The sequence below is a fragment of the Fundulus heteroclitus genome, chromosome 11, assembly GCF_011125445.2.
Source record: "Fundulus heteroclitus isolate FHET01 chromosome 11, MU-UCD_Fhet_4.1, whole genome shotgun sequence".
NCBI lineage: Eukaryota > Metazoa > Chordata > Actinopteri > Cyprinodontiformes > Fundulidae > Fundulus > Fundulus heteroclitus.
Genome location: NC_046371.1, coordinates 21,212,835 through 21,284,923, shown reverse-complemented (window position 1 = coordinate 21,284,923; position 72,089 = coordinate 21,212,835). Strand labels below are relative to the sequence as shown.

Sequence of the window (72,089 nt, the reverse complement as noted above, 5' to 3'; positions counted from 1 at the left end):
CTGTGTAGAGATAAGAATCTATCAAATAACTTAATGGTTGTGTTTACAGCACAAATTAGGTGTATTTAAAGACCCTTGAATGATGTAATAATTTGGATGAACTGAGTTTCTCTATGTCAAGTTACATTGCTTTCTGTGAAAATACAATAATTCTTGCAGAATCCTGGAGAGGAATTAAATCCATGGTTGGCATTCAGGATAAACATAAAGGGTTGTTTGACCTTTATAAGTTTAATAACAGTCTTGCCAAAAACATAAAGGTTACTGTACAGATAACTCAGTAGAATACAGGGCTCCTTCAGAAGGTAGTCAAATCTGTATCAAGGAATTAGTGTTTGGAAGACATTTGAAGGGACAAATATAATGAAATGGGTTGCAGGTGGAGGTGATGTGCATTGTGAGAGGGTATAGAGGCAGGTTGGTCACCAGGGTAGTATATAAATGTTGTATATAAACCTAGCTTAGGCTAGGTTTATATACAACACATAGAACAGGGTGCGAGCGTGTGTCCTTGCCAGAAGTGACTGCAAGTCTGTAACCATGGGGCAAAAATGCTGCCATCACTAAATATAGCCCAACAACCAACTAAGGGAGCCCAACACCGTTAGTGTTGGTCAAATTTGAACCACAAAAATGGCTAAGAGGAGAGGGAGCAAAAACGCTGCCATCACCAATTATATTTATACTGGGACAGCTAACACCGTTAGTGGTAATCAAATATTTATCATAGCTACATTTTATTGGAATTGGGTCATGGGTTTGAGCATTTTAGTGGTTGCCTACTTAAAGGAGCAATACGCGAGATTTTATTATTTTTATGTAGAAAGAACTAAAAAATGTTGTGAATAACTAAAGCTATCTTTTCAGATGGAATATTGTATGATGTCACACACCATCTCTCTGCGTTGTTCTCCAGTCTGTTGTTTACAACGCTAGACTAGCCACGTATGCATGTGAAGCCATATGAATAGCTATCTCTCAAGGCTTAGCCCCTCACTGGCCATGAAATCCACCGCCGCGTTCACCTGAAGATGGTCAGGACTCATTACTGCAACAACAGTCTTTGGCAAAGAAGTTGTCAGATAAGGAAAGAGACAAAACGAGGATTAATATTGGCCTCATGTTTCTATGGTGGAGAGCATGTTGAGAGCAAAAGCAGCTCCAGTTTGACTCAGAGCTAGCTTTTTCCCACCGGACAGGTAACAACATGAAGTCAAATGTTTGTTTTTGTTGGTGTTACGGTCTTGTTAGATGTGTGTTGCTATGTTGATTTGATTCAATGTAATGCTACAACTGTGGCATTTGGGTTAGTTGTTGGAGTTTGACCAGCAATGGGCCAGGCATTACTGTTGTAGATGGTAGCCAGGCTCACACAATTAGCGTTATCTAATGCAGCCTGGAGGGCTTGTGAGCTGTCCATCGTGGTCCTCATATACATTCAGGGCATTATTCTTTGACAAAAAATGTAAAATTGAAATGATAACTGGTCTGGTGCTTATATTTTGGAGGTAGAGAGTGGCATGGCTTGCCACACATTTCATTTTGGTCTACAGACAGTACTCAACAGCACAACTAGTGGTGAAATTTCACTTATTGGTCCTTTAAAGGTAGAGTCAGCAATTTTTCCAGACGTTTCCCCAAGTCCCTTTTTGAATAATGAGTCCCACTTTTTACCAAGAGTGGTAGTGAATCATATTTGTATATGATCTGCAAGTTAAGATGAGGTCATTATGTAACTAACAGACAATACCGTCTGGGGCCCATTACTCAGCCTATTTCCTACCCTTATGTAAATCATAGTTGTTTCAAAAAGCTAAGGTGCTCTAACGCAAACTGGATAGTTCTATACTCAGAGGTTTCTCAGTTGCATTTTCCAGATCAAGGTATCTTGGGTCTCATTCATAAAGCTTGTGGATGCACAAAACGGGAACGGAAACTTGCTCACGACACTTTCCATGCGAAATCTGAGCTGTATAAAAAAATTAGTGTACACTCATTTTGAAAGTTGAGGAAATTTGTGATGCAGATGGTAAAGTGGTAAATTGCATTCAAACTGCATAATAATTCCTCTCAGACGTTCAATTTCACTCCATATCCTCCATTTTTTATTTACGATCAACTTGTCAAGTCAACTCGAATCTTAAATACAAGTCTGCACTACATTGTACTGGGGATTTTGTCCATCACAGTCATCTCACCGATGATCACCAGGGTGACGTGAACTGCAGATTAACAGGTAAATTGTGGCAAAGGTGTGAGGCAATTACTTTAATTGCTGTAAGGGTCAAACACACTCATATATAATGCTGTGCGGTACGGTGCATTGACACTGTGAGAGGATGTTGCAAATGGGAGAATTTGGAAGGGATGTGGTTTCAGGGATCAAATATTTTCTGGCCAATGATGATGACTGGCTGATATGCTGCTTTAGACGCATTAATCTATAACTTACAGTGGACGGTGGTTATACAAACCCCACCCAAGGTGCTAGGTCCTAACCTACTCTCCAAAACGTACAGTGTAGAGATGATGTTCGTGAATACTGCTCACAACCTTGCAGCGCTCAGCTTCAGCTGCCATGTTTTATAAATGAGACCCCTGATCTTACTGCTACTTGAGTTAAAGGAACTATACCTGATTCTGCAGAATTTGAACTGTGAGTCAGGAGAACAGTTTCGTTACAATTGTTTTCCCCAATGAGAGACCATAACATGAACAAGACTAAACATGCGCCTCAAGCTCATGCACAATCCTCCAGAGGAAACAAGGCTTCATCAAGGGAATTGTCTTTGTTTTCTTTGACATAAATGGCGATGTGCTGGGAAAATGATATTTTCCTATTTTAATGGTCAACACTTGCGTGCATGCGCCATGCAGTTCTGTTTACATGCGCTGTCGTGCACACACTGGAGGAGCCGCTGCTTAGAGTAAGTCGTGCCGGGTTGTCCTCAGTTCGCTAAAAATCCTGGACTTGTCCGATAGCATAATCAATTAGACATTGTTATTATCAAATTATGTCTTTTAACTATTTACATTGCATAAAATGCATTTTTCTTAACCAGACAAAAATAAATTCAGGTATAGTTCCCTTAAAGAAATGTGGTTGGCAAGTAAACCTAATAATTGTAGATCTTCTATGATATCAAAGCATAATTGTTTCAATTTAATAATCTGCTGAAGTTGGAGACAGAAGTATTGCATTACCCCTTTGACAAAATGAAAGGCAGTGATAGAATGGTATAATATTAAATCTGTTTTATTTACAGATTCATAAATAGTTTGGTAAAAGTGCATCTATTTTTAAATAAGCAGCACCTACCAAGTATTTGACTGAAATTGTCCAAAGTATAGTTCAAGGTTTAAGTTGAACATTTCTAGTGTCAGATTTCCTACGTAGCTGTTATCAGATGATCTGAAGACGTTATCATCATTGTCATTAATGCTATTATTCATGAGTTGCTGACTCCAGTGCCTGATAATTTACAGTATACAGGATCCATGATTGAAACTCTTGTTTGAGGTCATTTTCCCATCACAATGGAGCTTGATATCTTCTTTTAAATCTTGAGCCAGAATGAATCAGAGGAAGGTAATGATTAACAAGGCGAAAAATTGATTACATTTCTGCCTTGCCGTAACCCTGTATTACTCATAATAATTTCCCTCAACCTGACACCTCAAGCGAGCGTACCCTGTTTGCTTTGATATCATCAGGCTGTCATCAAAATTATATTAACTTGACAGCGGCTTCCTGTCTGATATCAGGACGCAGGCAGTTTGATTTACACTGCCACCCTAAAGCCTTTAAAACCCACAGGACGCTTGTTTTTATTCTTTATCGAGTTCAGTGTGGTCAGAATATCTACACTAGGAACAGAAACATTTCTCAAAAGCAGAGGATATAAAGACGGGTTTACAATCAGAGGCACCCCTGCTTAAGAGCGTGCAATCGGCAGGAAAAGATTCATGTGTTAATTATGCTAATGAAAGGTCAGCAAGTGGAGCTCAGAAAATATTTACTGCGAAAAGCAGCAAGCTTGTGTGGTCCACATTAATACAACTGGCGCTCCATACCCTTCCACAGCTTTGTATCTATTAACCTCAAATGCCAGCTTGTTGGTTTTATCTAACACACACACACACACACACACCGTTATGTTACCCTCCTCTGCCTTTAGAGGATCAGAGTTTTTTTTTTGTTGTTGTTGCTGTAGGTGTCAGTGATGAGTCACACAGGCAAATTACTGCATTTCAAACAGCTTTCAAATTACTTCCCTTCCAGTCGGGTGGTGCACTGATAACCGATAACAGTTTTCACTTCGACAAGGAGTTTTGGAGGACTCATCTCTCCTTCTGTTTGTTCGCCTCAAGGTACATCTGTAGTGGAGCCTTAACCAGAATTTGGCCATTACCATATTCTTCATATTATTTATACTCTCACACACACAAGCAGAAATAAATAAAGAAATAAATGGAAGAAAATAACTATTGTGTCTGCAAAAGTGTTTAAGTTATGTATCATACAGTCTATATTACATTCACCTTGCAGCTTGCAGTGCCAAACCAATCCATTTAAGTAGGACAATGGTTCAGAGAAAGCCTATTAAGGTCATTGTTCATAGAAAGGCATCTCAGTTACCTAATATAATTGATAGTTTAATGAGAGAATGAGAGGAGTTTAAATGCAAATTATTTAATCTGACACCAGGTACAGTAGGATCCCAGTGTCCTTGAGAGCTCAAAATTAAATAATGAAATGATATTTTTCTCTTTAAGCAAAAAACAACAACAACCAGTCTGTCTAGTAAGTTTTCAAAGAAATTTTGGGTTTTAGTGGTTCTCAAAGTTTTTAATAACGAGCACAACCTCAGCAAATACCAGACTCTCCAAGGACCACTATACTGAGAAATAAAACAAAATCTCATACAAAAAAACTTGGATTGGGTTATTGATTTTTCCAATCTTAATAAAAAACAAACAAACCGATTTGCCAATATTTGCTTGAACTTTACCGCTTTCTCTGTCTATTCGATCTTTGTCTGCCCCAAAACATTTGATCAAAACAACAACAAAAGAAAACAAACAAACAAAAACAACAACTGAAAATAACTAATCAAGCATGTTGTTGTCATAATTGTAAGAGTAAGCGTGTTCGGGGTGCTTCTACGGCCCCGTCCCAACACTCGTACTTCCACCCTTGTACCCTTAAATTGCACGTTCCTGCTGAGGGTTTGAGTGCGTAGTGTGTCCCGATTCTCCAGAGTGATGTTTCACCCAGCCCCCTTTGCACCCTAGATCCACACTTTCGAGGGTTTTACCAAAGTATATTACCCACAATTCATTGCTTCATGTGACATTTTGAGCATAAGGGTGAAAATATGCCAAGTACAGAACAACATATTTCAGTTTTGAAAGTAAAACAACCTATACTCTACAGTTAAAATCATACTGCCACCTTAAATAATTGACTGATCACCAATTTTTGTTTCTTAAAATTTATTTAGTACGTATTTTTACTTATAACAATTTAACTGAGACCGATGAAATTACTTTTGACCTTCCCCAGTAAGAAGTGTTCCCTAAATAGTAGGCAGCTGGTTATATTTTATCTGCTTTGTTGATTTAGTTTGATGTATTTACTGTTGCAAGTTAAAATGTCTGAAAGCAGTGTGGGACATTTTGCATGTCTGTCTGTTGAGTTTGTTTCATGTGAAAGCGCTTGTTTCCAAAAAGTAAGTATATATATATATATATATATATATATATATATATATATATATATATATATATATATATATATATGTATATATATATATATATATGTATGTATATATATATGTATGTATATATATATATGCAGGGGTTGGGCAATGAAACTGAAACACTTGGTTTTAGACCACAATAATTTATCAGTATGGTGTAGGCAGGGCCTCCTTTTGTGGCCAATACAACGTCAATTCGTCTTGGGAATGACATTACAAGTCCTGCACAGTGGTCAGAGGGATTTTAAGCCATTCTTCTTGCGGGATAGTGGCCAGGTCACGACGTGATGCTGGTGGAGGAAAATGTTTCCTGACTCGCTCCTCCAAAACTTGTTGTGTGTATTGGTGCATTGCCATCCTGATACACGGCACCTCCTTCAGGATACAATGTATGAACCATTGGATGCACATGGTCCTCCAGAATGGTTCGGTAGTCCTTGGCAGTGACGCGCCCATCTAGCACAAGAATGGGGCCGAGGGAATGCCATGATATGGCAGCCCAAAGCATCACTGATCACTGATCACTGATATATATATATATATATATATATATATATATATATATATATATATATATATATATATATATATATATATATATATATATGTATATGTATATGTGTATATATATATATATATATATATATATATATGTATATATATATGTGTATGTATGTATGTATATATACGTATATATACACATATATTTAATATGAATAACATGTAAAATATTTCAGCACATAATTTCCTAGTAGTTGATAGTGTTAGTACATCCACTGACTGTAGAATTACCCGTGAAACGTGTTCACACAGCCAGAAAACTGCTTGTTGTTGCAACCAAATCCTATGGGATTCTGTGAGAGTAGGGAGTAGCAAGATGGCGGCCAGTGACTTCCGTTTTTCGGTAAAATCAGCACTCCAGTGTATTATATAGCTCAGTGGTGTCACCACCTGATCGGACCCCTGAGCTGTCTACATCACTGCCTGACTGTAATGTCAAAACTAGAAGTGCATTCATGTAAAGGCCCCCACATACTTGGGTGTACTTCTCTCTGCAGAGGTCCACGCGTACTTGAGGCAGACTCAAGGCAGACTCTGCGTGGACTCCACGCATACAGGTACGTGTCACACTATAAACTTCTCGGAGACAAGGAGTCTTTACATTGAACTGTTTTATATGTGACACGAGCTTGATACACTGAGCAGCTCCAAGCAGGTGGTCGCAACGACACGTGGCATCACATCACGGCTCTAGGTGCTCAGCTAGCTAATCACACATTTTCACCATTCGTTCCGATGCTTCGTCCCACTGGCAGAAAGTGTGGGAATTTGCCACAACAAATGTAGGCAACAGTACGCTCGACTCTGAAGGGTAAAATTTCCGCGGAGAGTCAGCGCAGAGTCCGCCAAGCTCACAGTATGCCCAAAAATGCGGGAGCCTTTAGGTAACCCACACTCAGGGTACCCGCTAGCAACAATAAACCTAATGAGTTAATTCAATATAAAAGTTAAGTTTATTTAGGCCTTATGTTAGAAACAGGGCAGTGCAGTGCAACTACTCTGTCTTCCCGACAGAGATGGATAGCTCTCTCAGGAGAGAGGTCTGTATGTGAAGGGGTGGAGTGATATTACACACGTGGGAAGATTATTTTGTGCGCTTTATAATCCGGTGCGCCTTATATGTGGACAAAGATGCACAAATACAAGCCAGTTCACTGTGCGCCTTATAATACGATCCGCCTTATGGTCCGAAAAATACGGTAGACACTGCATGTGGACATTCTCCTGGGATCTCCTGACTTCAACAATGTGATTGTTAACTTTTTTGCATTTCAGAAAGTCGTTGGATTGGAAAGAGTTGGACTTTTGAAAGGGGCACTAAAGGTCCGGTGAAATGTACTGTTGTAAAATGTATAGGTTGAAATCTGTCGGTACTGAATAGAGTACATCGAATAATTGGTAATTAACTTGGTTAAAATGGCCAGTTTTCCTCATTGAAAGGGCTTGAGAACCACAATGAAGATGTTTAACATGTGTTGGTAGATTTCTGTGGTCATCAAATTACAATGCCTTTACAAGAATATAAAGCTTTAAATATATACACATTTTCAAACAGAAGAAATGCTTCAATAAATAACTCCACTGAAACAAGCAATAAAAGCAATAAAAAAGTTATTGTGGTGTTTCTCAGCACAAGTTATAAGTCTGTTTCCTAGAATAAGTTATTTTTGCAACTCCAAATTCCCCAAACACAGTTGAACACAACACTCTGTAACCCTGTTTGACTATCTCTCCCTCTCAGCATCCAGCTCTCTTCTCCGATTCTTTGTTTAATAGCGTCATGATGAAACAATCCCAGGAGCACTTCACTCCCACTTTTTTGGAAGACTGTACCAAGTCCCCTTTCATAATACATGGTTTCTAGTTACTTGCCATTTTACTTCTCTGAAAATAATAGGATGTCATTTTTCTTTCTTTTTTCTGCCATTTTTACTGACATTTTAATTGCCTAATAAAGAACACACATATTAAACAGTATAAGAGAAGCAGGTGACATTACCTAACAAGATTTAATTCAGATCATTATGAAGGCTCCCAGAGACTTGTTGAAATGTTTTAACACAGTGTTTGTTATGTAATTTCTTTATGACATTCTGTTCTCTCAGGCCCCGTCCACACTGAGCCAAAATGACATGTATCCACAAAAGTATTTTGTCATTTAGGCTGTGTGTCCACAAGAATCATATGTTTAGGAGACAGTAAGTGATCAGTTTTTGAAACCAGGTTCTAGAGTGGATACATTTTGAGATGTTGGTTTCATTTTTTCGTGTGTATATGCAAGCGTTTATTTCTGATTCCTCCACCATGGTGCTGTGTTTACTTCACATGAGTTGCTTGCATATGCTGTTTATTGCATGTTTTTTGGCAGTGTCACAGTGCCACCAATGGGCCCGGCGTACCTATACAGTGTTTTCAGTTGTGCCTCTCATGTGGACGCACATATTTTCTGAATCGTTTATGAAAATGTACCATGTTCTTCTCATTGTGGAAGGGGCTGGAGGAAGCAGGAAGATCCGGTGAGGTCCTCAGCCTAGCTTGGTAACACCAAGAGAGCCTCGGGTTGGGATCCAAGCAGCGTGAGAGTTAGGTGACTTAACTTGAGCACGAAGGAGCGCCCGAAGCGGGATCCAGAGCAGTGAAAGCCTGGACGCTTGACTTGGAACGTCAGAGCATGAGAGAAGGCTTGGAGTGGGATCCAGAGTGTGAGACAACCTGAAGCATAGGAGACAAAGGATCAATGTGGGAAACACGAGAGCTGTCAGAGACAGTGGCCAACTGAGGTGTACCACACAAGGTTAACACTCTGGCGTCCTCCTGCTGTCAGACCGCCTCTTAAACACTCCTGAGTGGCACTGCCGAACAAGTCGCAGGTGTGCGCCACGCCCACCTGCCAAGCTGCAGTCACCTGTGGAGAGGGAGAGAGCAGAGAGAGCTGGGCCGGCAGAAATCTGCTCGGCACAGCCCGCTGAGTCCTGACAACTGTATAAACCATTTCATGTAGTTGAAATTGCTACAAAGCATTTCATTACAAAATAACCTCAGTTTGTTATTTTATCAGGCCAAAAATTGAGAACAGTAATTATATGCAGCTCTACCAAGTTCAGTTCACTCTGATTAGCTACAACCGCATTTGGAAAATGGGTCAAACGTGCCCCCACACCCCTTCCTCCATCCACACTTCTCCCCTCTCCCCGCAACTCTCCGTCACAAATCCATTATTATGGTTGTATGGCTAGTAGACGTATGTGTAATGCAGGATGTCGGACAGGCGTGGCCAAGCTAACCAAAGGTGTTAACCTGGCGATGCAATTCATCACCAAAATAAGTAGCCAAAGAGCTTGCTGCCTGCACAGCCGCAACAGAGGAATGATATGCAGATGGGATCCAGCTCTTCACCACGGTGACTGCGGCAGAGAGCTGGCTCTCCTGGGCTGTGACAAGCAAATCATGCAACTGACACGGGTTTAGCTTGTCTATCAACCTACATTTCAGTTGCAAACACACCATCCTTACATTTGACAGCATTTAGAAATGAAATAAAAGTAAAGGTAATTGTGGGCGGCACCTTCTGTGTTGGCATAGAAGTTTTTGTTTTTTAAATCCATTTGTTCGAAAACCATGACTTGAATTCCCCCACAGGAAACGGTCTTCACTAAAGTCCGCTCCCCATAAATGAACTCCAGCGACTCTTCTGTGTATATTTTGTCCTTTGGGAGTGAGTCGAACCTTCCATCAATTTTTGAACACCGTCAGACATATCAGCTCCCCTTTTAGTAACCACGGTGAAGTTAGTTTTAGGCTGAATATTGGATATTCGTGCTCTGTGGCTACAGTGACGACTTCCTTCGGTTCGAGCCTATAGAGGGAGGATGCTCTGGGGGCTACCTCCCTGTGATTTAGATGCATGCTTACACTTGGCCACCTCAAGACACCCGCAGAGTAACACATGCTGTAAAAGAGATAATGTGAGGACATCCCGATTTAGGGTGATGTCTAATTCTAGAAAATGGACATTTGGCCATGATTTGAGGCTCTTTTCCAGGACAAGGCCCACGTTGTTTCGTTGTAGGAGCCTCAGCTCTGAAACCTGTAATCATTTCTCTGCCGTATTTAGATTAAAGTGTTAAAGTCTAACACTGAAGTTGAGTCCTCCTCAGAGGGTGTTTTATTTTGGTGAGCCGCTTATATGAAATAATGAACCAGAGGAGAAGATTGTGAGTGTGCACATGGTGTGTGTATGTAACATTACTGTTAGATAGGTGGTTTCAAAATTAATTTATTTGTTGTGTTTCTTATATTAGTTTATTTTAGTGTTCTTCTACATTCAAAGGTATATGGCCACGTGATATGCTTATAAAAAATACCAAAAACCGTTTGATCATGATAAAACAAGGTTATATACACCAAGCGTCCATCCTGATAGTGTACTGTCTTTTTTTAGCCTAAATATAGCCCAACAACGGGTGCGATGAGCAGATATAAACAGATGTGGCACCAACTACCGGCAGTATCGCAGAACTATCAGAACTATAGGCAACAAATAAATCAAAATTAAATAATGCCAGACCAAGCCTGACCCACTGAAATGCCTCACTGTATAGCAGCAGCCTGGCATGATCGAAGACCAGCTGTTATTAATTAAATAAACCCATCTTCAGGAACTCTAAGAGCCTGAAGATGGGTTTATTATCAGAACATTTATTGTTATTGTTATACTGTGTTAAGGTGTTATTTATCAGAACATCATAAACGGAAACAAGGACACAGCATCAAGGTAAGAATCAATCAATCAATCAATCAATCAATCAATCAATCAATCAATCAATCAATCAATCAATCAATCAATCTATTTATGATGTTGTTTGTACTTAAGACTGTGGAGGATAAGAAGCACATTACTATTCCTATCATCACAGTATTAACAAGGATGTTTACTCACATCAGTCAACTGCAGTCACATGGACAGCCTTTAACGCATATGTCATTGCACGACGGAAACACACATGGATGATTCTACTCAAATCCGGGTGTACAGCCTTCCGAAAAAGAACAACAAAATGTACGCTCTCTTCTCTACAGACATTTTGCTAATATCCGTGAGGTGGGCTGTGCTTATACATCATGTCACACAAAGGATTCTGGGATTCCTTATAGCTTCTTGGCACCAGTAGGGGACATTGTGAGCTATGCTATGGCAGGCTCCTTTTCTAACATTCTTCTTTACTGACTGCACTGTTCAGACAGCGATTATCATGGCTAATGTTGATGCACTTCGGCTTTTGCTGAAGAGTTCTTTCCAATTAGACCCTTTCGAATGCACCCTTTGTGTTACTGTGCAGCTCTATTCTGGTTAATTAGTCTCCCTCCTTCAGCTCCCCTGCCTTCACTCTGCCCCAACTGCTCCTCATTTCATCTTATTAGCTCTTCTGGTTCAATGGTCATTTTCTGTCGTTGGCTCAGTATATTAGCTCACTGTTTCTCAGTCATGTGTTTGCCTGTCTGGTTCATGCCTGATTCATGTTCTGTGTTTCATGTCTGTTCTCTGAGAGCAATACCACCTCATACGTTCTTCTCATTTTGTATTATTAAAGTCCTCAACTTCACTGCAGTATCTCTGCATTTAATGTCCTTCCCAAATCAAAACATGACACAAAACGTTATATTTTGCAATCATCCAATACGCCTTCTCAATAGTCAAAAGAAAACAATTATTAAAAATTCCACTAGTATTCTGATCATTTATCTTTGGTGATGAGCTCCTATTGTTTTGACATTTGAAGGCCTACTTACCATCACCCTAATCTTTGGTACCCTCCACAAATTTCCTGTCAGATTTCAGTCAGGATTCTGATTTACTTCCAGTCATAAACTTGTTTAAATGAGAAAACCGTCTTTCACCTTAATCAAAGTCAGAATCTGAGTCAGTGAAATGATGGTAATGAAAAGTCTTTAAAAATATGTAAATATTTAAAAGGAAAAAAGAAAAAACGGTTCGGCTCTGATACACCAATCTTTTCTATATATAAAACTTTGACCTGCATTTGTTAATTTTTACCGGTTTAAATGTCTCTGTACACTTAAATGATTAGATCCTAACAGCTTCAATGATTTGTTTCCACAAAACCTAAGAAAAATAAGCTGCCCAGAGAATCAATGAGAAAACACCCATGAGAAAATATCAAAGCCTCCATTTCTCTGAAAGGTTTGGAAAGCTTTTTATATTTTCTGAATGATCAAAGTAGTGTACAGGCTTTCAGCATGTTAGAAATTGTAGGTTTCGATTTGTTTTTGTTTATTGCAATAAAGGGCTGAAAAACTGAGTTTTATTTTGCCAAAACAATTGTTTTCCGGCTTTGCCACCTGTGTCCTGAATACAAATGATGTTGATGCAAACTAGTATCTTAATAAAGCCACTTGCAGAGGTTTACTGTATTACATGGTAGGATTTGGCTGGAGGACAAGTCTCTTGCCAAGAGACCTTGCACTGTAGCGTGTGTGTGTGTGTGTGTGTGTGTGTGTGTGTGTGTGTGTGTGTGTGTGTGCGTGTGTGTGTGTGTGTGTGCGCGTGCGTGCGTGTGTTTGCCTGGGTTGACTCAGTTCACTTTCAGCAGTGTGTTTGCTGATGCATGTGCTGGGTGTCTACAGGGGACAGGGGAGGAGATTGATGGTGAGCACTGCTGTTGCACGCCCTGTTATGAGTCGCCTCATCAACCTCAAATTCATTGCCTGCTTCTGGTCTCCGACACCATTCATCACTGACACCACCACTTTCTCAAAGGTTGCAATGCACATTTTAACAGCTAATAGTCAGAGGGGCTAGATAATTTTTGAGTAGCAGACAATGCGAGTGCGGGACAACAATCGGCAGGAATGTGCACACATTTTTTCACGAGAGATCCACTTTCAGAGGCCCAATGGATTCAAGTCATGAGTCTTTTATTACGTCTAATAGCTGTTTGGCAGTCGCTGGGTGCTCTACGCATCATTAATACTGGCTTATAGATCCAAATATTACTTTTAACACCATATTCATCACAAGGTAGCTCTGTTAACCTGCCACAGATAACTTACGAAGGGGTGATGTTCATTCAGAGGGCGGTGTGGTGTGAACAGCATGGCATTATTCTTTGCAGTGTGTGTTAAAGATTTAAGGAGCTGGTGGGAATGGAAGGAGCATTTTCGTCACCTTCAAGGTCCCTTTTTTCTTTCTTTTCAAAGATTACTTTTTTGTCACAAAATAAAAAAAACGCAGAAAAATACTTTTAGGTGAAATGTTGTAAATTGCAGTGCTTTATTGCAAGTGCTGTGTATTTTGAGTATTTCTTGTCATCTAGCACTTTGCAAAAGTCTACAAAGCTCTTGAACTTTTCCCTCTTTTTGTCACATCACAACAGCAATTTTTTTTCTTTTCTGTGGAGCGTCACAGGGGAATGGTACCTATCTCCAGCGGTCAATGGGCGAGAGGCGTGGCACACCCTGGACATGTTGGCAGTCTATCACAGGGCAGCTTATTAAATAATAAGCCAGCATCACAAGTAAAGGCAATTTCAGTGTAAATACACTTGTTCTGAAACAAAGTCATGAGTCCCCTTTTTAGTTTGCCACAGGTCAGAAGGGGAAACATGTGGAACCAGGTGCTCTGGTCAGATGACAACAAAATTTTTTGCAGTTTGGGCCTACATGGAAAATTCTATGGGTGCGTGAAAATTAATATTGCCCTGAACACATCAGCCTCACATTGAAACATATTGGTGACAGCATCATGCTGTGGGGATGCTTTCCTTTAGAAAGGACAGGGGAGCTGATAAAAACTAATGGTAAGAGGAATGGAACTAAGTATAGAGCAAGGCCGAAGGACAACCTGTGAGAGGCTGCAAAAGATTTAAAAATGGGACAGAGGTTCACATTTCTACAGGACAATGATATTAAATATAAAGCCAGAGCTCCAGTGGATTGGCTTAGATCTTTATTTTATTTATTTATTTATTCGAACATGAACATGATACAAATATAAAAATAAAATAGTGCACAGTAACAAGAAGTGCATAAGAAAGAAGAGAAAATACAGATTTTTGTTTCAGTTAACATATCATGCTCAAATTGGCTTAGATCAAAGCATATACATGTGTTAGAATGGCCCAGTCAAAGTCCAGAGCTACATAGATTGGGTTACATTTACTTGAGCTGGTTGATTGCAAGGAAAAACCACAGATAAAGAATAAAAAATGAAATCTAATGACCACAGTCTGATCCTCATTCTAGTTTATCACAAAGCCAGAAAGGCCCTCCAGTGAGTTATGGTTCCTCTCTGGTATCTCTTTTTTGTGAACTTAAAGAAATACAGTTGTCTAAGTCTAAGTCTAAAAAGGAATCAGCCATTAATACAACCTGAGCTAATGCTGAACAAAATCAACTAACACATTTTGATTTGAAAGGAGCAACAGTTCCAATTAGAGCCCACCCTGGATGACAGAAGTCCCTCCCTCATCTTTACCGTGGCGTCCAGCCACCGTGTGCCTTCTTGATGATTCATATCTCCTCACCTAAAGTGAGAGTCTGGGAAATAGACACCAGTAAATCAATAGGTTTGCCTTTTGGCTCTGCTGTTTCTGCAGCACAACAGTGCAGTGGAACAGTGTCTGCTCCATTGCAGATTTGCCCCTGATCAATCTATGCATCTCCAGCTTCAGCCTATTCAAAAGAATCCATCAAACACAAGACACCAAGATGCATCAACTACCGTGAGGAGGAGACTCTCTCATGCAATCCTCCTTTTTCTAGTCAAGAAGCCTCACACTTATAGGAGATGACTCTCATTCTCGCTCTTTCTACTCCAAAACGAGCGTCTCTATGAGTAAGCCTTGAGACCTTGTCAGTGGACAAAAAGGATTGTTTATAAGGGGCAGTCCTGGCAGAGTCCAATAAGCATTGGAAACAAGTTAGCCACAAGCATCTCATACTCCTTTGGCACTCTTCAAAAATACCTTTAGGAACATGGTCAGAACCCCTCTACAGATCTATGACACCACTGAAGATTGACCAAGCACCCATCAATCACTCAACAGCTATAGGGGTAGTGATCTAGTTTACACTGTTCCCTTCTGAATGAGAGTTTCAACAAATGATTGTAGCCTTCTCTACAACACCAAAAAGTGAGCTATCCCAGGGAGCCCAAGTAAAGTGCAATACCTCAATAGTTGGAACACAATCTCAGGGCCCCTTTCTTAAGGGAGATATAAGTAAGACATTTACCGTAAAATCAACCTAAATAATTCTCATTTCTCACCTGGGATAGAAGTAACATTCCCTATAAAAAAAGTCGATCATCTCAATCAACAATGTCTTAGTCATATTTTTCTCCTTTCAAACCAGTTCAGGGTGTAGCTAGTGCTTCCTGGTCCCTGAGCCAATCATATGAGGGTTACCAGGGTTCACCAAACAGAGTGAACCCTGGTATTTGGTATTTTATGTTGGCAAAAGAGCAGCAGCCTGCTAACATGGAAGCCAGTAAGAGAAGCAGACAAGAAATAGAATAGAATACAACACTATATACATATAGTATATAGGTATAAGTAAAAATAAAAATTCAGTGGAGTTTCACAGCCGCAGGACTGCATTGTGTATGTGTTGTTCCGATTTTAACCACTAGGTGTCATTACTACTTATTGTTCCTTTAAAGACTGGGACCACACCCACAGTCCTCCACTTCCCAGGTGCTGCCTCAGTCCTCTATGTGACACTGAACAGGTGTGTCAACATGCCAGATAAAAACTTGACTCTAATAAACTTTTCTAATGCAGCAATATTTTTATATAAACAGAAGCATTTAAATGCCACATTTCCAAAGTGCAAGATATATTGAAGGATGACAGCGGCATAATGTGTCGTAATGTGTTGCAATTTATCTATCATATGTCAACTAAGAGACCAAACAAAGGTGAAATACTTCTGCTTCTGCAGCGACTGAAGGCAGCTAAGATTTCAAGGCTGCTATATATTGGCCAGAAATGTATTTGCTTTTCTTTGGAGACCACCGTTGTCTGTCACGATTTGGGTTTTGTTGTTGGTTTGATTTTGTACTTTGTTTTATGTTATCAGTTCTTCTGGCCTGCTGCGATCACTTCTGTCACCAGCCTTTATCCAGTTCGCCTGCCAGCATTCTTTCACCTCTTTGTCATCACCCTATTTGTCTTCCTGTCACTTTCCTTCACCAGTCTCCATCCAATCAGCTTCAGTTTACTTCCAGCCACTTTTCCCCCCTGATCAGCTCCACCCATTCTGGTGAATAGCTTCACTCCGTTCACCTGCTCACTCCTCAGCTCATACCTGCCTCTGTCTCCCGCACTCTGGCAGATCATTGTCTTAACAATCCTTTGGTGAGTTGTGTTCAGCATCCCTATTGTCTGTTGATATAACCCAATTGCCTTTTTGACTTCTGAGCCAGCCTGAATCCTGAACCTGTTTTTCCTGCCCTGTCTGATTGCTCACTCGTTTTGCCGACTTGATTCTGCCTTTGGATTATCTGAGCTTGCCTGATCCCTGTCTGTATCCCTGCCTGTTTTGGACAGCCAACCTGGATTTGTTGTTTGACTACCGAGCCTGCCTGTCCCTGTCTGGTCATTTTGATCTTTATTAAACCTTCTTAAAACATACCTCTGGTCTCGTTGAATACTGTCCCCGTTCCTGTCAGTTGTCATTCTGTTCTCTCATTCCAACCCAGATGTCAAACTGAAGAAATCATGAAACAAAAATACTAAAAAGCGTTTGCATAATACTAGGAAAAATGTCTTGTCAATTAGAGTTTCCTCTTTTATGTTTGCCTGTTATTCTTTTTTTTTCTACAGTAAAATGCTATTTTTTGCTGTGATATGCATTTATTTTGGATAACACATTAACTACAATAACTTAAATTACCTACTACTGTTATGGGATGCTCTTTGAATAGACGCAGAAATAAACAGAGGGTCTGACTGATCCTTTCACATTTCAATAATCCAGCAAAGAAAAGATTCCTGCCGAGTGAGTTTGCAACCAGAGAAATGCAGAGAACACAAGTCAGATTCATTATTTTTCATTTATATATTATTATTCAAGCTAATATCTGAGAGATTTATCTTGCTTAAAAAAGTATTTGTCTCAAACTGATAACTAGAGATCAGTACAACAACATAATTACAAATCAATAGCTTTCAAGCTACCCAGGGCAACTCTACTGATCAGGATCGATGCTCTATGTGTGGTAGTGGACTCTTCACAATTTTTAAAAACACTTTTTTGTGAAATCCTGGGATGGAAATTCATATACATTGAATCATTGTTGTACATTTGTTAAAAGAACAAAATGCACATTAGCTTAATAACCTTAACGGAGTGTTTGACATTACAGACTTATTCACCCGTAAATTCTGTGAAACTGGTTGAAATATTCTGAGTTATGTCTGCATCCAATGAACTAAAAGCACAAAAACACAACTTATTTGCTTGTTAATTTAGCATACTCAGCTGCTTAAGATAATTTGCTTTGTCTTGTTGCCTTGAATCAAACCAAATCCTATCGAGTTGCACAGAATTCTTTGATGTCTCCAGGACGTTTTTTGAACCACATGTAGAACCCAAATTGGTACAAAAATGAGAGGGTAAATAGTGAATTTATTCTTAGTACCTTCTGACAAGATACAGTGTAGACTAATGATTCACAAGTTTTGGCAACCCAGGTTCAAACCGGACCTGAAGGGTGAGGGATCGGTTTCATAAGTGCAGGTATGGTTCGAACCCAGACCTGCTTACAACGGCGGATATGGTGACGGACTGAAGTGACTGAAATGTCCCGCTCATCAGAAGGAAAAAGTGGAGGCTGTTAACCAAGCGATGACTCAAAAGGAGACAGGCCAGTAGCAGAGGAGACATTGCTGTTATGTGCATATTCTACGCATTGCCAGGTCTTTGTTCAATTTGTTGGTGGTTGTGTGGTGCATTCTCACTTTTCTCCAGCAGGGCGTGGCAAGTGGACTGCTGCCCAGGTGTTTGTCATATTCGCCTGATTAGAGGAGCTTAACTCAGCATTACCAAAAGTCAGAAACAAAATCTTCATAAGAACTGCACAGAAACTTTTGATGGTCACACTTGGCTTCTGCCAAGCTGAGGGCTTTTCCTTGTAGAAGCTAAATAATATAATAAACGCAGGAGGAGTCGTCTTGAAAAGATCGTGGGGTATAGATAAATACAAGGGAGCAGTGAAGAAGGAACCCACCGGGTTTTCCTATCTCCCCAGCAGCTGGAGTGGGAGGGGCAGCCTCCCTGAAACAACATAACGAGGGGGGTGAGGATGGCGTTGGTGGTGTGACGGGCACTCCGGCTGTGGAAGGAAGCAGACCCAGGGCAAAAAGTTTTCCAGTTAGTTCTTGTAACCGAGCTGAGAGAGATCCAAAAACAAGTGAAACAAGGGTTTCTCGCGTGCATAATGTTTCTAACATGGCTTTGTGTTAGGGCAAGCTGGGAACTTTCATCTGGGGAGGAGTCACCAATACGTTCCACCGAGCCATGTTGGCCCGATGCTTCTGTTATGTTTCCAGCAAGCTTTTTGTAGAAACGGAATCGGTACGAAAATGAGAAGATATATAATAAATTTATTCTTATTACTTTCTGACAAGGAACAACTTAGACCAATCATTCACAGGCTTCAGCAACCTGGGTTCAAACTGGATCTGAAGAGGGAGAGATCGGTTCAGTAAGTGCAAAGTAAGATCTTGATTGTGGTTAATTAACGGGATGAGGTTACTGTGATCCGGTGCAGGAGTCGAGCTTGAGGAGGAGGCAGCTCCTGGGGACCTGGAGCTCCTTTAATTTGGGCAGCAACTATTGGCGAGCGAGCAGGCTGGAGGCAGAGGAAATGAAGGGGCAGCTCAGTGACAACTAGATATGCAGATCTAGAGGAGGGTTATGGTGGAGGGTTTGTGACTGCGTGGAATCCAGACTCTGCAAAACACTAAGGCGGCAGCCACCTTGGGAGAGAAACTGAGATCACAGGTAAGCAGGCAAAGTGTTGATAGAGTTTCATAGCAGCTTTCTGAAATGTATGTATCCCCGTCTTGGGGCAGAAAACATGGTCAGGATAATCTGGACACTGGATTACATACACTGCATTTTAGACATGAAGGACCCATTTCTTTTGCTTGTAAGTTGTATGCATGTTTTTTAAAAGAGATCTGTTCATCATTAGTTGTTACAGAGCTTTGACCTGAATCAGATTTAGACCTTTGGACAAAGTTTTAAAACCTCGTGGAGACTGTGGAACATCTTCTCACGCACAAGAAACATACACAGTGGCGTCCCCCAGGGATGTGTTCTCTCCCCACTCTTCTTCTCTCTGTAGACAAATGACTACACCTCAGTGGATTGGTCTGTGTAACCCCTGAAGTTCACAGATTTTTTTTTTTTTACATATTTACCTTTTCTGTATATTGCTCTTAAAATGTTTTCTTTGAGAAAAAAGTGGAACCAAAGTCAAGGTCTTTGTAGTATAAAGCAACATGGTAATTAAAACAGATTCTGATAACAAAATCTTTTTAGACATCAATCTGTCAGGGGTTTGATTACTTAGTTGTAGGTTCCTGGGGATCCTGCAGTTTTGTTTATGTTTTCTCACTTCAGTATTTTTTTATCATCCGGAGATTCTTGTTTCTGTCATTAGTTAGTTTTCTGCTCATTATGATTTTAATGGTTTATTATTTTTTTGTTACTTCATTAGTTCCTGCCTGTCCTCAGTTAAGTTAGTTTGTTTATTTTATAATTATCTGTTCATTCTACATGTTTTTCTGTTAGGTTCTGTTTTTCTCCTGTCCCAGCCATTCCATTGCCCTCGTTCTCCCTCAGTCCAATTACCCTCATATCTATATAAGCGTTATCTGCATCACATGTCTTTCCCTTTTGTCTTCTCCCTATTTATTGAACCAGCTCACCTACACTGTTTGTCAGGTCCTCTGTTATGGAACCCCCTTTTTCTGGTCCCTTTCTTGTCATGTTCCTGATCCTAGTTTTGCCTACCTGTCTGTAGGTTTTTGTTATTTATTCATCAATAAACTATTCATCACTTCAGCATGTGACTCCCGAGCTCTTGCCTGCACGCTGGTCCATCAGCTACAACTGCAACCCTGACTCAATGTCATAGATTTTTTTTTAAATTCAAATTTTCCTGAAAACGGATATTGATGTGGCTGCAGTGGGTTTACAAGTTCTACAAGTCTTTATTTTTATCAAGACACATGAGCAGTAACTCTACTATAAGATGATGAAAAGTGGTCATAATGTTGTCCAATGATGCTGTGTTGTATCTTTTCACATTTGATTCACAGAGTAAGGTGAGACTAACAGTGAACTAGATTTACAAAAAAATAAAATAAAATAAAGAAAAGGCCAAAAGCATTTACACATTCATTTTTAGATATACTGATTCATAAGAAAAAAAGTGGTTTTCAGATAAGATGTTTTTGCTGGTAAACACTGAACTGTTTACAGTGAATCCTAAGTTTTAAAAAAAGGGGGCAGCAACCACAGAAAAAGAAAAAAAAAAAACTTGGCTGGAACTCTGTTGCAGATTATAGTGTGGGCGCCAGAGTCCTGCTCACATCATCAAGTCCCTGCAATGCATTGTGTTGTAGGAACCTTATGGTGCAATTACTTCCCTCCTCTGACAAAGTGGCGTGGGCGGAAATAGCTTCTGTTAATCATGAGCTCTATTTTATCACTTCCAGGTAGAAACCCTTCGCAGTGCTGAGCGAGGGAGCCGCATTAGCGCACTTGCTCAGAGATCCCCCTGCTTGTATTACCATAATTGTGGCCAGGATTGTGTCAGCATTCATCTTTTCCTATCTCCCGACGATAAAGCGCGTCGATTTTTCAGCTTACCTCACGGCCCCGCTGCCTTGCTCGATCCGATACCAGCGCTGTGAAAGAAAAAAAACTTAATTAAACGGAACAAAAGACCATCTATATGATGGTCATTGCCTTTTGTCTTAGCAGCTCTTACAGGGACCCATCGGTGACAGCTCTTCCTGTGGTTCATTTATTCGCAACGTACATGACTGCATGAGAGGGGATGCATGTTTGTGCATGCCGTTTGAGAGATAAGAGACTGCACAACAAAGGGAGAAGCGGTACTATTGCTGCGAGGCGTCTGCGTGTTCCCCAGTGCATGTATTCCATTAAACGCAGCCATGGTGCATCAATGTTAAACTGTGTGAGTGGCCGAGAAGGCGGGGGAGCGTGAGTCAGTGCGGGGGTGCGGACATGGAGTGAGGGTAAGGGGCCACCTAATGCTGAGTGGCAGTTGATAATACCAGACCGTTATATCAGCATCTGCCCTCCAGCTCCATGCTTACCTCTCCGAGCCTGCTGCCGCCGTCGAGCATTTCAACAAAGATGAACATGCACTCGCGCGATCACGTCTGCCGCGAAAAAAAAAACACACCAAGTAACGCTGCATTCTGCAGCAAACAATCACTTGTGCAGAATCTAATCAAATGGAGGTTATGCGCTGCCTCGAGGCATTATTACAAATTGCTTCTCCTTTTGATGTGTGCGTCTCTCGTCCACTGACTGAAGAAACATATTCTGATGCAGAAAACGAGTGACGCTCTAACTCAGAGCCAAACTAAAACCCTGGTTTAATCTTCAGTTGGAGGAAAAAAAAGGGAAACATTTTCCTGCCTAAGTCTGTACATCACAGGTGAGGACAACTGCGAGCACAGGCAGTGGATCCAGGACTTTGTGGACTGGTGCCAGTGGAAGCAGGGAAAACCAAGGAGCTGGTGGCGGATTTCCGCAGGCACAGCGCCGCTGCACCGACGCCGATGAACATCCAGGGAACTGACATTGAGATGGTAGACTCTTATAAGTAACTGGGTGTTCAACTGAACAATAAACTCGATTGGAGTCACAACATGGACACTCTTTATAGAAAGGGCGAGAGCAAACTCTACCTGCTGAGGTCTTTTGGAACGCAAGGGGTGCTCTTATAGACCTTTATTAGGGCTGGGCAACGATTAAAATATTTAATCGCGATTAATCGCCCTGATTAATCGCGATTAATCGCGATTATTCGCATTGTATTTACAAACTCCAAGAATGAATTCAAAAGTAGTGTAAAGAGCACTTTTATTTTAATGTTCTGCTGCCATATGAACAAAAGTGTTGTAACATTTGTAGCACTTATTTTATACTGGATATTTTCAACCCATCTAATGAATTTAGTGCACTAGTTGATCTTTTCTTCATAAGAGAACAGCAAGCACTGCAGCCAAAATATGGCCTTTTTTGACCTGCTGTATATTAGCCAGTCCCTAAGCTTGATGTATCATGAAACTGTTGACCTTTTGGGTTTTGTGTTTTTTATTTTATTATTACAATTAAATAATAATAATATTATTATTATTATTATTATTATTATTATTATTATTATTATTATTATTATTATTATTAATAATAATAATAATAATAATAATAATAATAATAATAATAATAATAACAATAATGTTATGTTCAGTGTTTTTTCGCTAATCCACCTCTTATATATTTCAATCCTTATGTAATTTTGTCTGTGTTGTGTGCACCTGCCTGTTACTTTAATCCTATAAATTTCCCCGTCGTGGGATAAAAAAAGGATTAGCTAATGTTATCTTATCTTAAATAACACTTTTTAATATATGTACTGGGTTCTTTCAAGGTCTTAATTACATGTTATGTGTGGGCTCCAGTAACATCCATCCATCCATCCATCCACTGATCTACCTGGATGTTCCCTGGAGGACTGAAACGCCTGTCAGAGACGTCTGTGGGTCTGTCGGGGCAGTGAGAGAAGTTTCGTCTCCTCTCTCCGTTTCTGGGGCTCGACGTTTTCATGTTTTTTCACGTGCTTAGATAAATTTGTTGTGTTTCCACTGAAATGAACCGGCTTTTTACAAAACATACAGCTTGATTTCATTTACGGTATTAAAATAAAGCCAAACGGTGCTACTTCCCCTGTTCATGTTTTTTCGCTGCTGCGGTCTCTCTCAGCTGTTTGTGTATTAAGTTTGTGTAAGAGCTGAGTGGGCGGGCCAGGCTGAGCCTGCGTGCTGATTGGCTGGCGCCGCTGAGCCATGTACGAGAGGGGAGGGGGAGCGGGAGAGTGCTGACAGCGTGCTGCAGTCAGCGCGCCTGCTGACTGACACTGACTGAAAGCATGTCAGCAACATGCGTTAATGCGCGATAAAATAAATATCGCCGTTAATAGTCTAATGAATTAACGCGAAATTAACGCGTTAACTTGCCCAGCCCTAACCTTTATATGACTATCTGGTGGGATCAGTCATCTGCTATGGTGTAGTTTGCTGGGACAGCAGCTTATCTCCAGCTTAGAAGAAGCGGTTAGACAAGCTCATTAGTAAGGCCAGCTTTGTTCTAAGATGCCCCTTCAACCCATGATCAGGTGGTGGGAGACAGATGGACTGATGGACAATGTCTCCCACTACGTGCATGAAACTGTTGCAAAACTGGAGAGCTCCTTCAGTGACAGACTACTGCGTCCTAGATGATCAAAGGAACGCTACTGCAGATCATTCATCTCAGGAATCACTGCTCCCAACAAACTCAATAGGTGTTTACATCCTAGGTGTTTTTGCACTGATTTTTTTTTTCATTCTTCCAATAGCCTGTTATTGTTTTTTTTTTTTAGACATAAACGCACTTGCAAACATTTTAAACCCACCCTACTCAATTGCACATTTCTTTAATCTGTGCATGCATTTTTAATCACTGTAAAGTGTTTTTTTGTTTTTTTTCTGAATGCTTGCTTGCCTTTCCCTTTGCTGCTGGTGCATCTGAATTTCCTCACCGTGGGTCAATAAAGGATGTTTCTATTGGATTCATTCACATGAGTGGGTCTGTGATTAATTCTTTGGTTCGGGATTTTTAAAACAATATAGGGAAAATTTGCCTTTTCATGTTTAATGTTTTTTGGATATTTCAATTGTCCTTGGCATTGTACAGTATTACACCTGAAATGCTTTCTATTTTAACGAAGCGTGATTATCTTAAATAAAGTGTAGACGTCTGATCTAAATAAATCTGATTATTTGATCATGTCTCATTACTATATATGTAAATTTAGTCTTATATATTCACAAAGCCTAAATACTTCTCTACGGCCTGATTGGCCTACATTTCCCTAATAAAGTAAAAGGTGTTAAGGCACTGATCAGTACGCGCAACAGTTGCAGACCACGTATGACTGTCATCTTTGTCTAATGTAAGTTTTACCATGAAACATCAGTGATAACTCAGAATCCTTGTCTAGGATTGAACATACAGCGGAATAAAACCCCATCTCTAAACACGGGGGTTTGCTCAGCACACACAGCCAGAAGCAAAAAGCCATGATGCAGTGAGAAATAAACTCTGAGGGCTGACAGCTGAATCACGTTGCACACAAGGCCAAAAGCCGGAGCCCGACAGTGACAAATGAAATGTATGGAAATGGGTTTGGCTTTAACGTTGCGAATAAGCTTGTTTCTACATTATGCACATAGATGCCAGTGATGACAGCGCGGTGTCTCTCTTTACCTGCATTACCAGAGGAAAGCCAAGCGACAGAAGCAAAGTGTACTTTTTTTGGCCTTGAGCCCATAATGCACAAAAACGTACCATTACATCAGACCTTGGGAACAACTAGCTGAAGGGAGAAGTGGAATGTGTTTTTTATTTTTTGATAAATGGAGCAGAAACGCGGGATGAAAAACACAGGTAAAAAAACCAACAAAAAAAAAAAAACCTGTGTGGGTAATAAAAGTCTCCCTGTATGACCAGTGACTCCTGCAAACCTTCTGATTTTTTTGCTTTGATGTTTCAGGCAGGAAGTGAGAGACCCTTTCATGGTTCTTATGTCAGCCGTAAACTGCTACTCTGCAGCCTCTGCAGAATTCATTTCAAAGCCTTGGTATTGATAATGATCAGAGTTACAGCCAAAGTGCATAAAACTAGACATTTAGAAAAGCTTTTAGCTAACGGCATAGTGCAAGAGTGAAAGTACAAAATGTCACACTGATAGGATGCATAGCTAATGCATGAGTCACAATGACATTTTAAATCGTAAATTAAAGAAACTATTTTCCATGTTTGGTGCAACATATATCCTATACAACTCTGATTAAATAACACATTTGTTTTTAAAAAGTAATAAATATCTGCAATAATCAGTCTGTATGAGCCCTCTTTGATTAAATTTGTGAATTTAGTATTGTTGGGCATACATTATCCATTACTTACAGTAAACCTGAAACAGAGTTCAGTTGTCCTTCCTGGCTAAAGAGGTTAACCTCAAACAACATCCCACATCATGACAGAAAATCCATACACACTGTGAAACATGGTGGTGGCAGCATTGTTGCTTTCTTTTTCTCCTTCAAGAGAAAGTTGGATGAGTATCTGGACAGTTCCAAACACCAGTCAGTTTTGAGAAAAAATGTTTAGGTGTCTGTTTGAAAGCTGGAGATAAAAAAAAAAAAATTGTATCACAGTGACTAAAATCGTACACCGAATCAACCCCTTTAGAAGAATATGAACATTCTTAATTTTTTTTGTCTCTTTTGTTCACATCAACATAATCTAGGATTTTACTGGGGTTGTGTACACTTTGAGATCTGCTAGCTTGTGTTGGCCAGTCACATAAAATCCCAATAAAATACACTGAGGTGTGTGGTAGCCGTTAAAAAAACAATGGGCAAAGGTTTAAAGGGTGTGAACACCATTGCAGCAAGACACCATGGGACTTTGTCAGTTGCCTCTACATTGTTGCTTGTATTTTTTTTTTTAAGTCTGGGAAAGTTCTCCTCTTTCTAGTTTTAACTCCAGAGCCCCAAGGCTTCTGTGTTGTCTGTGCTGCAGTAGCACCAGCAGCATTCTAAATGCCACTTAAAACAAAATCCCACAACATAGACTCTAATGTAACCAAAAGAATCTGATACCCGTTATCCGACTGGATAGAAAAGGTATGGATAAAACAATGTTATTGCTGAAACACTGATTTTCTTACTCTGTTGCGTCAGAAAGGCCCTTTGTTGTAATAACTCTGCAAGGTCTGAGTAGAAGTTTAATTCAATTCAATTAAATTTCATGTATATAGCTCCAATTCTTGATACATGTCATCTCAAGGCACTTTCCAAAGTCAAATTCAATCAGATTATACAGATTGCTCAAAAGGTTTCCTAAGGAAACCCAGTAGATTGCATCAGGTCTTGACAAGCAGCGTTCACTCCTGGAGAAGCGTAGAGCCACAGGGAGAGTTGTCTGCATTGTCCATGGCTTTGCAGCAATCCCTCATACTGAGCAAGCATGAAGAGACAGTGGAGAGGAAAACTCCCCTTTAACGGGAAGGAAAAACCTCCGGCAGAACCAGGCTCAATGTGAACGGTCATCTGCCTCGACCGACTCGGGGTTAGAGAAGAGCAGAGACACAATAAGAGAGACAAAAAAACACAGAAGCACACATTGATCCAGGAAACTTTGCTACGTCACATGGTAATAGTGCATTTAGAAGTAACCAAAAAGGACTCACAGTGCATATGTTACTTTGTATGCAAGATTTTTCTTTGAAGTAGTAATCTTTTACTCTGTTAGTGGGGTCAAGTTGTTCAGACATAGACGTCCCACCTCACCCCCCCCAACGGCTGCAGCAGGGAAAAGAGGAAGAGGTGCTGCTGTGGGGCTGACTTTTGCAGCTCTATGAAGTCATGGGGATTCCAGCTATGGTGAACTCCTCCTTCCTGGGAGCAATCGGATCAGTGTCATGCTTTCTGGAATTCATTGTTCCTTCACCAGCCTCATCTATTCTCTGATAATGGAGTTCAGTCCATGTTTCCCGCAATGGCTGGGCCCAACACACGGCTTGATCCCACTGTCATTTAAAATATCACAGTCAACCTCTGATTCCATCTAAGCAGCTCTTTGCGATTCTGATTTACCTTTTTTTGATGTTGCAGAGACAATTTTAGTTTCATAAATGGTTTCCAAACCATCCAAAGAAATTTTATCCCATTGACATGAACATGTTACCAGGAGTGTAACGCTGTCACACTGCTAAAACATCAGGAAAAATTATGAAGAGAGTGTAGAAGCTTTCCATGTATGTGCCACTTAGAAAAGATGATTACAACAGCACATGTCTCTATTTATTCTCATTTTAATTTTTTATTTGTCACTTTCACAATTATCAATAGAAAATCTCCTATTGGTATTAGAACAACCAAGCCCTTCTTGCTGGCAGGCTTTTTCCACGCTTCAATTTTTTGTTTTTTTGTGTGATTGGCTGCAAATCGGATAAATTCTAATCAAATTGTAAACATCTACTTGTAAAACTACCAGGGCTCTGAATAATTTTAGGGCTAACTAATGATATGATTTGTTTATGCTCTTCCCCTGACTGATACATTTGTACAAAGGAAAACTGTAGAGTGTCTCTTTGTAACTCCGAACATCTCTGACAGTTATGGTTGCAGTTTCAATTGAATTCAGTTCAATTAAATTTGATTTGTATAGCCCCTATTCACAACACATGTCATCTCAAGGCACATTACAAAGTCTAATTCAATCAAATCATACAGAGAGGTTGGTCAAAAAGTTTCCTTTTAAAGGAAACCCAGCAGATTGCATGGAGCCTCGACAAGCAGCATTCGCTCCTTCTGAAAGAGCGTGAAGCCACGGTGGAAAGTCGCCTGCATTGTCGATGGCTTTGCAGCAATCCCTCATACCACGTATGCATGTAGCGATGGAGTAGAGAACCCCCCCTTTAACAGGAAGCAGAACCAGGCTCTGTGTGAACGGCCATCTGCCTCGGACGACTGGAGGTAATAGAAGCCAGAGCAGAGACATGGAAAAGCACAGAAGCACACATTGATCAAGGAATCCTTTCTATGTTAGAAAGGTAATCGCAGATGATCGCCCCCCTGGATGACGTCACAGCAAACAGAACGTCAGACCAGATGTACATACTATGAAGGTTATTAAACGAAGCAAATGAAAGCACTAGTACTATAAAAATGTGTTATTATATGTTATATATTATGATATTTTGTCCATTGGGCAAAAGAGCTGATAGAATTTAGAATATCATGTAAAGACCAGCATACACGTTTAAAAAAGGAAGTGCCGCCATGGTCAGGGAGGGCAACGTGGCCACAGAGAAACAGCCAGCACGCCAGACTCCAGACTGCAGGTGAAACGAGTCTGCACCACTTCATTGTGTGAAGATGCAGATTGCAGGTTGTCGGAGCATCTCACCAAATGACCCTAAATCCCAGCCTGTGAACCAGGTCGCCCCTGTGTGTTTTGTGTATTTCTCGTCTCCTGGAACTTAATCAAGCCGGAGCAGAGGAAGGAAGACGCAACATGCTAATCTTCAAGAGTGTAAGGAAGAAAAACAGCCTCGCGGCAGCTCCATCACTACAATTTTTTCCTTTTCATTCAGGAAAGTACTATTTCATTCATGCCATTTCCGTTCATTCATCAGCTCGGGCCAGCCTAGACTCACTCTGCTATCTCCCCACCAACATTCTTATCAATGGGAGTGACGTCAGCAGCGCCTTGCAGATGGGGGTGGGGGGGTGACTGAGGGGGGAGGGCGTCACGTGGTCCAGCGAGGGGGTATATACGATAAAGTTGCGCTTACCGTGGTGCTGAAAACATTCACCCAATTGTACACTAGCGCCCAGTGCCGCTGCGATATAAACACACCTTCAAAACTAAACAAAGAGTCCGAGACTGAGAGGTTTTTTTTTTCTTTCTTTCTTGATGTTGGTCACGGGCTGAGCAGAGAAGGAGGGAAAACTGAAATTCTCTCAAGCGATCCTTTATTCATGATAATAATCTTGGCTTTTCCTGTGCTTTGTGAGTTTCACCGCTTCCCCACCCCCCCAGTGGGACTCCAGGTAAGTGGAGTGAAGCCTCATCTTTTATCTATGGCTATAGGCAATCTGACCAAACAGATCAGGATTGGGTTTTTTTCCTCCTGATTTTTTTTTCTTCAAAAAATAAATAAAAATAACTTAATGTTTTTTATTTCAGTACAAATTAGGATGTAGGTACATTTTATGTATGTGAATTTATTCAGAATTTCCGCCCCAAATCACTGATTTGTTGGTAGAATTCAGAATTTTCTGCAACACAGAGAATGGCCATTGTTTAACTGGAAACCTAATAAAAGCTTGAAATCTTTTAAGGCTATTATAATCTTAAAAATTAACCTATTAGCTGCATGTCTTTTTTTCCAATTCATCTAAAAAAGTAGCTTTACATTTTTGAAAGAATAGTACGTTTTGAGAAAAACGAGGTTATCTGTGATGACTTAATATTTGGGCTTTAAAAGTTATACAAAATAACAAAAATGTATTTGTGTTTTTTTTTGTGTGTTCTAGGTGACAATTGCAGATTTAATCCTCTGTATGTAATTGTGTTGAGTAAATATTTATCGTCAGGAGATCTTTCGTGCACGGAAATTTCGTGAATATTACACATGACCAAAACAATTGCTTGCATTTTTTTAATAATAAAGAAGCACTTTAAAAATCACACTTTAAAGAGCTATTAATCTCTAAATTAATTAATTTTAACCTAATATGCAGGGCCAGTCGCTGTAGTCAGCTTGGATTGCTTCGTTTGCTCCTCGTTTCATTAAATAAAAACGGAAACAAATTTAAATGCGGGCAGCGTTGCCCCCACATTTTTGCGCTCGTCTGCATTCCGCTGCCGCCGCTGCCGCCCCTGGAGAAACATCACACAAGGGACAAAAGCCACGTATCCTTACTGGCCGCCCTTGTTTCCGTCAATCGTGGGAATAAAAAAAATCGTTTTTTTCTTCTTTTTTTTTTTGTTTGTTTACAATTTGTGCCGACAGAAACCCGAGGGTTAAACACCGCCAACCGCTGCCTGCCCCAAGCTTTTACGCACGACTTGCCAGTGCGTGCCATCTTTCAAGTCAGCGTCGTGCCAAATTGCTCTGACGCACGGGGGAAAAAAAGCAAAAATTACGGCTAAAACAGAGTTGTTGTCGTTTTTTCCCCTCTTTTGCGCTTTATTTTAAAGAAAGGGATGGGAGGTGTCCGGATCTTTGTTGCATTCGTTTGTAGAAAAAGGTGAGGCATTGTTTAATTTCCTTTCAATAAAAACAAAAAAATGTATCCCGTTGATTCACGTGCATATGATTACCGCAGTACGAATATTATCTGTTAAATCTCGTCCTGCATAATACGACCGACCAAGATTCGTTCCATATCTCTTAATCTGCACCGTGTGAAGATATTAATCTGGTTCAGGCGACGATTCGGCAGGAGATAAAGGGGAAAAAGGCCAAACTCCTGATGTGAATGATTGCTTTCCGTATAAAATGCGCAGTGATTCGAACAAATGAAGGACTTCACCTCCGTGTCTTCTTCGGAGGCTCCTTTTAACTGCAATGCTGAAAAATGCAGCTGCGAAAAATAATTGAAACTAGAAACGATTTTCTGTAAAAAAAAAAAAAAAAAAAATGTTTTCATGGGTGATCAAACTGCTTTATTCTCAAAAGTCTATATAAATGTGTAAAAAAAACAGCTTTTAGTTTAAATGTTAAATACCAGGCAACAAAGTTAGTCTCCAAATCGATGAAATGCTAATTAATATCAATACATTTTAATGTAAAGGAGAGAACGCTATTGTTCAGATAATCCTCATCCACTGAAATCCCTGCATCTGACTCCGTGTTAAGACGTTCTCATAATTTTCTCTTCTTCTCCCCCTGCCTCATCCTCCCTCTTCTTCAGGTGCTTCACCTCCCTCCTGCCAGTCCTGCATGGTCATGACCTGTCATAGCGCCCCTTCCACAGCTCGCCTTATCCTATTGGTCCTGCTCATTGTCACTCCACAGCTGGCTGGCTCCGCCCCGGCGTGGGGCGAGCAAGGGGAGGGAGGGCTGCAGGGGCGCACACGGACAGACCACAAAGAGGACAGTCTGGCCCCCTTCCTCTCGCCCCCCCAGCCCCAGATTTTCCCTGGCACAGACGATGCATCGCGAGACCAGGGTCACGGTCCGGGTCAAGATAACCAATTAGATAAAGTGAGTGACCCTGAGCAGGTGCTTGCTGTTCTTTTGGAATCCCTGGACCACCCAGGGGATGGCGAAACCCTCACCAGCAGAACCAGAGAGTGGGAGGAGGAGGATCAGAGTCGGAAGCTGCCCTCCGCTGAAGGCGTGCAGGGTGGTGAGATAAGAGAAGCAGAGCAGACAGAGGGGGAGAGGGGGAGGGCGGAGGACAATGAGAAACAAGCGGCTGATAAGGCAATTGAAGAGGTGATTTTAGGCCATTTGGCAGTTGTTCAGGGGGATGAAATGAAGCAAAAGGAGGAAGAGGAGGCTAAAAGCACAACATCAAGGGAGGATCAAAGTGCAACCGAGGAAGAAAGGAACAATGAAGAGGAGCAAGAGGAGAAAAATACTTTAGAAAAGCTCATAGACAAAGCCAAAACTGCATCCACCTCAGAGGGGGATGAGCCCTCGTTGGAGCGCAAAATCCGAGGCTACTTCCAAAATATAGACTTGGGTCTGCAAGACAATGAGATCCTGCCTCCTTTGAAGGGCTACAAGGCGTACAACACTCAGCTCGCGCGAGCTGGCAAGAAGCAGCACTGGCAGGACAACGCGTCCAGCAACAGAGCCGTCAAGGGGGGCAACTTCATGGATGACTTCGACGAGGGAGGCGAGGAGCTCGAGGAGGAGGTCGAGGAGGAGGAGAGCCTCACCCACATGGAAGAAGAGGCGAGGGCCCGCGCGGAGAAGCAGGAGATTCTCCGGCAGCAGGAGGAGGCGGAGAGAGCCAGGGAGGAAGAGCAGAGGCTGGCGGACATCGCCTCCGACATGCTGCTGCAGTACATGGGCAGGAAGCAGCAATCCTTCATGAAGCCGCGGCAGAAGAGCAGCAACACCGCCGAGGACAAGAGGTCCGAGGAGGTCCTCCCCGATGAAGACGACCTGGACCAGCAGATGATTGACAGGCTGATCGAGATCAGCAGCAAGCTTCACCTGCCCGCCGACGACGTCATCGAGATCATAAGCGATGTGGAGGAGAAGAAGAAGAAGAGGAAAGAGCTGCAGCAGCAGCCGATCAACAGCAGCCCAGTCATTCCTCGCTTCCGGCCTCTGGTGCCTCCACCTCTTGCCACCCCGCCCATTTACCACTACACAGCCTCAAAAAATCCCAAGAAAGCTCCTTACAAGCACAATAAATCCAACAAGAAATGGCACAAGGACAAAGTCAAATCATACAAGCAGGACTATTGGTATAAGCCGCAGAAGCAGCTTGACTACTGGTATAAACCTCAGAAACAGTTTTTAGCCTTCCCCTCCTATCCCTACTACCAAAAGCCATATCGAGCCTACTATCCAGTTTATTTCCCATACCCTAAAGCCCAGTACTACGGCAAGTCCTCCCCCTCCCGAGACCAGCCTTTCGGCCCGCAGGAACTTGATCTCCAGCCCCCGAGGCGCAGGCACAGGGGTGGGGGTAAGAACCGGGCCGGACAGGGCTGGAGGCAGCAGCCGCCACCACGCCTGCCTCTCACACCTTATATCTCTAACTATATCCTTCCTCACCCACGGACCTACCAGCCTCTGCCCCCTCCCAAACCGGTGATCGCCCCCAGGAGGGGCAGACGACCACCGTACTACTACCCACAGGTCACCCCGGGAGATGACTATGAGGAAGATGGGCTGGTGCCTCAGCTGGACAGTGAGGAGGAGCTGGAGAACTTTATCGAGAGGATCTACATGAAGCGCAGAATGTACTGAGGGACTCTTTCGGACACTTGTCAGATCAGAGAGACTGAAGGAGGGCTGGGTTTGCAGAAAACTAAGCCGAAAGAAAAGTTAAAACAGAGGTGGAACGAGGGACTGAGAGAAGATTTGTTTTGAGCCTGTGGTCATTTTAAAGAGCAGGGAAGTAAGGGGGGAAAAAAAGTTAGCTTTCTGTTGTTCTTCACTGTAATTTTCCTATTTTTTAAGTCAGGGAGAGGATGAAAAAGTCCCTCTTTAAACTCCCTGTAACCATGTTCAGCCTCTTGATGGGTTTACATTTTAAACCAGAACATACTGCAGTGTATGTCTGCCTCCATTCAGGTCAATCTCTGATGCTCATGCACACCTTAAAAAATATGTTTACAACATCACTTTGTATCCTTTGTTGTATATTTTTGTCACATTACAAAGGAAAAGCAGATCAACAACTTCTTGGCTATATATAAAAAAAATGAAATTGAAAGTATATTTTTGTTGTATTTGATGTGTTAAGATGCCTTTCTTGTGCCAGATTGGATTCATTTTAAACACACGTTTCAGTTCAAATTCAAGATTTAGATTATTTGCCTTACCAGTATCATGGTTCTATAAGGGAAATTTCACTTTGTATATGACTTTCATCACAAGTGATCCCGTTGTAGATACCCTGTGGACTCCAAAAGCACAAACTTAAACGGTAAAAACTTCCAACATGGTGGACCAGGGGTGTTTAACTATTCTGGGATCCAGTTTTTTCTTTTTTTTTAGTGTGTGTCAACACACGTGGTAGTTTTACGTATGCCTTAAATTTTATGTTGTTGTTGTTGTTCATCATCCGACGCCCTTTTCAGTTTTTGTTTCTTCAACATCCCTGGATTTCCTTTTTTTCTTTTTCTTAAAAAAAAAAATACTTGAAATCACACTCTGTGTTTTGCAGCCTTTTATTACAGATGTTTCCACCAAGAGGCTACAAGCATTTTGTTGATTTTTTTCAGGAGATATTCATTGAAAAGCTTCAGTCCAGGGAGTCAGGGATTGTGCGTAAGCCGTTAAATGCACGTCTTTCTACTTGCATCTTAAAAAATGAACAAAAAAAAAGGAACAAAAAAAGAGGAAAAAAATAAAACAGTATGGAGAACGCAAAAGTGGTTGTTTTCTCTGAATAAACTGTGAACCTAAAAAAAAAAAATGAAGAAAAATCAAAGGAAAGAGGGCCGCTGTATGCACAGTGAAGCCATCTGTCTTGTAAAAGGAGAGTGTTGTTGTTGATGTCACCTTTAGCATTGTAAGATGTACAGTGTGAAATAAATTTGCCCGTGCAATGTGTAAATAACAGCATGATGATTACTAGTTTTGCTATATGATAAAAAAAAAATAAAAGCAATTATTTTATTAAAGTTCAGTTTTTTTAATGGCTTTTTGGAGAGTGCTGTGTTGCATGCATCCAGCTGCAAAAAGTAAAACAAAAACCCAAACGGGACAAAAAGGCGATTACAATCAGCCAAAGCCTGGCGACAGCACGACTCATATGTCACAGCCGCATCAAGAGGGAGACAAAGCAGAATCTTTTAGAGTGGGGCGGGAGGGGGGGGGGGGGGGTTGATATATTCACAAATAATCAACACCAAAACCAAGAAAACAGTATGAATGGGCTTGAAAAGAGGAGAAAAAATAAAGTATAGAAAAATTTAGCAGGAGGAGGGGCGGGCGGACGAAGGGGGGAAATGGTAACTGCAGTGATTGATGAGTCACATGATTGGTGGATGAGTCATCCATCTGTACACGTTACTGCACAGGGCCCCCCCCCCCCCCCCCCCCCACACACACACACAAAAAGACAAACACAACCTCGCACACTCTTTGAGATGTATAGTAATTTAGCTGCTGGCATTCAAGATAAAGATTGAGTCATGTTACCCTCAGCTTAAAGCCTGCCAGTCGGCCGTTAGAAATAGGTGTTTGGCAGATGGGTTTTGCTGTATCTTGTTTTCACACCTCCCCCTCGCTCACATCACGCACACAATATGCCCTCCTGCTGTAATTTCCTTGAAGGGCTCCAGGTTTGCCGCCTGTCTGGCATCAAAGCAAACTTTATGGATGCTGTTGGCGGACCCAAACACTAATTGTGATTAGCAGCCTGTCAATGGGGCGCACATTAGATGTTAATCCTAATAGCTCTTCGTTTGGTTCAAAGATCGTCTTTCCCTGGCTTCATCTTCGCTTTGGTCGTGTTATTCCACATTGCCGTTACAACTCAGATTCTCGGTTTTGCTGAACGTCTTCTCTTTCATTTCAGTGACTAACTGGAAGATTAAACGTATATTTTAGATGTTTATGCACAGGGCTGGCCCAAGGTTTTATGAGGCCTTAAGCAGAATTTGATTTTGGGCGTTAGTTCCTGTTGAAGTGATCCATGATTAGTTGAACATGTTGGCCTAAATATGTTGTATTTTTCCTATTAACTTAAAAATAGCCTTTTTGTGATACATAAAAACTCATATATATATTAAAAAATTGTATATTCTTTGTTATATTTTTTTTTAACCCATGGAGGTCGGCAGTTTTTCACCTACGCAATGCATGCTGGGTTGATGACGCGGTGAGGTCCAACTGGACTGGAACCTACAGAGTTAAAACAGGAAGGTTAACATTACCCAAGTTGTTTTTTAACATATTGCGTTTGACTGGTGTAAATTTAAACAAAGCCACACGGTGTCGTTGTTGGCTATAATTTCGAAACAAAAAAACAGCAGAAAAATTGAGGTGAGTCTTCGTGGCTTCCCACATGAAAAAAAAAAGAAGTGTGCCATGAACACAACTTCCGAAAGACCCACATTTGTGCGTACAACACTTCGCTCCTGAACACTGAGTAATATTTTCCAACAAAATTGATGACAACAGGTGGCCGTTACCCTCGCAATCCGAAACCAGCTGCCGTGCCGACTATTTTTTATCCATAAAGCGTCTAAACCCGCTGGGAGAAACATCAGACAGGAAACACTGAAAGGTCTTGGAAATAACGATGCTACCACCACTTCCGTCGGTACCCAATGTGAAATCACAGACCTGACACCGGACCGAAGAGCAGATCCTAAACAGGTGTCAATGGACCGAAGACAAGACCAATCAGATCCTAAAGGTCCATTCATACCCTACGTGTGGCCTACACATCCATATTTCTGTCCGTACGTTCTATCCGTTGACTCCTTCATACCTCCGTCCGTCTTTTATGTTGAGGTGTGCAATAACCAATATTTCCTCTAGGTGGCAGTGCTAAAATTGGAGGGCCTGCTGCAGACATCCCGTTTGCTCCATCGCCGCTTTTTTATTATTTATTTTGCTATGAGCGCGCACATAGCGCTCCCTAATTGCGGTCCACTTGGATTTTATGACATCCCCTGTCATGCCCAGAGCCTCCCCGATTTCTTGAAAACTATTTAGAACTTTTTGTTTGTCCCTGTGCCCCAGACACGACACATCATATATGTGTGGGTAGTTGCGGACAAGCTCCGCAAGTCGTTCCTCGAATCCCGCCATTGTTTAAAGCCCAGAATTATAATCTTCTTTGTGATTTTGTTGACATTTTGTACTACAAACTCAATAGCGCCCCCACCTTTTCCGGTAGTATTGCTCCGTATTGATCTGTTTCTTCCGTAATCCCAATTTTCAAAATACAGATGAAAATCGACGGTAAGACCGTATGAAACACTCCACACTCCGTATCGGTCTTTTACGTGAGGTATGAATGGGCCTTTAGAGTTATTTGACCTGACACCGGACACAGAGCACTACTTGCTGGATCACACAGTTCTGTGAGCGGTATGTGTCATTCATTCTTTTGTTATTGTTATTGTTATTATTATTATTATTACTACTACATTGTCACCAATTTCAACGCGCTGCAGTTCAAACTGAAAAGGTTTAACGTTAGTCATTGCTGTTTTGGCTGGACGGAGCTAATGCTAGGACCTAGTATACGTCATTTACCCAGAATGCACGGCAGCGTAAACAACATGGCGACATCCGTATATCAATATTTTATTTAGATTTATAAAAACTAAAACAGCTTACAGTCTATTTACTGTATCATTTTTACATCTAAAATAGATGTTTCTTAAATAAAATCCACTGTTACAACTAATCATGGATCCCTTTAAGAACATCAAAACCACGGACAGCATTCCAGCGAGATTTGGAAGACTCCAGGAGGGTGTGCAAAGTTTAATTTGCTGATTCTAAAAGCAATCATTGATAATTTCGTTATTATTTGCTAACATTTATTTGTGAACAAACCAAGCTAAAACACAAAGAAATGATTAAGCTTGTGGCATCAGACTAACGCAAAAATCAAACAATGAAGATTATTCTTTGCACTTTGTAAAGTAAACGTGCCAGTTCTCATAGATCAGAATTTTTTAAAATGATTGACAATATTTTCATTTGTCTATGCTATCACGGTTAAACCAAAATTTTAGATCTGTGTTAAAGTTTTATGCCTTTATAGGAGGGCCCGACTGTCCCCCAGTGTGGCAGCTTAGTTCACTTGTGCCTTGGGCCAGCTCTGGTTACACACATAAATAATAAGTTCACTGGTGCTGCACACATTGACCCTGCTGTTCAACCTCCCTTGACCAACAGATACAGTAATTTCTCTTCTTCTGCTACATTTCATAAACAAGATGGATCTTTGACCTCTCCAGATGTTTCAAGATTCCAGAGGCCTCTCTTATACTGTCTCATCTTCGGCTCATCTCAGGTTTTCTTCAGGATTCATGTTTGGGGACTGAGGTGGCCAATGAAAGGAGGTTGACTTTTTTGTCTGGAGAACCAGTTCTATAGTTATTGGGAAAACAGGATTTTAGGATTCTTGTCCTGCTGAACGACCCTATGATGACTCTTTGGCAGAGGCCATCAGATGTTTGTTTACAATTTTTTATGTCAAGGAGACCAGGGTATCATGCACCTTGAAAATATTTCCAAGGGACTTTTGCCAGAGAAACAAGCCCACAGCACCAGAAATCTTTAACCGTACACGACAATGGGGATAAGGTGGATTTTCACATAGTAATAGTAGTAATATCGTCTTTATTGTCATTGAAACATACATTACAATGAAATTTGTTCTCTGCTTTTAACCCATCACCCTTGGGGAGCAGTGGGCTGCCATGTTAGGCGCCCGGGGAGCGTTCTGGGGTTAAGAGTCTTCCTCAGGGAACCCGAGTGCCAGTACTGGGGATGGAACCGGGTACCTGCATCCTCGGCAACGACCCCCCCATAGCAAAAGATGACCACATGGTCATCATTTGTTAATTAAACCCAGTTGGAGTGATTGTCCTGCTTCTTAGGAAGCAGCTGATAGGAAATTTGAACTGCGCTTTTACATGTAAACAAAAAAGTAAGTGAATGATGCAACCCTTGAACTATCCGACCATATATATATATATATATATATATATATATATATATATATATATATATATATATATATATATATATATATATATATATATGGTGTATGTATATATATATGTATATAAATATATATACACCACATGCCTTGCCAGTCACTGGCCTTTAGTCATGCTGAAGGTTTGCGTATTATAAATGATACCGCAACAACTGAAGGGCAAATGGAGTTGGAAGCTCTGTGTTTTTTTCTCAATCAGTTGTAGACATTCATTAAAAATTGTAATAGTTAAAGTGCACTTAATCAACCTCATTTCCCCCCTTCGTCTGACAGAGAGAAAGAGAGAGAAAGAGGCCGTAGGTCTGTGGTGGCAGTCACAACTCAGTAAAACTAAACACAGAACTGCACTTTGACAAAATCACTGCTGCAGTGCAAGAACACAAAAGAAGACGAAGAGTTGAGCAGCAATCTATTTCCTTCTGCTCTCAGCAAGAAAACAGCTGCTTGTTAATACATGGCCAACATCTGTTCGCAGCAGTGGAAAGAAAGCTATTCTTCATATATTTTCATTGGATTGAATGCTCTGATTTCACTTGCTAGCTTTATGTCTTTCCACCAGCTGTTCAAACTTGTTACCGGTTCTCATTACATAAAGCGATTTTGTTTTTTTTTTCAATACAAAATTACTAATCTTGTGACAGATTTGACAAACTCTGTATGCTTTTATTGTCCCACTGTTGCATTTTCATTTTCTGCTCTTATTGCAACAAAGACAAATACTCGGCTTTGATGATATTCTTGCTAATAGCGAGACCCAAGCTGAAAAAAATTTGCTGCGTATGTGTATTCGTGTGTAGCCGGACTTAGCAACTTGCTTGGGGCTACCACACCAGCAGGTGGCTTAAAGAGAGCCCATAAACAGATTTATTAAAAACATCAAAGGTTGCTGGTCATTTTGCCTCTTTGCAGTTTTGGTTCCTTTGTACTAGATCGTGTTTGAATCACACCCCTGGCGCGTTTAGCACCCACTTTAAAAAGTGATGATATAAAGTAGTATTTAACGATCTACCCAGCATTCTCTAGAAAAAGAAATGTGGTTCTGTACCTCCCAAAATATTATACGCTCTAATACAGAGAGTACTCGCTCACCCATCCCACCGATTCAATTCAGGGGTTCCATTTATTTCCAGTGTGTAAAATCCAGCACCATGGCAATCAGGCTGCTTCCACACACATTTGTGAAAGACTGCCCCTTTCTCAACGACTCAGTGAAGTTCAGTGTGGTGCCATGATAGGATGCCACCTGTACCATAGGCCCAGTCATTAAATTCCCATGCAACCAAATACTACCCAGTCAATGGTTAGGGGTGTAAAAACAAATTGTGATCAGGAATCACAGCAGCTCACCGACCATGTGGTCGGCCAAGTTGAGTCAAAGTGCATGTTGTCAGTGTATAACAACGTTCTGCAGCGTTAAATAACAACAGATCTGCAAACTTCATGTGGCATTAAGAGTAGCCAAAGTGTTGTGCACAGGGAGCTTCATGGGATGTGTAGACGATTCCATGCTCCAAACTTTGTGGAAACAGTTTGGGGGTGACATCTTTCTGTTCCACGACAGCACGCAAGTGCACAAAGCAAGGTCCATGAAAATGTAGATCAGCAAGCCTGTTGTTTCAGAAAGGAACCCTGACCTCGACGGGATAGAACACCTTTGGGACCAACATTAGTGTTTGACCTCACAGAAGCTTCTGGAAGAATGGTTAAAGAAATCACCTAAATGCACTCCTAAATGGTTTGGAAAGCCTTCCCAGGAGAGCTGAAGCTGTTATAACATTATATAAAACCCCATTGCTTAAGAATGGCATTGCACACTTGTTCATGTGTGTGACAGACCTGTGAATACTTTGGGGCTTGTAATGTTACTATAGGATTAATTTGGTTTTATCTGGATTCCTAATCAAATCAGAATGAAACTAAATGGAAATGCATTACAAAGTCTTCAGAAAAAATATATATTTATGTTACACATGACATTTCACAATTTTTATAAACATTTATCCCTATAATTTGTCAAAACATACAAAATACATTTGCAGTTCGTAGGTATAAAATGACAGGCAGGAAAAGGATAAAACAACAACTTGTAGGTTTGAACTGAAGAAACAAATTGAGGAGGGCGGAGAATTAACCTGAAGACAAAACAATTAGATAAATGAATAAACAGTTCACATAAAAAACCTGCACACTTAATTGAAGTACCATCAGTGTGTAAAGTATACGCATATGCGTTTATGTAACCGTTTAAAATTAGTTATATACAGGAAGTAATTGTTTAATTGTGTGGGATTAGTGTCATGATTAGTTGAGTCCAGCTGCTGGTTGCCCCAGCAGTCTTTGAAATATGCATTATTATGATTCTGGTTGAATTTGACTGTATGTAAATTAATATGATTTTCTCTATGTATGTCTGGATTGTACTGGTATGATTTTTATTGATTTCAATATAAATATCTGCTTACATAAATATGACTTGGACCTTTTTTGTCTTGTAAAGTGCTCTTTGATGACATTTGTTGTGAGTCCGTTACATTTAAATAAACCGAACTGAACTGATTTGAAATTAATTGAATTGACCTATAGTGGTTTGCATTTTGTGGAGAATTTGTTTAATAGCTGATGATCTCCTTTATCACTCAGACCTATTGGTGTTTATTGGGTTTATCATTTATGCACTTGTTACCTTTATCAATCAATTTTATTAGTCAACTGCAATTTGCATTACAATTGAAAATTCAGTTTTTTAGTACAATTATTATACAGTTGATTGATTGACCTTTATGTGCCATGGCATTTGAAAATATTTTATATAATCTCATTATTACTATTAATTAATTAGGGTTAATTTGTAGAATTGTTGATTTTAATTTTATTTAAGACATTTTGACAAAGAAAGCAGTCAAAACGTATTTAAAAACTGGCATTAGAACTTTGAACTTTAGTTTTCTCCATATCAGACATTAGTTTGCTCTACCCTGACGAACAAATCCTCTAAAGTGTCTTAAAATGTTTATCTCAACAATTTGGATTTATTTTGAATGTCTCTGAGTACACAGACTGACAACTGATGAATGATGGTTTTGGGTAAGCTGTCTCTTTGAAACATCTGGTCCATGCGGGAAGATGGTCCTGTTCTAGACCTGTTCAAAAGGGCACATCATAACATCCTATTCCCCACGATCATGTCACTCTGCATAATACACAATTAACATGAACATTTTGCATCCACAGATAGATTAATCTTTATCCTGTGTTAGATCATGTCACATCCTGATACTAATCATCCATGTTTCTCCCGGTGGGTATGCTATGATTAAAATGCAATTTGAATATTTGAAAAGGCTCCTACTCTCACCAGCACAAAAGCTGTTTAAATCCAACTCGCGGCTCGGATGAGTCTGAAATCACAATCATTTATCGGCAATTGCCCAAAGAAGTTCATGCATTTACAGAAAGAGAAATGAAATGCAAAATATCAGCCATTAGCTACAGGAATATTGAATAGCCTTCGAATCAAAATCAAATTATAATCATGTTGTTTTTTTTAACCGCACTACTATTTCATGTTGATATTTTATTTTAACATGGTATCAATTACTGGGTGCGATGGGAGTGTAAAGTATAAGACCCATGATTTTAGTAATGCAGGACATGTTTGCACACTAAATGATATCACCATACTGCAGCAGTAAAAAGACCAAATTACTACTACAGAAATGCATCCTATTAGGTTGCATGGCAACTAACGGTATCCTGTTTGTGTTATTTTTTGCCCAGCAAATGGTGTATTTTTATACACTTTGATGCTCTGCTTTCTCCATTTTGCTACTCTTTCTGTGCACACTGATGCGGTTGCCTTTTTTAGTACAATTATTATACAATATTCTTTTAACCAACACCTTCTTTGAATAGGTTAGATTTTTAGATGAATATGGTAGCAGTTCAGTAAAAAAGGGTCATTTTGTGAGTGACCCTTTCACCCTTGATGCTTGGTTACACATTTTCTTCTCGTTACTTTACACAAAACAAGCCTGTGTGATATGGAGCAAATTGAGCGCAGGGCGATTTTGGCCTTGTCAGTCATTCAGATTTCAACTTTGAACTGAGCGATGCACTTTTTCAACATAGCAAATTAAAGTACGTGCTGATCTTTCCATCACTAAATAACACTGTAGCTAGTTAACAAAAGATGTACACTTGCCAGATATTGTGGAGTTAAAGAACCCAAGCACAAACGGGGTTAGGCAGAAATATAGGACGGTGATTTTAATGAGAGGGAAAAAAACGAAAAAGAAATCAGAGTAGCAAAAACTGTTTTTACAGTTTTCTGGAAGTTTGTTCCAGATAAGTGGAGCATAGGAACTGAATGCTGCTTCTCCTTGTTTAGTTCTGGTTCTAGGTATGCAGAGAAGGCACTTTATCCTGTACTGTAATTCACTGCAAGGTATCCTGTAGAGTTACTGCAATATTTCTGAGCTGTGTGAAAACGAAATTTCGTTCTGTATGCACTCTGTGTATACAAAATGACAATAAAGAAAGTCTAAGTCTAAGTCTAAGTCTAAGGCTGGAGCCAGAAGACCTTAATGGTCTGGAGGGTTGATGCCCTGATAACAAGTCTGTAATGTATTTAGGTGCTAAGCCATTTAGGGATTTATAGACTAAGAGAAGTATTTTAAAGTCTATTCTCTGAGATATAGGGAGCCAGTGTAAGGACTTTAGAACTGGGGTGATGTGCTCTACTTTCTTAGTCTTAGTGAGGACGCGGGCAGCAGCGTTCTGGATCAGCTGCAGCTATCTGATCCACTTTTTAGGAAGACCTGTGAAAACACTGTTGCAGTAATCAATTCTACTAAATATAAACGCATGGATTAGTTTTTCCAGATCCTTCTGAGTCATTAGTCCTTTAATCCTGTAAATGTTCCTCAGGTGAAGTTAGAGCTCAATATGACCACAACTGGAGATGTATTCTTCTCTTGGACAAAAACAATAATAGAGTAAATAAAAAAAGATAGGTGAAAGCTTTAAACTTCAATAAGGGAGCCTGTTTACACAACACCAAATTATCATAAATGCCATTCTCAGAGTCAGATTGAAAAAAATAAAAAATAAGAACGCAAGTCTCAGAAATTGTAATTCTTAGTCATGCTTTTGCCACGTTTTCTGTGGATCTTGCGCCACAGTTGAGCAGCATTTGCATCGCTTGATCAATTTTCAACAATGAATGCAACACAGCTGCCTTTTGGAGATGTGGACGTTTGAAGAAAAAAGCAGCATCTAGTGACGCATCTTCTCCGCTTGCTGTTGAAAGACTAACAATTCAGGGCATTTCAACCCTCAGAAAGACTTCTTTCAGACAGAACTGTGACCGTCGATGATGCATAGCTGTTTTAACAACCAGTTGTGACTGTCTTCTCACTCCAGCACACTTTGCCTGCCTTTAGGCTCTGAGAGTATAGAGCGTCTCTTCAAATTCGTTTTACATTTTCTTCTTGCTGAACAACTAATCAAATCCTTTTTCATGTCACTACCTACAGTGCCTTTCTACCCCTCCACCTATTTTGTTACATTCCAACCTGTAAAATAGTCTATGTTGGTGAGGTGAAATCAGAAGAAATATATGAATAAATACAGAAAATGAACAGAATGTTGGCATGTGTGTATGCCTGTGCAAATTCTCAGGTATCCAGGTCATGATCAATCCAAAAAAGGTTAAAAAACAAAACAACTGGACTTCTATTCTTCTGGGTCATGGCAATATGTGCATATGTATCCACCCCCTATGCTATGAAGACCCTGAACAGCTCTGGTGGAACCGATTGCTTTTAAAAGTCACATAATTACTGAAACAAGTCCACAACTTCTTCTTCATTTTAACAGTTTTGATAACAAATCAACAGTGTTGGATTACCTTAGTAAGGAAACACCAGCTGCAGTTTTGGATCGCTATGAAATCACATTTTTTACTGGTGTTAAATAATACCTGCATAGAAAATGTTGATAAAATCTGATAATTTTGATTTAAGTGCAAAGTAAAAAAAATATACTGAAATTAGACTTTTTTTTCAACCAAACATCCAAACGTCAATGGAACAATTCCTACAAAATTTCTGCTAAACTACAATTCGGTTTAATGGGAATGTTTTTTTGATTCGGTCTCAAAAACAGGGACGTCTTTATTTTCGGTGTTAAATAAATCCAGGTGTGATATTCGCATACACAAAGAAAAACTGCTGATGTGAATTGTTAGATCCTATTTTGTAAGTGCTGTATTGAAATTATAAAAGTCTTACAAGCATTCATTGATCCCCCCCCACCACCACCACGCACACACACACACACACACACACACACACACACACACACACACACACACACACACACACACACACACACACACAAACATTTTGTCCCATTAGAGCCACAAACTCCAGTGAGTTGTAATGACATTCTTCTGCAATAGACCAGCAGAAAAGTAACACATGTAACCATTTTAACACATGATAATGCTTTGATCTAAACAAATCCATAGCAGGTTCAGCATCGTCTCCATCTTACCATTAACTCAGACCAACCTCCCTGTCTATGCTGAAGAAAAGTCTGTGGTGTGTTCATGAGGATTGTCGGTGTTATTTGCCCCTCGGACTCTCCATACACACACACACATACACACACACACACACACACACACACACACACACACACACACACACACACACACACACACACACACACACACACACACGGCATGTAGACAGAGAAAGTTTCGCGTTGGTCTCATCTGACACCTTCCTTGCCTTGTTTTTTTGTCCGCCCTGCATGACTCATGGTAGGCAGGGCTTATAACAGCTTTTCTAAAATCCCAGATTGTCTTCAAACTTCTTTTCCATAAAGACCGTATTTGTGAAGCGTATGACTAATAGTCGTCCCACCAACAGATTCTCCCACCTGAACAGCGGCTCTCTGCAGCTCCTCTAAAGTAACCCTGGCCTTCCTGAGATCTGCTCTGATTAATACTTTCACTGTAAGAATCGGTGGACGGCCATAGCTGCACAGGTGGACAGTTGTGCCAAACAATGAGGGATTGAACAGTGTTTCCATGATGGAAATATTGTTTTATAACCCCACCCTGCTTTATATACTTCTCCACAACTTTATCCCTGACCTGTCTGCTGTGTTCCTTGGTCTTTGGTGTTGCTTGTTCTTTAATGTTCTCAAACAAACCTCTAAAGCTCTCACATAAAGGCTGCGTTTATACTGAGATTGAACACACACAGATAACTAATTAGGTGACACTTAAAGGTAACTGGTTAACCTTTTTTATGTGTATCTGGTCAAAGGTAGTTGAATGCATTCCACACTTTTCTGTTTGTTTAATTTGTAAAATAAATAAATAAATCCTTTGAATTAGCTACTTCGAAGATAACCTGACAAAATGTTGGGAAAGGTTGATCGGTGTCTTTTACAAGGCACTGCACTTTTTCACTTACAGTACGTAAAATGACCCCTGAAAGCCTTTCCTCCTGCTCGGAAGATGTCAGCGTGTCGTTTTTGTGGAGTAAGAACTGCGGTGATGCAAAAAATGATTTTTACATTTGTGTTTAGTTTTAGATGCATTTTCAGCAAACAAAGTTGTCTGCAAGTCCTAACCCGAAAGCGCCCTTTAAATTAAACATGAATCTCACCTCATTACTTTCAGTGTTTTCCCCTTATATCAACTTTGTTGAACAGAACACACTCCATCAAACATGCTTTCAGGAGCCATTAGGACTCTAGAGGCAGAACTGCCAGGATCGCTCCCACTGCAACACTCTCCTTGTTTATGATCTGTGCACCTCTTATCTTCCTGCTCACCTCTTTCATCTTTTCCTTGCCTTTCTTATCCCAATCTACACCATCTTTTTGCCCACAATTATCCACGCTCCCTCTACCCTTCCTCACCTATCCCCGATGCTACCTAACATCCAGTTTCATCCTCCTTTCCTTCCATCCTTTCTCCATTTCTTGTTTTATATGCAAACCCCAAGGGAGAAAGAAATGGGTGAAAAACACTCTCTCTGCACCACTGTCACAAAAGACCGGTGAGTCATCTCCACTTATGTTCCTCGTCTCCCTCCTCCCACCAAAACACACACACACGCACACGCACGCACACACACACACAACCACATGAAAAAAAACGCTCAAATTACCTGCTGCGCATTTACAGGAAGACACGTACAGATGCACAGACATTTGAACAGAAACAGCTTGCACGGCTCCTAAGAAGATCCCAATAATGCAAACTCAGATGGCTAATGGTGATGGTGGCTGAAATTTGCACCAAAACACCATGCATGATGATGGGAATCCTTTTCATAGAGAGCGACTAAGGCAAGTTGTGTGAACAACATGACAGAAATTCAGATCAACACATGACAATACTGTTAATAACAGAGCATAACGTCAGGGATCGTGTGCTTGGATGGATAGAATAGAAAAAAAAATGAAGAAACAAGAAAGCATAAAAAAAAAAAGAGTACAGAAAAAAAACAAAACACCCGAGAGATATTCATGTTTTTTGTTCATGTTTGCACGACTACATTTTCAATATCACCAAGAAAATACTCTCTCCCCATCTGCTGGAGCGATGGGTCTCTGCAGTCGAAGAGGGGGTATGAACAAGATGGCAGTTGTAAAAAAAAACTGGAAAAAGGTATTGATGTCTATCGATTTATCTGAGAATCTAATAAGTTAAGCCCTGCACAAAGTTTCAAAATGCCTCCACTTTTCTTTCCATTTTATTTTCGGGCAGCTTTTCACCGGGATCTAGAGGATGGAGGTCACAAAAACACAATCTGTGTGACCAATGTCCAATTTACTTATGTAGCACACTTAAAAATAACAAGAATTCACCAGAATGCTTCACAGTTACGCTGACAAACATAAAATAGCTTATAGAATAAAACATTAGCAAGGATAAATAACATACAGAAGACTTATTATAAGATTTCTTAGAGCTATTCTTCAGCATGTCATAGTGAGTCATTGGCCAGGGAAAAGAGAGGAGTTTTCAAAAGAGATTTAAATTATCCTATTCTCTGAAAGGTGCAGACATGTTGAGGGAGGGGCACTCCACATTCTTGGGCCGGTTACAGCGAACGCTCGATCATCTCTGCGTTTATCCCTGAACCATGAGGAGAAACTGGCTGGTTGACCGGAGGGCTCTAAAAGGTATGTGGATGGTTGAGGAGATCCCATAGATAAGCTGGGGCTAGATCATTCAACTTTTTTTTAAAGTGAGAAACAAAATGTTGAAACTGCAGTCACATTTTTGCTTCCTTGTATCAAACTATTTGCAACTGTTGCAGTTTTCTTTGGTTCAGTGGACTCTGGAAGATAAATGTTTGGGATAAAACAGATTGGCAGACTTTCTGACATTGAAAGTCTGACACATTCATCTGCTGTTGAGACAAAATATCAAGAGCATAGATGCTGTCAGATGTTGGGCAAAGCTTCAAATTTGAGCAATTAGGAGTGCTGTGAGTGTTTCAGAACCCTCCTGCTCTGTTTGGGAGTACGTAGCATCCATCCCGAACAACAATTTGATAAACTAGTGTCTAATGTGGTCAAGAGTTGCCACTATTAAACAACTGAACAAAGAACTTTGCACATGAGTTACTGAATATATGGATCAATAGAAGTGTTTTTTTTAATTTAGGTATTTAGATGATCTTGAATTCAATAAAACCTTCTGAAACTTTTGATAAATTATACTGAATTATAAAGATTTTCTGAAAACAAATGTCTGTGCTAAGTCAAATTAATAAATATTATATTTTTTATAATCTTTTTTACATGATTAAACTGTTTTTGTGAACCAGTCAAACTCCAATACAAACATCTTTTTGTATTTTTTTAAAGACGGTCTAACTGCAATTTCTCTTACTAGTCGAGGGCAAATTTGTTTTGCACCTTTGTTAAAAGGTGTAAGAAGGCTTAATATGAAAAAACTTGAACATTTCAAACAAAAAACGTTTTTTATAGGGAAAAAACATTAAATAATTATTTTTTTACAAAATAAGTGGAGGCATTTTTTTTAAACCTTTGTGATTGATACTATGTAAAACCAACTTTTGCCACTGGGACAGTCTTTATTCTTGCCTTAATCAAAGTTGTAGCAAACAGAGATGTTTTACAATTTTCTTTGCAAAATCTCTTGATAATCACCTGTATGACTGACTAATTGTTGCAGTCAAAGTATGAGGTTTTACTCAATATTGCTGCAAGTAGCAGCCATCGTGAATGCCGAAGTCGGGGACCATCCTGTTGCACCGACTTTCCGAGTACTAAAACCGACTTTAGGGGCTGGTCCATTTACATTTTCTGACCCGGAGGTTGTGAATCCTGACTACCGAGGACAAATGGACCTTAATCTTTTTTTGTTGACAAAAAAAAAAAAGTTTAAGGTCCCAGTAGAGTTTTAAAGGACCGGACATCTACCTTTGCGATAGTTGGACAGAAACCAACAACATGCTTGTTTGATATGTATATACAGGTACAGCTAATTAATTTTAGAATATGGTAAGCTAGTTCAATATGTTTTGTCACTCATTTCAGAAAGTGAAGCTCATATATTATATAGATTCATAATACATGTTAAATAATTGAAGCTTTAAGTTCTTGTAATTTTGATGATTATAATTTACAGATAATGAAAACCCAAAATTCAGTATCAGGGAGCATGGAGAACCAGGAGAATATCGAGGCAGGGTGGAGAAATGACAGGCAAACAGAGAAGCTAATCAGGAGAAATGAGCAACAGCTGGGACCAAGCGAAGGGAGCACAATTAGAGGAGATGTTAAACAGCTGGCAGAATGAAATGGTGACTCTCAGAAACTTAGGGAAAAATCTAACAGGAACAACACAAAAAGTACAAATTACAGTACAGGTGAATTAAGACAGCTAAAAAAGTGCCAGCTAAAATGGCAGCAACTCAAATACCTAAACAAGAAATCTAAAAACTCAAACACCCAAGAACAACAAACATAAAGGGATAAGCCAAAAAACCACGATGAAGGAAACATGACTAGGGAATAGTCAAAATACAACACACCTAGAAACCATGTGAGTCCTGCTGGAAATTTAAATTAGCATCTCCACAAAACTAATTCATGAAGTTCCCTAATATTCCCTGGTTGATGTATGTGTCGACTGTGGACTTTAGAAAACCCAGTGGACCAATATCAGTGGATAACACGGCATCCCAAATCATCATTGACCGTGGGAACTTTACACCAGACTTCAAACAACATAGATTGTGTTCTGCGCCACTCCTTTTCCAGTTTTTGTTTTCGTTTGCTGAAGACTTTTTAGACATCTTTAACTTGACCTCCAACAGTTTGTCCCCCAATCTTTACATTATTTTCTTAAACCTTTTAGTCATTTTTCAGGGATCTACATGTTTAGCCCAAGAATGTCCATACATTTCTATAAACCTATAGTTTTTTGTGATTACTTACTGTACATCCGTAATCTTTAAAAGAGACACAAAAGTTGTGACAACAGCTTAACAGGACCCAATTTGCTTATTTCCAAATAAACCCATTGATACACATTATTTGTATAAATTGATTGATTTATTGCTTATTTTTCTTTTACAATTTAAATCTCAAATAAAGACAATTCTCATCACTGACCCAGTCATACAAAGAATGTAATAAAGCAGAAGCTCAGTCATCCACTGCCACCCCATGCAGAGGATAAGCACATTAGAATATCTGCAACAAGTGAGATTAAAACGCCTGAGGTTCTTGCACACCTCGTGAGATCAGTGAGAAAGTGCCGTGGCCTCTGCAGGTCTCGCTCATGCCAAGCCAGCCCTCACCACACGGATACCGGAACCGTCATCCGATTACTCTTTACAGAGACCTGCTTGTGAGCTATTCAGATACATGAAATATTGAGAGCCTGCAGCTTCCGTTTCAGACACACAGAGAGGAAGGACAGAGAGCCTAGAGGGGCTAGCAGACAGAGCAAGACTGGGCAAAGAAAAAGCCAAAGAAGAGTGGGATTAGGAGGAAAACGCCACATCAGGCAACCTGGGAGGGAAACGCACGAGCCGGGATGGAGGAAGAAAGGTAAGGCAAGGAGTGGATGAACGCTCGAGACTAATCAAGCACTTGCCTTCTGAGTAACAGTATAGCCTGAGCTGGTTCAAGCTTCAGGTAACCGAGCAGCTGATAACCCTCTTGTCAGGCGGTTAGGAGGGCATGTTTCTCAATTCTGCTCCTTTTTCCCCTGAGAAAGCAGCGGGCCGACGTCTGTCCAGGCAGAAATGCCAGCAGAAAACCACAGTGAGGAAAACCCTGAGTCTAGAAGTGTCCAGGCACCGAAGGAGAGCACCAGGAACAACAGTGGAGTCTGCGATGGAGAGGTAACACCCACATGGCCCACTGAAAGGAAAGCGAGAACATCATCTGCATCAATGAGATCTTTTTTGTTATTGTTGCTGTTGTATGGTCTTAGATTGTCGAGGATCAATGCAACGGTATTGCAGAGACATCGGCACAGGAGGCTACAATAACTACATCCGTGCAGGGCGGTGAGGACTACCTCCCAGAGGCCCGCCTGTCAGCAGGGGAGGACATGAGCCCCCCATCAGCGTCATCTCATTCCCCCGCCGCACAGAGTAGGATACACAAACTCGTGTTACGTTTCCACATACCTGTGGGGACATTCTGTTGACAATAGATTCTCTCTTTGAGCACTTTAACTTTAAAGATTCAAACCTCTCATTTTAACCCTTTAAGAACAACGTCACAACCAGAACCACAGTTTGGTCCTGAATTCAGGCTAAACTGATGTACAGAACCCTGATGCTGTTTTGTTCACTGACATTCTAGATCAAACGGCAAAAACCTTCACAGAAACGCTTGACTCCTACTGAGATTAACTTACACACAGGTGGACTGTTTTATATCTTTTTTTTATATTCAGTAGCAGATGCACTTGATTTAATTTGGGGATATCAGAGCACAGAGGGCTAACTGTGAAAGCACGCCGTATTTTTCTGATTATCAGTTGCAAAAACCTTTGAAAATCATAATTTCCCTTTCCACTTTACGGTTATCCTCTAGGTTCTCTTCATCAATCAAATAAAGGTTCAACAAAATACTTTAAACTTCTTGGTTGTAATAGGAAAAATGGGGGGTGGGGAAACTTGAGTGGTGTGACTAATTTCACAAATGGTTGTCTGAACTTTAAAGTTTGTTATTAGCTTCTGTGTGTGGATTCAAATAACATCTGTTATACTGCCTAGTCTGATGCATTGTATAATTTGTGTCTTTATAGATGTCCCTTCTGAGCCATGCTGGTATTGTCTGAGGTCTCTTGACCCTGAGTCTCATCCCAATGGTCCTAAACAGGAGGTAATATTTTTAACTGAACTTCATTTTTCTCTGAGAATTTGGCGAACACATTGCACTGAAAATGTGCCTCTGAGCACTCAGCTATTTATACATGTCCAAATTATACATTAGGTAAATGCTAAAAAAATAAAGTGATTAAAAAGTGACAAAAATATTGAATCCTTTGCTGAAATTGGTGCAACTCTTGTTCAGAATAACTATTGATCGATGCAGTACATACAGCACCTCACAAAAGTGAGTACTACCATTATCTTCCAGCACTGCCAAAGCTCTCTTGGGCACTGAGTTCACTACAGGTTCGCATGTTGCCACTGGAATCCTCTTCCACTCTTCCATGACTACAAGAGGGAGTGGTGGTCTAGGGGATTAGAGCAGCGCACTTGCCTTCTCAACAAGGCTGCAGATACCTGGCTCAAACCCTGCAGACTGCCACCGTGCAAGAGCAAGACCCTTTTACCCCAGATTGCTTCCCGGGTGCTGCAAAATCTTCAGTATGTCAAAGTACATGATGGCTTCCGCAATGAATTGTTGCTCCTCATAGCCAGCAGCCCTCTTGCAGCAACCATGACACTACCACCGCCGTGCTTGACACTTGGTTACCGCCACACACGTTTAACACCATCTCAACCAAATAAGTGCATCGTGGTCTGATGAGGCCATGGTTCCTGTAATCCATGTCCTTAGTCTGCTTATCACCAGCGAACTGTTTGCAGGCTTTCTTGTGTATCACCTTTAGAAGAGGCTTCCTTCTGGGACGACAGTAGACTGATTTGATACATTGTGCGGCGTCTGGTCAGAGCACTGACAGGCTGACCCCCCAACCCTTCAAAATACATCTGCTTTCCAAAGGACAATCTCTGGATGCAACCCAGAGCACACGCGCTCAAGTACCTTGGCCGACCCTGGCGAAGCCTGTTCTGGGTGGAACCTGTCCCTTTAAACCGCCGCATGGTCTATGCCACCGTATTGCTGCTCAGTCTCCGGGTGTTGCCTACTTCTTATAGCCTCGGCCATCTTTATGTACTTTCCAAATCCTCAGGGAGATCTGTGCCATGCTAAACTTCTCCAGTATGAGAGAGTGGCAGAGTGATGACACCAGATTGAACACACCTGCTCCCTATTCACACCTGAGACCTTGTAATACTAACGGGTCACATGACACCGGGGAGGGAAAGATGATTATTTAGGCACCGTTTGGACACTTTCACTTAGGGGGTGCACTGACTTTTGCTGTCAGCGGTTTGGACATTAATGGCAATGTGTTGAGTTATGTGTCGGAAAATTTACATGGTGTCAAACAAACTGCACACTGACTACATTGTATAAAAGTATCATATTTGCAATGTTGCCACGTTAAAATATATATTAAAATGTTTACAAAAATGTGAGGGGCGTAGTCACTTTTGTGAGATACTGTATGCAGCGTGGCATCTGAAATTCGTAGAGGTCCCTCACAACTCTCACCGTAACTTGACCACTTCTTAGTATCAACATAATACTCTGTAAAGCAAACTGTAAACTATTGATGCGTTCAGGGTGGTTGTGTTTCAAATGTCTTGCCTTGCAGGGCGTGACTGAGATGCATAGCACTCCTGTCATTTCATGTCATTATAATGCTTCTTTCTTTAAGCCAACATATTGAATTTTTTTCCCCCGTCTCAGTCAAAATGCTTTAAATGTATGTTTTGCAAGGTTTCACTGTACATACAGTATAGCATCCAGGGCATGGTGACCTTTTTAGGAGAACTGTAGCTGCGGTTTGGGACATTCTCTGCTTGTGTGGACCAAATACGAATGAGTGAAATTCAAATGTCTGATAAATAGTTTTGCCTGCAAAACCTGTTCCCCTCTGATAAACAAAAGCAACCTTTCAAAAACGGCAAAGCACGGCTTAGCTTGGCGCAGTTTACAGCAACATACTGCAGGTCTCTGTTCCCTGTGTTTCAGGAAGACTCTGAACCTGAATCACCTCTGTCCTCTAGTGGCCAGAAAGTGAATTACCAGATGGATCCCAGACCTCACTTTGGCGTGGCCTGTTCCTCCCACTCCACGTGTCGTCCCCTGTGGGGCAGCGAGGGGCCCTGCTGGGGACAAAGGAACCAGGAGATGGCCGATCACACAGACATCTGTCCGCACTGCCACTTGGCCTTGCCCCCCGATACACTGCGCTGGCATGAGGTTGGCACACAGGCGCTCGCAAAGAGACACGGACAGCAACATGTACTCTCTAGCTAAAAGAAATCTTTCTCTCCTCACAGGCAAAGTGTCTTCTGTTTGATGGGCCGAGGAGCTCGCAGAAAGAAAACTGATCACCGTGAAAGAAAGAGGCGACGTATACCTTATGTCAGGAACACATTTCTCCAATAATTTTCTGGATCTCACAATTCTCAGGAAAATGTCTGCACATTTGAGCAAATTGTTTAGTACGAAACCTTATGTTCATTCAAAAAGACAATTTGACCTAATGTTTAATTCCTATATCAGTCAAGATTCCACAGGAGAATAGTTACATGTTTTTGTATTCATCATTTATTAGTGTATCACCACTTTTTCACTGTTTTTAACTACCTATAAAATGTCATTTTCCACATATTCTGGCATTACATTATATAAAGAATGTGAAGGCTGCATTTAAAGAAATAAAAGTTGATTAGCGACTAAATTATAATAACACAATTTTCTAATTGTCGGTCACATTTTGTTTTGGCAAAATAAGTCCCAGGCTCAGCAGGGAGAACGGAAGTCTCCTGTTTACGGTGATATAAGTAGAAAAAGAAACTTATAAAAGCTGACGGAGACACAAGAGACCTGCTACAGAGCCAGCAGGTAATGGAAGGATCTGACGTTGAAGGAAGAAAACTTACTGTAAACTCCTGAAGACGTAATTAGCAACATGGGAGCCAGGTGGGACCAAACGACAGAATCCTGTCCAAAGGAGCAAACACCTGAACTGAAGAGCTGAGCCGAGATGACTTTTAGGCCATCTACACACATAGCTGGGTCTCAAATTTTTATCTCCCCATTGTTTTAAAAAAAATATATCATGCACACCACACAGGATCGTTTTCAGAAAAGTTTACATCCACACAAACCCTCACAAATACGCCTCTGAGTGTTGTTTTAAACATGCCAAACAAACAGGGGGCAGCGCACCGCAAGGCAGAAACCTCAATGTATTGGAGCAGGTGGGATTGTAAAAACAAACACGCAAATAGCGTCTGAACAGACATAAAAATCTGCTCTTTAATAGTATTCATTGCAAGTCAGTGCCACATTATTTGTGGCAGTCTGGGATTGCCAGGACCCTAAAATGCTGTTTCTCCACGCAAAAACACAAACAGCGTTTTCTCAAATCTCTACTTTGGCTGGATTTTTCAGAAAATAATAGTTTTTAGTGATGTAAAACAGAGTTGTTGTGTGGATGAAAGGCCAAAACGCTTACATTTTCTTTCTCTGATATCTGGGACCGTGTGGACAAGGCCTAAATTACGGACCCAAAAACTCTAAAAAATAAACAGAACACAGAAACTGAGAGTCACAAGTGACAAGAGCAAACAAGTAATCGCAACAAAAAGAATCCAAATACAAACTAGGCCTTCTAAATGAAACACAAAGACCCATGGATCACTTGACTGTCAGAGAACAATACTAAATGTATCGATACAATTACAAAATCAAAGCACTTTCTCCGTCTTTCAAACATCACTGAGAAATGCTTAGGACTAGAATATTCCTTATTATGGACTATTCCTTATTTACGGAAGAGGATTAGGGCCATTAAAAAAAAGAAGTCTATTCAATTCTGACTTTAATCTCAGAATTCTGAGATTAAAGTCAGAATTCTAAAAAAAAGTCAAAATTCTGACTTTAATCTCAGAATTCTGAGATTAAAGTCAGAATTCTAAAAAAAAGTCAAAATTCTGACTTTAATCTCAGAATTCTGAGAAAAAAGTCTGAATTCTGACTTTAATTTAAGTCAGAATTAAAGTCAGATTAGGCCCATTTTTTTAATGGCCCTAATCCTCTTCCATACTTATTCCTTTTTGTTAATGCTTAATGTTTATTTTCTGTTTAACATCACTTAACTCTATACTGATGGTGATTTACTACTGGCCCCGGTCCACATCGCCTGCATCTTCTGGTCCCCTGCTCTTCCCTGCCTGCATACATCGTTGGCCATTAAATCCTCTGTTCTACTCACATTCCACCTGCATCTGGTCAAGTCTGGTCCTGCTTGCCTGCCTCCCTGCCTCACCTGCCATGAATCATTCCCTCATAATAAAACTTTTAAAAAAATTTTTAACTCTGTGTCCAGCTGAATATCGGGTTCACCAGCAGAAACCATTACAAATCCATAGAACTGCATCAAAAAAATATGTACACATTCCCTTTATTGCCTTCATGAATAGAGGTTTTCTATAACGTAGCTGTCACAACAAGACAACCTCTATCACAAACCTCATAGTTAATCTTTAGCACCTTAAGTGTCTGATGATACTCTAGGCCTCGGGCTTGAATACATCTCTAAGACATAAGGTTTACACTGAGAGTGCCCAGTGTAAACCTTATAAGAAACATCCTGGAGCTGCAGGGCTGAGGGATTCCTGAGAGGTGTGTGCTCTCTGAGGTGTTGGTACCCTCTCTAAAGGTTTATAAGGAGCCGTGATCATTCTTCTTTGAAAATTCTTCCATTGACTCTGATTCTCCCGGATTGGTGCTACAATCTGTAACTTTCAAAATGGGCCTGATTGAAATAAAGTACTCGTGTTATGTTAAGTCTGTCTGTTTTGGGGACTTGCCGAATTGCTGGGTGACCTGACCCAAAATGTACATCCCACCTTAACTTGTTATGCAGATCTGTCTTGCTCTTATAAAGAAAAAGACATGGGTCAGTTACCAGTACCAAGAAATAGCAAGGCTTTACAATCGTACATTTTCAAAACCCTGGGCGGCGAGCCATATTGTCCATATCGGAAACTATCACTGGTTGTTATGATGTAGATTAACTAACCAGCAGCAAATATTTTATTTGTGGTTTAAATCATAAAAAAGACAACTTATTACTACTTAAATTAGGAATTTTAACCATCCTTCAGAACTTATTCCTAAAGCAACCAACTAATGAAGCTAACATATGTTCCTTTTCCTGAGTAATCATATTGTGTACAAAACATAAAAATATAAGCTAAAAATAATTTATTGTTTGTTTATTTGACATAATTTTGTCAAAGAAACAATGCTATTTTGAAACTAGGATAAATGCACTTTGAAAGGTATTGTTTAAACGGCTAACAGCTGTTTTTTTTATTATTTAGCTCTACTTGGGGTATGTTCTGGCAAAGTTGCATTAAACATTTTTGAGAAACCGCTATTACTGACATTCCTGTTATTGAATTCGATCAGTTTACTTGTTTCACACTCAAATGTCAAAGTTTTATGTCTTGACTTTTCACTTAACTTTGGACTTTAGTGGAGTTTTAAAACTGCTTATTACTTGCAAAAAGAATGACTTCGTTCCACCTCAGGGAAAGAAAACGTCATTGATTAGATACATGTTGCAGCAACATTAGCAATTTCATTAAGTAACCAAATGAACCTTGTCTAAAGCATGTTTTAGATTAAAGTTGTGCTTATTCAACAGTTTGATTATTTTCTTTTGACGTGCACGTGGAACTAATCTTAGAACTGAGCTCCTGTGATGTAGCAGAAGCTGACGCTTCTATGGCCAGCTCTTGATTCTATTTGCCTCAGAGCTGCATGCTCTGACAGAGGAGCTGTGTCTTCAGGTAATATGTAATCTTCACTTCATTTCTGAGTCTTGTGATTTCTCTGACACGTCTTATTCATCTACAGTTGTATTACCGCATGCACCTCTGGCCACCGGCTGCAACTGCAAGACAAACAAGCTGTTTGAATCCTGAAATTCAGATAAATCATGGAGAACGACGACGACAGATTTTGTGAGGAAGTTTGTTGTTCCTGCTATGACTGGGATGAAGACGCCGTGCACGTACACAGCCGTGGCACAGAGAAGACAGGCGAGTGGGAGATGCTGCCGGATGTCTGCCTGCTGCACATCTTCAAATATCTCTCTGATGTCGATCGGAGCAAGGCGGCTCTGGTTTGTCACCACTGGCACAGCATCATGCGCCTGCCCTGTCTCTGGCGCTGCCGCTCTTTCTACTTCACCGGTCGTCTCTCCAAATTCAAGCAGAGTGAATATTTAGCGGCTGTGGGTTATGTTGACAATTTGGGAGTCTTTTTGGAAAGTTTGGAGGTAACCGTGTGTCCTCCGCGATCCATTGTGCTGGCCCAGCGTCTGCATGCCACCCTCTGCGGCCTCTTGAATGCACTGGTCAGGTAAAACAATTTGCATCTTAAACATCTGTGTGAAATGTGAAATCAGTCTTTAATCACAAGACTGAACATCCTTGTGTCTCCAAAGAGTAAAAGCCCCACTGAAGTCCCTGTCCATTCTAAGGCTGGAGCTGGATCGGTCCTCCTGGGGTCAGGGCCTCAGAAATGTTGTGGTCGACAAACTGATTTATTTCCTCATGAGAGGCGCCTCAAGACTAACCAGCATTTGCCTGAATGGGATACGGATTGGGGCAGAACCGGTAAACACATCCCCCAAGAACACATGGCATTACAAGTTTTCTTAAACAGGTGCAACAAAGTGTAGAAACATGCCAAATACACTAAAAACTTGATGAAGCTTTTGTAAATAAATTAATGAATCTTGGATTTCATATAATGTGGTTTTTATTTTTTTTTTCCATTGAAATGAGTTGAAATCCTTTAGAATTTGGTATTTTTAATGATTGATTTATTCCCAGGGTGTAGATTTGTTATGTATGTACTGTAAAGCTACCAATTTGATTATAGTGGATGAAAAAAAAATAATCCTAGGTTTGGAAGATTCTTTAATAATAGCCCCTAACCCCCACCTAATACCACAAAGACAAAAATGAAGGCAACAAACAAATAGTAATTTAGCCACAAGAAAATCTGGCATTTCAGGGATTAAAAATGTAATCAGAAAATTACATTTTTAATTTGACCTCCAACGGTCAAATTAAAAATTGACCGATTCAAAGCACTTCCTCCCAGCTGTCAGATTTCATTAAATAAAAGGTATTTTCCTACAAATTCTGTTCTATTTGATATAGAGAAATTGGGGGTTTCACAACCTAAAACCTGAATCTCTGCACACACAGGTACAGCGATAATGCTGTACATACAGTCACGAGCATATCCGGTTGCTTAAAGTAAATCACTCAAGCATTTAATAACTAAATAATACATTAGGATAAATATTAATTCACAGGTTAAATGTGATGCTAATTAACCACTGTTCAACTTGTTTTCAGCCATAACAACACCTACTTTCAGCTGAACCCATTTAATTTTTCCCAATTCCTTCAACGCGCAGGGTCTGGACCTGATCTCTGCAATCATACAGTCCCAGAGAAGCCTCTCTCCTCTCTGCGGCCTTTCTTCTTTGGATCTGAGGGGCTTCTTTTCTTTCACCGTGCCCAACGACCTCAATCTCCGCATACCTCATATACTGCAACAGCTGCAAGGCCTCACCCACCTGGGCCTTAGCTACTCCTGTCTGTCGGACGAGCTGCTGCTGGCTCTCAATCAAAGCAGCAGTGAGAGGAGGTCCGGCTATGGCGGCGGCGGCGGAAACGTCCTGACAAGGCTTTCGCTGTACTGCACTCAGAATGAGCCACATCAACAGGTAAGCAGGGGGGGAAAATACATTTGTATAGATTCTCAATACAAAGACACATATCTGCCCGGTCTATATTTCCCTAAGAATCCAAAGGAAGAGGATAATAAAAACTGCCAAGTGCTGCGTTATCTCTTTCAAGGCGTTGTGCGGTTACTCGTGGGCCGCTTTGGTGTCCAGCTGCCCCGACCTGGAGGTCAACCTCACAGTGGAGCAAGTTATCAACACACAACAGCTGGCGGGGATCCTGCTGCCTGAGATTCCCCTGGTGGCGTACAACATGACTGCTTTCTACTCGGCGGACGAAAACTGGAGGGCTAAGCCTCTGCTCCGAAACCTGCTGCCCTGCTACAGACGCAGCCTGCAGGTCAGGGTGCCGAGCGAGTCGCATTACATATGCGAGGCTGGGTAGTGGTAGAAAGGTCGTCCTCTGGACAATCGCTGTTTTTTTTTGGGTGACATCTTTTGGCTTATAAGCCAATATAGAAATGATGTTAGGTTTATGAGTCAAGTAGTATTAAAATGTGCAAATGTTGCTTATCAGACGACCGTTCCTAACACAAAATCATTACAGTGTTTACACTGTTTTAAGCTAAGATAAGACAGGCTTTATTGATCTCACGTTGGAGAAATTCAAATTCAATTTTTGGTCCTATTCTTAAAAAAAAAAAAAAAAGATACTTCCGCTAATAATAACTTTAATACTTAAGACGAGGACAAATACAGTGTGCACAGTGCATAAAATTTGTGGAAGAGCAACAGCAATGTAAAGTGCTCAGTCGAAACGATGCAAAGAGAAAATGTCTTCGCTGTCTGTAGAATCTAATGTTGGACCTGAGCAACCACAACGAGTCCCTGGATGATGAGCTGCTGGAGTTGATTGATGCGTGCGAGTGTCTCGTAGACCTGAGAGTCTGGGCTTTCTTGGATGTACAGACTGTGGGGAGGCTCCTGCACATCAGACTTACTAAAAAAATGTCGCTCAACACAATCAGAGTAAGGAAACAGGCAAATATTCACTGAAAAGCGTCCCATACACAGATGATAACACATACGCGTTGCAGGTGAGGATCTACACAATGATGGAGAACATTGAGGAGCAGGAAGACCAGCTGAAGGAAATTCTGTCTCCCTTTTGTTATCCTCCTGAGCTACAGTTTATGGCTGTCGTCTGTCCCTTTATATGACGCCTCCTTAATGTGCCTGAACATCGAAATGAGGCAAAAGCTCCACTGAAAAAGGAAAATAAAACAAATGAAGCATCAGTCGCGTCTGTGTCATCATTTAACCAACCAAACGGATGAAATAGCTCATAAATAGCCGATGTGGGTGTGTTTATGTTTTTTCTCCTAGAGATCGGGTGAGCTGGGGTTGTGTATAGAAACCCTGACCTACTTTCACTGTAAAGGGGGGATCCAGCAATGCGGTGCCTGTGTTTGCTCCGGCATGGGGAGAGCACTATTTAAAGTAACAGAGATTAAGGGGCCAATGGCAACAAACTGTTGTTTGGAGGATTCATGAGAGACTAGAACGAGTCTGAGCCTGCTCTGTGCTTTTAATCCTATCCATGGGATTTTGGTCTATTATGAAAACAGTCTTTCAAGGCTGTATTATTAGTTTTAAGCTCTTAAGTATAACACCATATAGTCCTTCCTATTTTGTAATTTAACACAGTCTATTGTATACTTATTGCTCACCTAATTCATACAGTGCTTCTCGCTGAATACCTTTTCTGTTTTGAATATTTTTTCTCCACTATCTTAAATGATAAAGACACATTTCAACAATACTTGAGTAAAAAGTGACCATGCCACCTCTATTTGCTGAGTATGGGGGCATAAAACCTCGGGTACTTGACTAAATTAAACCGCTCCTCGTAGCCATGAGGACAGCAGACAGTCGACAGACCACTGAAATATCCAGCAGTACTGCTGCAAAGATTCCTGTTTTACATTCCGGAGAATGGAGGTGAGAGCAGTACAAAATAGGGTCCCAAGCTAAATAAAGATCAGTCCTGGCAGCTGGCTGTCAATGGCTGCCTCGTCCGAAACGAATGCCCAAATATTTGCTATTTATTTTCAGCGGTTAATTGTGGTGCCTTGCAAAAGTATCGGGAAAGTATTCATACCCTTACATCTTTTACACAGTCACCAGATTGGCGGGCACCTGTGTGTAATTTAATCTTAGTAAAAATACAGGTGTTCTGTGAAAGGCCTCTCAGGTTTGAGAGTATTAGCAAGTAAAAAGCATTGTGAAGACCAAGGACCACACCAGATAGGCCAGCATTAAAGTTGTGGAGATGTTTAAAGCAGGTTCCGGTTAATAAAAAATGTTCAAAGCTTTAGGGTTCCCAGGAAGAACTGTTCAATCCCTTTTCTGGAAATGGGTAAAGCATGACTACAGGGAAGACAGAGCTACAATGGAAAGGCATAAATTAAAGCATGTTCAAGTCTTAGAACCAAGTCAAAACCTAAATCCAAGTCATATGTCCAGACACACTTTCTATCTAGTCTGACTGAGTTTGGGCTAATTGGTGAACCAGATTAGGCAAATACTTCAGTCTCAGATGTTAAAAGCAGGCAATAATTACATCAAGAGTCAATTCTAATAGTACTGATTTAGAAGGACTGAATAGAAAGAAATGTGACACCTCTATGATTTTCATTTGTGAAACATTTAGAAAATAATGAAACTGTGCATTAATTTGTGTTGGTTTACTCTGTGTAACTAAATACATTTAAGTACATGGCAGTACAGGCAAAAAAAAAAAAAAAAAAAAAAAAAAAAAAAATCAGGAGGCATGAACTAAAACCACAATGCTGATAATTTGTTAGCTTACCTGATTGCTTCATTATAAACTTACTTTTAAAATGATTTTAGGAAGTAATAACAACAATAACACACACACACACACGCATACAAACATACATACATATATATATATACATACATACATACATACATATATATACATATATATATATATATATATATATATATATATATATATATATATACATACATATATATATATGTATATTCATATATATATATTAAACAGACTAGAACTATACATTTCATTTCTACAAGAAATTGATTTATTGTTTTTATTTCTACAAAACAAATTAATTACACATTCTTTATATTTGCTTATAAATGTTAGCTTATGCTCTTCAGGCTAACAGATTTATTTATTTAATTTTTTTTTTTTTTTTTACAAATCCCGTTCAAAGAAAAACACAGACAACTAGTATTTCGCCGTCTATGACGTCATCAGAACAGCATCCCTCACGTCATTGGCTGTGAGAGTCATGCCAAAGTCACGTGACCGTAAATCTAATCAGGCAGCATGGTGAGCAGATCGCGCCATCACCTGACCGCCGCCACGCTGCCGCCCCGCCCCGCTTTGCTGTGTTGTTGTTGTCTCCTCCACATTGTCTCCTCCACCGGACCGTCACCCCCCCGTCTGTGGAGTCTCCCCCGGCCGTCGACATGTCCTCGCTGCCGAAGCCCTTCTCGGTCTGTGAGGGCCCCTGTGAGACCTGCGCTGCCCGGAGACAAGGCCTGAGCTCGGCTCTGTGTCAGCGGCTCCAGCCCCCGCTGATGACTGCCGCCTCCTCCTCCTCCTCCTCCGCCGCCGGGTTGGTCTCGTTGAGGGAGCACCGGAGGTTGTGCGAGGGTAGGAGGAACCTGGCGGCGGCTGCGATCGGAGGGAGGAAAATCACTCATCCCGGAAAGGCTATCCTTGCAGGTGGATTTTGTTGCAGCCATAATTCAGCCTGTAGACTGCAAAGCAATAGTTGCTCTTTGTGCGTTGCAGAGAGAACAGTATAATCCCAGTCTGTCTCGCCCTTAACGCCGTCCACGCAGAACTGGGTCAAAAAGCTCCATGCCTACTAGGATGCTGCAGCAGTTGCTTCATGTAGCTTCATCGCTCTTTTATGTCTGTTAATTCTATTTTTATTATACAAATGTGCAACATTACAAACAGTGGCGGTTCTAGACCAAATTTACCAGGGGGGCCAAGGTGGGGCCAGTGTTTTTTCACAGGGGCACAGAACAAAAAAAAAATTAAACAATAAAATGGCAATATTTAACTGTGATAATATTAAGTGAGCCACTTGTGGCTCTGGAACTGCAGGTTTTAGACCCCTGATCAACCAGATGAAAACTTTGCCCCCAGCTCAATACGGCTACACTGCAAAAAGGGAACGCAAAGTAAGTAAACATTTTTAAAGTTTGTGTATTTTTCCTTGATTTGAGCAGGTAAATAAGACTATTTGCCAATCGAACAAGATTTTTGCACTTAAAATCTTAAAATAATTAATCTCCATCATCTTATTTTAAGTGCAGCATATCTAATTATCTTATTTCAGGGGTAAAAATACTCATTCCATTGGCAAATAGTCTTGTTTAGCTATTCAAATCAAGGAAAAATACACTTGTTTCAAGAAAATTGTGTTTACTTTAAGTTCCCTTTTTGCAGTGTATAAAGCTAAACGTGAAACATCTTAATTTTTAAATTCTTCTTGGAGTAAAACTGTATAGGTAAAAAATAAAATTGGTCAAAGTGACCAATCAGTTATGGTTTCTTTGCCATTGCAAATAATTAGAAGAAGTGAATTTAATGTAATGTCTTTAGTACAGGGGCCATTACAGGGGCCAGGACCATTTCTACTGGGGCATGGGCCCCTGTTGGCCCCTGTCTAGAACCGCCCCTGATTACAAAGAAGGTTTACGTCAACACAATCATTTCCACCAATTACGTGTATGTTTGCAAGTTCCTCCAGCCCAACAGAACCTTTCACGAACTTTCTCGTCCCTCTCTCAGGTGGCATAGCAGGAGCAATAGAGATCTGCATCACCTTCCCCACAGAGTATGTGAAGACCCAGCTGCAGCTGGACGAGCGAGCCAACCCCCCACGATACAGAGGGATCGGTAAGGTCACTGGGACACCAGGGGGACGAGCCGGCGGGGTGGGAAGCGTTTCTGTGGGGTGGGGGCCTTGTGATGGGGTCTCTCGCTAATTACTCACATGCCTACTCTGGGTTTGCGCAGGGGACTGTGTCAGGCTGACTGTGCAGGATCACGGGCTCAGAGGGCTGTACCGCGGCCTCAGCTCCCTGCTTTATGGCTCCATACCCAAATCTGCAGTCAGGTGAAGACAAACACACTGTGCACGGCAGCTTATACACCACAGAGCTGTTCTAAATAATATGTAATACTATTACATACTATTATTATTATTATTTACTCGTAGTAATAGTAATATCATCTTTATTGTCATTGAAACATACATTGAAACATACATTACAACGAAATTTGTTCTCTGCTTTTAACCCATCACCCTTGGGGAGCAGTGGGCTGCCATGTGCGGTGCCCGGGGAGCGTTCTGGGGTTAAGGGTCTTGCTCAGGGACCCAGAATGGCAGCTTGTGGGAGTTTAACTCAGAACCTCTGGGACCGAAGGTCTGTGCTCTAACCACTAGGCCACCACTCCCCTAAATTAGGGCTGGACGTTATATATATATATATATATATATATATATATATATATATATATATATATATATATATATATATATATATATATATATATAAGCATATCGATAAAATAGAAATCATATTGATCGATATCGATAATTATCAACAAATTGAAAACATATATTTTAAGTGCAGCCCTGGCCATTTTATGCTGTTGCTTAGCGACTTATTTTTAGATACAGAACACACAAACCAGACCAACCAACCTTTTACCAAAACTACAATTTTTTTTAAAACTTAAAAAGAACGCGAGCTCTCTGAACTCTGTGAAGGGGGCGGAGCTTGGTGACGGAGCGTTTCTGGGTCTGAGTTGTGATTGGTTGGGAGGATGTAATGACTGTAAAATAACCTACATGATAAGCTAGAATGCAAAAAGGAGGAACACTGTTCTATTGAACTTTTTATTGACTCTTTATTTCTATCATGGATATACATCTATCAATCGATATATATCGTTATTGAATTATCGTTCAGCCCCATTCTAAAGCAAAACTGGTGAAATCGTTTCAGATGTTTGGTTTTCAAAGTTTTTAAGATTGTCAGGGTGCTAAAAATTAAAAAACAGAGGACCAGTATCGCTGCAGTAACACAGCAGTAGAGCCGACCTGGATTATAACTGATTTTCTTTGAAGTCTAAACCTGTCTGTTTTCATTCTGTGCAGTGTACAACACATCCAAACTTTTATGTTTTTTTTAAATTTGGTTTGATTCAACAATTAAATGTGACAACCATTGACTATAAAAGAAAAACGTGCTGCAGGATCCATGAACAGGGTAGCAGTTTTGGAACCGACAGAAAATTCTCCCACGTATACCTTTTTATTTAATTTCAATAAGGTAAAAAAAAAATGGGTCAAAAAGGTAGTATGTTATCTGCAGGGTTCTGGTCAGAGCCAGTAAAACTAAAAGTGCCTGATTTATTTCTATCGCTGTCCTATTTCAACTGGTGGATCACTACCAAGAATCTGCTGTCAGATTCTTTGACACGTATCGGCTAAATAATTGTGAAAGTTCACACATTAAAGCATTTTGCCAAATATAAACGACCAACTCCCCAACATAAAACAATCTTAACCATATTTTACAAGTTGACATTTTAACCCCTTAGCATGGGTAGCATTAGTAAACTGCAGACTATGTATTCTCTGGAGAATGTATTTTTTTTTTTAAATATGAACTATCGTCCTATAGCGATAGCTTCTAATGCTTAGACACGGTGCGTTCACTGATCGGAGAAAGATAGGACTTTTGACCAACCGGTCAGTCAGAAAATTGACCGACTCTGGCCATCGGCGGATTTCTCAGTGCCTCTCAGCATTTCGCAATATCTTATCCAAAATATCGATTTGCTTTGAAAAAGGTTGCGTATAATTTTTACAAAATGTTGTTTTCGAGCTCAAAACTGTGTAAAAGTATTAAACCAGCAGGGATTTTCTTTTTAAATCGTTGCTTCCAAACAGCTCAGAATATAATATTGTTATTTGAACGGGTCTCAATGAACAGTTCCTGAGGGTTTTTGAAACGTTTTTATTTGAACTTGTGCAATTTATAATGAAATATTTAGTCAAATCCTTGTATCTGACCCAAGACTATAACAGTTTACAATAGGACCATATCATGTTTAAAAAAAAAATGTTGCATAGAGCTGACAGTTTTTTTTTTTTTTTGTTTGTTTGTTTTTTAGCTAAAACTCTTTGGGAATAACTTTGTTGGCACTAACGTACTATTCTCTCTCTCTTAAACTATGGGATCTGGGATATTTTAGTATAAACCCACCTATAGAAATGTGAATGAATGTTGTCTGATGTGTAACAAAGTAACAAAAGATTTTTGACAACATTTCAGAAAATCTACGTAGTAAACAAGGGGCATTGCTGTATCTCATTTTCTTGTGTCCCTTTTTTTTTATTTCGACCCGTCTTAATGCTGGAAGTTCTCCGTTCTTCCAGATTCGGCACGTTTGAAATGCTCAGTAATCCGATGCGAGATCACACGGGTCGGCTCGACAACAAACGCAGCCTCCTGTGCGGTTTGGGAGCCGGGATAGCGGAGGCTGTGCTGATCGTCTGCCCCATGGAGACCCTGAAGGTCGGTCGAGACCCGAACTTTCTGTAGAAAGCTCGTCATTTGCGTGTGACGCAGAGGAAACATCTGGATGAAACGGTTTTGTCTTACACGACGCAGGTGAAGCTCATTCATGACCAGTGTTCCCTCCGACCTCGCTACCGAGGCTTCTTCCATGGAGTCAGCGAGATTATCAGGGAACAGGGTGAGTGAGCAGAACTGGACCAGCTATTTATTTTGTATCCTAACAAGAATGCATTTGTAGTAGAAATGTACAAACCTCATGTTTGCCTCATTTAGGTTTGAGGGGAACATATCAAGGCTTGACACCCACTGTGCTTAAACAAGGAACCAACCAGGCCATCCGATTCTATGTCATGAACGCTTTGAGGAACTGGTACAATGGTGAGAGCATGCCTCTGCAGTTGTCCTGAATAGCCGATAGAAATAAAAGACGATCCCTCCTATTTATGTTCTTTTCATTTTCATCAACGTTTCATCACCTAAGGTGACGAACCTCGACGAGAAATGCACCCGATCGTCACGGCCATGTTTGGAGCCACAGCAGGAGCAGCCAGCGTCTTTGGAAACACGCCTCTAGACGTCGTCAAGACCAGGATGCAGGTGGGAAACACACCCGGCAGTCGTGGTTTTTCACACAAAAAACAAAAAAAAATAAAACTGGAATAGGTTTGATTGTGGGACAAGATCGACGTGGGATATTCAAAATTGAAATCTTGTACTTTCTGGCCAATCCGATGGTGGGAATTGAGCGGTGGAAAGGCCTAGCGGCTGAAAAGAAGCAGCATTTATGACATTCTTTTCCACGGGATTTTCCACATGGAGGAATTGTAGAAAACATGGAGCGCAGTTCTTCACATGATCAAAATCTCTGCAAATAAAATTGTACATCTTGTTTTAATATTATTTTCGCCAACTTCTCATATTTGCCAGTCAAATTTTAAAAGCACCGGCTAGATCTGGTCTCCATCTGAAAGCCTTCAGACCCATATCAATTAATCATGCTGCATGACGTTAAATTAAAGCCGACTGTCCAGCCCAACATTGTGCAGGTACAGGCCAAAATGATGTATGAAACTTATTTTGACATGTACAACACAGTTTCCCCAGCTAGTCTAAGGCAGTGCTGTCTCCCACTCAGTGCCCACAAAGTAGTGCTCCACAGTGGCCCGTGTCTGAATTCTTCCCTGATCTTGTGCATAAAAATCGTGCTATCCAAACAGTCCAGCATGTAGAGTATTTTCACACACTGGCAAGTGGCAAGCATTCAGTTTTAATTGTTGGCAGCTTTAAACATCCCATAATCTTTGGCTTCAAAGGACATCATCTGACACCTAGCTCAGCAACTAAGCATATCCTTAGTTAGGAGTGAATGCTGCTTGTCAGGACTTTGATGCAATCAACTGGTTTCCTTATATAGGACATTTTTGACCAATCTGTATAATCTGACACAATCTGTATAATCTGATTGAACTTGACTTTGTAAAGTGCCTTGAGATGACATGTTTCATGATTTGGCGCTATATAAATAAAATTGAATTGAATTGAATCCTCCACTCGCGTCGATGCAACGCCAACTGAGCATTAAAGTTACTGCAGTAAGTTTGCCGCTTGCTAGAAAATGTATCTATTTATCAATTTTTTTTTACATTTCAGGGTTTGGATGCCTATCGTTACAAAAACACGCTGGACTGTGCCTTCCAAATCTTGAAGCACGAGGGGCCGCAGGCGTGAGTACCATGCAACCACGAGCCCGCTGTAGGTTTCCCTTCCCCCTTTAGCGACCAACCGTCGTCTCGTACGTCCCCGCAGGTTCTACAAAGGCACGGTTCCCAGGCTGGGCCGCGTGTGCCTGGACGTGGCCATAGTCTTTGTCATTTACGAGGAGGTGGTCAAACTGCTCAACGGCGTGTGGAAAACGCAGTGAATGTGACGAGGGGGTCCGGGAGGAAGCGCGGACCGGCGCCTCTTGCTACGCACAACGCAAACACCTCTGTTCCAGTTCCGTTTGGCTGTCTGGATTCTCCTGGGCAGATGATGCGCCATCCTGGCCAGTGTCCACGCCGTTTGTCAACATATTTGGTTACCTAGATTCACTCTACACACAGCAATGGAGAGGAAAGTGTCGTTGTATACTGAAGGACAGCAAGGCGCCACTGAGTGAAGTAGAAAGATGTGCTTAAATGAAGGGTTGAATGACTAAAGGCTCAAAGCAAGAGACGAAAGATTAAATGGCGCATTATGTGTGACTGTTCTTGACATTCTTGACACGGAACGAACACTTTGTACTAAAACCAAAAGAGTGTCTTGATTCACTGAGTACTTACCATATACTGTGCTATGACTGGACCTGAGCAAGCTTTTTTGAACCATTGTAACCGATCTGCTCAGCTCCTGGCTTTGCTCGTGGTGCCCTCATGCTCGCACAGTAATCCCTTCGCGGTGTCCAGGGGACAACGTTCGTTGTGCATTTTAGGCCCGGTGCTGACCACAGTGCGTCGTTTGCATGAACATTGTTCGTCTCCAACAGCGACTCGCAGCCCTGCTGAGGATACGCAGGCAGGTTTCAGATGTGCCGACTTGTCAGTGTGTTGGTTTATAATGGAAAATATGTTGGTACTTCTCTCTTGTTTCATCAACGTTGCCTGAATAATGTTTTTTTTTGTTGTTGTTTTTTTACCTCGGTTTGATCTTCCACATAGACTTTGTTTTACACTGACAAATGCTAAATAGCCAACTTAGTATGTAGGATCTTAATTTTATGCACCACAAGGGAAGAGGTTTGCATCACACTTGTTGAAGGCCCTTTGGTCTGATGGGTGAGAAGTCTCAAAGCAAAAAGTCTGTCTTGAGTGATCTAGTGATTCCTAAAAGCCTTGAACAGAAGCCTTTTAGGTATTTTGATGCCAAAACCACGTCACTGGGTTTCCACACATACTAGAAAAGTACAAAGGCACAAATATTGTATGGAAAGATGGATTTTTTTTCCCCGACTTCATTTTTGCTTCTAATCTACAAATATAATGTCTTAGTTGCTACCATTCTTTTTTTTCTTTGTGTCCTTTCCTGTATTCTTCCTGGTCTTCCCTTTCTTACTTCCTTCTGTTCTTGTATACATCCTTGTGTCCTTTTTTCAAAACCTCTGTCCTTCCTAGTTGTCCTACTTCCTTTCATCTGTCCTCCTTTCCACTCAGATGTCCTGCTTCCTTTCTTGAATTCTTCTAGCTTTGCACCCTGGTGTCTTACCTCCATTCCCTTGTTTTCTACCTTCCCTCCGTTGCTGTGTCCTTTCTTTCTGTCTTTTTGATCCTCCCAGTTTCTTGTTTTGTTTCGCCCAGATTACATGTTGAAAGTCTCTCCACTACCGGGCCACTTGACAGCTATTTGTGGTGACCTTTAGCATTTCATTTTAAGGTGTCTGGGAAATGGAATTTTTACACGAGAAATGTGTGCAAACCCTGACATCCCCTAACCTGACCCTAGCCAGATGTATTTCGCTCCGCCTAGCTCCATTCATCCATCTGGGACAGATCCATAGGAATGGTGTTTCAGGAGGCTGGGCCTTATCAAAAATCCTTGCATATGATTGGATAAGCCACTTGTCTGTCATCTTTATCGACGTGCTATCTCAACCACTCACACCGAAGCTAACCCGTGACGCTGATGAGAGCGACGCAGGAAAAAAACAAAACAGAACAGCCGACATCTTGGATAGAGCAACAGTGGAATCAGCGCAATGTCGGTAAATGATCAATGTCGTCTTTGCCATGTTCAGTGACAATAGTAGGATTTTTTTAACTTACCATTTATACGTGACGTGAACCTCATCGACTACGATCCCCACTAAGTTCTTCAGGTACACCTCTGAAGCAAGCATGCTCCGCCATTTCTCGTTGAGCCACGACTCGGGATTTCCAAATACCAGTTGGCAACGTCCGTCGAGGATGTTGTTTTCGTTTATTCCTCCCAGCTGCATACCTGTAACACCCGAATTTCCAGCCTCTCTGATCTGATCCTCTATGAGAGCAATCAGCGGGGACACGATGATAACGATGGGGTGCTGCACTAGTCCCATTTCCTTAACTACCAGAGGAGCCATTTGGTAGATCAAGCTCTTGCCAAATCCGGTGGGGAGAAGGGCGAAGAACATGTTTTCTACCAACAAAAGCCTTCAGAGGCGTTCTCTGATGTTCTTTTAATTAAACAATATTAGGTAGATTGGACAACACGGAAGAAATAGCAGCATCAATGTTAACGCTTGCTTCCTCGATGCGAGCCGCCATTGTTGTCTGAATCAAAACAATCTTACATCACGGTCGCTTCTCCACTACGTCACATCTATGAAACTCCAGCCCTGCGTCCTGATTGGCTAGACAATAAAATTGGTTGAAGAAATCACTCTTTATGGGAGATGTCCCAGATGGATGTGAGTGAAGCTAGGCAGAGCTAGGCGGAACGAAATGCATCTAGCACGGCCGGTTAGAGGTTCACACTTCATTCAGGAACACAAGAAGGGTGTTTTAACACTGGCCATTTTTCTCACTTTCTTCAGAAGACATTTACTGCACAGTTTTGTTCATAATTATTTGTTGTGTTGTTTCTTCTAAGGGCCAATTGTAACACTCTTTCGTTTCTGTGTAAGCAATTACACTATTCACTATAGGGCAGATTTAAAGGTTTTAATTGTGTGGAATTTAA

General features: G+C 40.8%; 4 protein-coding genes across 5 annotated transcripts; all 4 read left to right on the top strand.

Annotated features, from left to right (window-relative positions):
* Positions 1-29,018: 29,018 nt before the first annotated feature.
* On the top strand, positions 29,019-34,550 carry si:dkey-175g6.2 (protein Ycf2). Of its 2 annotated transcripts, none has more exons than XM_036143094.1 (2): positions 29,019-29,278; positions 31,148-34,550. In XM_036143094.1, the coding sequence occupies exon 2, from the start codon at positions 31,177-31,179 to the stop codon at positions 33,166-33,168; it is 1,992 nt and encodes a 663-aa protein (XP_035998987.1). In that variant the 5' UTR covers positions 29,019-29,278; positions 31,148-31,176; the 3' UTR covers positions 33,169-34,550. The 2 variants fall into 2 exon arrangements, with proteins under 2 accessions (XP_035998987.1, XP_021167791.2); XM_021312116.2 differs by lacking the exon at positions 29,019-29,278 and adding an exon at positions 30,218-30,481.
* A 13,203-nt stretch (positions 34,551-47,753) lies between these two features.
* On the top strand, positions 47,754-54,677 carry LOC110367184. The gene is made up of 7 exons (XM_021312187.2): positions 47,754-47,830; positions 50,586-50,737; positions 50,907-51,033; positions 51,126-51,288; positions 51,951-52,027; positions 53,975-54,205; positions 54,286-54,677. The coding sequence occupies exons 2-7, from the start codon at positions 50,724-50,726 to the stop codon at positions 54,334-54,336; spliced, it is 663 nt and encodes a 220-aa protein (XP_021167862.2). The 5' UTR covers positions 47,754-47,830; positions 50,586-50,723; the 3' UTR covers positions 54,337-54,677.
* Positions 54,678-57,775: 3,098 nt separating this feature from the next.
* LOC105919814 (F-box only protein 39) lies at positions 57,776-61,027 on the top strand. The gene is made up of 7 exons (XM_012855214.3): positions 57,776-57,813; positions 57,881-58,387; positions 58,473-58,644; positions 59,460-59,771; positions 59,905-60,129; positions 60,582-60,758; positions 60,827-61,027. The coding sequence occupies exons 2-7, from the start codon at positions 57,963-57,965 to the stop codon at positions 60,947-60,949; spliced, it is 1,434 nt and encodes a 477-aa protein (XP_012710668.2). The 5' UTR covers positions 57,776-57,813; positions 57,881-57,962; the 3' UTR covers positions 60,950-61,027.
* Positions 61,028-63,028: 2,001 nt separating this feature from the next.
* slc25a1a (solute carrier family 25 member 1a) lies at positions 63,029-70,928 on the top strand. The gene is made up of 9 exons (XM_012855213.3): positions 63,029-63,513; positions 64,594-64,701; positions 64,822-64,921; positions 67,256-67,394; positions 67,491-67,575; positions 67,671-67,775; positions 67,879-67,994; positions 69,048-69,121; positions 69,204-70,928. The coding sequence occupies exons 1-9, from the start codon at positions 63,255-63,257 to the stop codon at positions 69,316-69,318; spliced, it is 1,101 nt and encodes a 366-aa protein (XP_012710667.2). The 5' UTR covers positions 63,029-63,254; the 3' UTR covers positions 69,319-70,928.
* The last annotated feature ends 1,161 nt before the right edge of the window (positions 70,929-72,089 follow it).

Bases quoted from the DNA above. Each gene is read 5' to 3' on its own strand.
- LOC110367184 (XM_021312187.2), top strand. The intron at 52,028-53,974 runs GTAATATTTTTA...CCTGTGTTTCAG, and splicing joins CCAATGGTCCTAAACAGGAG to GAAGACTCTGAACCTGAATC. The intron at 54,206-54,285 runs GTTGGCACACAG...CTCTCCTCACAG, and splicing joins ATACACTGCGCTGGCATGAG to GCAAAGTGTCTTCTGTTTGA.
- slc25a1a (XM_012855213.3), top strand. From the start codon at position 63,255: ATGTCCTCGCTGCCGAAGCCCTTCTCGGTCTGTGAGGGCCCCTGTGAG. The intron at 67,395-67,490 runs GTCGGTCGAGAC...TACACGACGCAG, and splicing joins GCCCCATGGAGACCCTGAAG to GTGAAGCTCATTCATGACCA. The intron at 67,776-67,878 runs GTGAGAGCATGC...TCATCACCTAAG, and splicing joins TTTGAGGAACTGGTACAATG to GTGACGAACCTCGACGAGAA.
- si:dkey-175g6.2 (XM_036143094.1), top strand. From the start codon at position 31,177: ATGGTCATGACCTGTCATAGCGCCCCTTCCACAGCTCGCCTTATCCTA.
- LOC105919814 (XM_012855214.3), top strand. From the start codon at position 57,963: ATGGAGAACGACGACGACAGATTTTGTGAGGAAGTTTGTTGTTCCTGC. The intron at 58,388-58,472 runs GTAAAACAATTT...GTGTCTCCAAAG, and splicing joins CTCTTGAATGCACTGGTCAG to AGTAAAAGCCCCACTGAAGT. The intron at 59,772-59,904 runs GTAAGCAGGGGG...ATCTCTTTCAAG, and splicing joins AGAATGAGCCACATCAACAG to GCGTTGTGCGGTTACTCGTG.